Consider the following 65,914-nt stretch of genomic DNA (forward strand, 5'->3'; position numbering starts at 1 on the left):
TTGTTATAATGGTAAAGGTGAGGAAAACACTACAGTGAGAACCAAAGAGGTAATATTTGAAATGTTAGACATGTGGGGGATACAAAGTCTGGCAGTTGTTATTAATATGAGTTGCAAATGATAGGCCATCATAAAAAAAATATACTAACATTGTCACAAATGGAAGGATGTGCGGTAGGAAGATAGAACTTTAAAGAATAACAACTAGGGAAAAAACGATGGGCTAGATCCACAAAGATTTAGACATCCAACTGCCACTTTAGGCACCTATGTCCAAAATGTAGATCCTCAAAACTCCTGCATAGCAGCCACCTAACCCTGTACACACCTAAAGTCCATAGGTACCTAAGTTTCCATCAGTAAATTCCCTCAGTGCCTAAATTTCTGGTGGTGCACATGTGCACTGCTACTTAAGTCCTAACACTGCTGAGCTGCTTGGTGTCCAAGCCCCAACAGGATTAACAAACTGTTCCCCCACCTCTCCTGTGGAACCCAATCCAGCTCTAAGACATTCTTTCATAATCTCTCCTGTTGAAGCTGTTCCACTTTGTATAAATAAACACAGATATTAGACTTGAGTCTCCAATCTTCCAGGTGAATGCCCTTACCATTGGGCTAATGAGTCATTGTAATTTTTTCTCTGGCCCAATGAGCATTTATTTATACAAATTCCTTCTCCCCCTCAGGCAGATGGAGGACTTGAACCAGAGGTCACCCACATCCCAGGTAAGTACCTTAACCACAGGGCTAAAAGTTTTGAGGATGTGCCGTCCCTGCCCTTCACTGACTTCTTGTTAAAATGGGATAGGGGCCTCCCTGCAGCTTGGATTTAGGCACCTATCTACACAGAAATAAGCATAATCTGCTGTACCCCTTTAAAACACATTCCCTTTGCCCCCTTGTCTGCAGGCCAACACAAAGAGGGATAAAGCCATGGCTTTGCCAGCTCCCTTTCAGCCAAGTTGCTCCTGACCCAAGTTGTTGTATATTGTTCCCTTAAAAGGTCAACGGACCCAAAATATCTGAACTGGCCAGGAGAGAGCTGGACAGTGCAGAACACATGTTTTTCAGAGAAAATTTGGGACTGGGAGTTTGGATCCCATCAGCCTCAGTCATTACTTACAGGGTGATCCCAAGAGTGGCTGGTGTTTGCTGACAGACTTCTGGGGTCAGAGTTGCTGGATCAGAGCTGCAGCTATACACAGCCTGCCAGCATGCAGGTCCCACCCTGAGTTTCTGTTTGTGAGTGGCCCAGGTAGGAGCTACAGCAGCAAGGCATTGTAAGGCACCCAAGGTTGCAAGGCAGGAGTCACACAACTCCAGCCTCCCCGGTCTGAATTGCACCCAGAAAGGCCATAAATAGGATGCATGGATGATATTTTCAGAAAAATCTGGACAATGAGCATATAATATATAGGAATGTCACCGGCACTGAAACAGTGCTAGGACTATCACATGACTTAAAGCAGCAGTTAGACACTAATTAGGAAGAAAACAGACCCAGAGCCAAACCTTGCAGGACGCCCATTGCTAACTTGCAAAATCAAGATTAATGCTTACCCCAAAGAGCCTGTAAGGACTGATAAAGAGCTATGAGTCACACCACTTGACTCAGTGAGTGTGTGAATAACTGTATGCATAACTCCATTTACACTAATGGGAGCTGCATGTGTAAACCACCATTAAGATACCTTGGTAGTGGCTACATTTAAACATAGTCATTCAAGAAAAGTACTATACAAATAATTTACCACTTATCTTTTCCTGTTGTTAAAAACAACTTTTCAAGAAATGTCAGTTGCTTCAACAAATCACCATGCTATAGTAACTTGAAAGTTATTTCACTTTCAAGAATATCTAAGCAACTAAAATTAGTCTTGTGGCTTGTTGTGACTGATACTGCAGATGACTAGACTATTGTTTTGAGTGTCTGAAAAAGAATTCTAGTTCTCCATAATAGATTTCCACTCTACTTTGAAATAGACTGCAACAAAGATAATGAAAATGAGATCTGCAATAACAGATAATTGCAATGCTACAGTAAAGGTCTTTACCATACAAGATGAAACATTTCAAATGCATGGGAGAAGACTACAGAAAACCCAACTGGCAAATGACTTTTGTGAGTGCTCTTTTACATATAGTTTTAGAAGGAGCTAAACAATAATTACTATGCAGGATATTCAGTGTGCAAGGATTAGAAATTATCAAGCAAATTTTAAATGTCTTACAAAGAAAAAGAAACAAAAGTAATGTAAGGCTCCAGTGGCTTCTGAAGGTGAAGAGCTTATACAGAGTCAATGCATCACCTCAGTGTGGAGTTTAAATTATTACACTCCAAATCTAACGTGCCCTTTATTTTTTGCTATGTCTTCATTTTCTGCTGCAATTATACTAGTGTTTTTGTAGATAAAGGTATACTATTGCAATAGCATGATAAGCTGCAATAAATAACCTGCAATAAACCTCTGTGTTCACAAAATTTAAATTCCTCTGTTTACCACAAAACATCTAAAGTGAAAGATGTTAACCAGCCAAAGACCAGAAGTATGTGCTGTGAAAAGAAATTACAAATAGAGGAATGGCTGTAGCACACATCAGTAAAAGGCATTCTTAGTTTACTACCCTTAGCAAGACACTTTGAAAGCACTCTAGCCTGTCCTGAAGATATGTTTATAATGTTCCACCATAGGTGTTACACAGAGTCTGATACCAAAAACAATCTTCAAAATTGGTGGAGAGAGATGTAATGCCCATATCAGCCAATTACTAACATGTGACTAATAGCAAAATGTTGAGAAAATACCTAAATAGCAGTTAACTACAATCATCCCCAGTAACATAGTAGAGAACAGGTAACAGGCAGTTATTTCCCTACAGCAAGTTCTAACAGCTGTGTTTTAAAAAAAAAAAAAAATTGTTTGACTTTAACAAGAGATCTGGGTGAACAGGTTGGAATAAAATAAGTACTGATCTAAACTTGGATTCAAAATGCAAACTGAACCTGATCAGAGCCTTACGTAGAAATTTGAAAAAAATTAAATTTCTCTAATTTTATAATTGGTTTTCTTAACTTAATACATAATATTATAAATCAGTGAGTGATATTACTAATGAATTATCCATATTTAGTATGACAAGGCAATTAGACAAATTGCTACTGTAGTTCAACCATTAGGAAAACAGGAAAGTTCTAAAAATTCTGCATGATAACTTCTTTCAGAAGGTAGGACTTTGCCCAATTTAGGGTCATATTCAGGACATAAGCAAGCAGAGCTCCGATTCAGAGAAGTCAGTGGCGTTGCACCTGCTTATGCTAGGGCTGATATTTTTTTCCTCTCAATCCCCTTAATATTTAAAGTTATGGGGACATCATCAGTCACCCAAATTTTCAATTTTCCCTCTATACATATGAATAGTCAGTTTGCTTTTGTTTGTGGAATAGAGTTGGATGGAAAATGGTTCCCACATAAAACTTTGACTTTTTCATGAAAAAATTGAAAATTGAAAATGTTGGGCCAAAAATAGTATTTCCTCTTCCATGTAGGAATAACATTTAATTGTTGAGGGAAAGGGAGGGAAACACTGAGAGGCAAATCAAAGGTGGATAATGAAGCATTTTATTCTGCAGGTCACATATGTTTTAAAGAAGAGAGAGTCAGCAAAACGAAAACAGATGTAAATCTGATATAATTACATTATTCATTCCAACATGAAAATTGCTTACAAATTTAAATTTTCTTTGAAACAGCTGAACTACTATATTTTTAATATAGCTTTGGAATTAATCCATCATTCACAACAGCAAAAATATGAAGGGCTTCTGAATGTTCATTTGCAAACTGTAATTAAGGGCACAGACAAAAGATCCCATAGAAATCCCCATAAACAGCCAGGCTTACAAGGACAGGCATATGTTCTGTATTATTGGAGTTACCAGTATAACCAGACTCCAGAAAGGAGGTAAATTTGACTTTATGTAGCACACACAGATCTTAGCTGGAGTAGAATGGAGGCTCCACCCATTCACAGTGTATGAAGCCTATATGTTCGCAGAGTGAATTATCTGAAGGATCCAGATACCAACTGCTAGGTAACCTGCTAATATGCAATAAGCTTCTCTTTGGAACATTGCTAACCTGATTAACACATCAATATATCCTGCCATGACTAGACGTATATAAAAGTGGCATCCATCATTAACAGCTCTGTCTAGGTCACTTTAAATGTACTCCTGGGGGGAAAGAGTGGACCTCTAAAAGGTTTGCTCAGTGGTTGAACTGAACATTGCAATATGTTTAGTAAAACCAAATTTCCAATGGAGCACAAACTGTCTTTCAATGCATCAAAAATACAGAAATGAGTGGAGAGATTGTGTATTAAAACTGGTACACATATTCGTCATAGATCATAAGCCCCAGTAAAAGGCTCTTCTAATATAACTATATTTCATAACCAACATTTTTTAAATGAGCATTCAACAAAGGTACTTTCTCTAGAAATGTTTAGTCTCCTACAAATAATTTTGAAAAGATTAATAAAGTCTCAGAAATCAGCAGCATTAAGGGCAGCTTACAGTAATTTGTAGAGAGCTATTTATTTGTATTCTTAAATAGAACAATTTAATACTGAAACAAAATGTATTAAATATCATTAATGTCATATACCACTCTCAAATTCCTTAATATTTTATAATATTTTTCACTCTTCCATTTGGCAAGCCCAAGGTTTCATTCTGGGTTTTGTGTGTGTGAATTTGGTAGTGGACTAAATTTATTTTTATTTATTAAGTATATATCGCACAGCTGTTGGAAGGGGGAGTCAAATTATTCCAGTGGAACGGGGAAAGTTAGGGACCATAAAAGGCCCTGGTTTGGTGAAGAGAGTTGTTTTAGTTTATTGTTTTGTTTTTATCTTCTCTTTTCTTCCATTGTAGGGGCCCTAACCCTCTAGTGCCTCCAAATGGACCATTCAGGGCCCAGGTTTGTAGATTTCATAGATGCCCTCCCTGGTTTTGGTCTGGATATTATGGAAGTTATTTTAGAGAAGTTGAAAAAAATGGTTTAGATGTGGCTGATTGCAGAGAACAAAGCTATGACAATGGAATTAATATGGCTGCAATATGTCTTCAAAATCAGATTCTGCAGGTGAATTGTAAGGTTATCAGTCATCTCTGAAGTAGAGGCTGATTAAGCAACATGCAGTAATGAGTCATTCCTGTGCTAGGCTCCAGCCAATCCACAAGCCAGAAGCTAGCTTGTTGACTCTCAGGTCAGGTATTTCAGACTCACAGGAGAAACAGCAGCTCAGTCTGCTCTACTTTGTTTCATGGCTTGAAACTGATAGTGATAACTGACTCCACAGGTCTTAGCGTGCTCCAGCCCTAGTCCTGCTCCAGCCTTGTTCCAACTGTGCTCTGCACTCCTGATTCCAGCTCTGACCCCCGAGCTCCCACCACTAGACCAGACTGCCACCACTCCAACCACTAGGTGCATCATGTTTCTGACATCAATCACTGTGTCTTTCATTCCACGTACTGCCCACTCACTGAATCTTGTTGGAGAGCTGCTGCAGTAGTTGTTCCTCAAGTTGTATTTTTTTGGAATTCTTCAAAAATGGTATATACTGTTTTCCACTTTCATTGGGATTTGCTGAAAAAGTCTATTAGCATTATATTAAAATGCCCAAGCATGCCAAGATTGCCTCTACTCTTGCTGACCATCTGTCCACTATAAAACTCGGTTGAGGGTGTTTTTGATAAAGCTTTGATCTAGCGTAAAAGTAAGTAATCATGTGGAGGAAGTTAAGTTGGAAGCTGATGTTTTGCAAACATTTCAGAGTTCTTGTTTTGGCCAAGATGTGATATAATAGCTATCAAAAACCAGACTTCTGAATAAAAATTTGCTGAGTCTGGATCTTGACATTCAAACATCTTGTGGTTTACTTGGTGTCTTTCAACACATTTTATCAGAATTACGGTCTTCTGGGTTCATTGCATGTGAGGAAGTTCCTACTTCACAGGCTCAAACATTAGGAATATTCACACAGTTCAAAGAGAAATGATCTTGAAGGAGGAAGGTAATGCTAAGCGAACTTGCAAAGGACAAAAGGTCATTAGATCCCAAAAAAGTTTTTGAATGCAAGGTTTTCAACCCCATCTTAGATGCAGTATTAACACAATTGGATGACAGGATGAGTAAGCATGATGGAGTTGACATAAGGTTTGATTATTTGATAGCTGAGAAACTGAAAAGTCCGTGCCTAAAGAAGCACACTTAGTAGAAGCTACCCTGAGGATTTAAACTAAAAATTTGAGAAAGACATTGAGCTCTTTGGCAGTGTTTTTAGTAAGAAATCTTTAAGGGTGACTTGGAAATGAAGTCACCCATTGATCTCCTTCGCTACATTCACAAAAGGGATTTTAGATGCATGTTTCCCTAATACAGAAACAGTAGTGCATATTTTTCACTATCTTCCTGTAACTGTTTCTGCTCTTAAAAGGAGTGCCAGCAAGCTAATATTAAGTAAGACCTAGCTCAGAATGTTCATGGGGCAAAAGAGGTTCAGCAATCTGGCTGTTATTTCTATAGCGAACTCAGAAACATGGCAGACAGACTGGGATGAGCTAATTAATGAGATTCCCAGCCTTCTCTGAAGCCAGGTCCCTTTGTAAAATTGATTTGTGGTGACTGCAGGGTTTATTTGCTTGCTTGCAGTGGAGGGGGGGGGATCCAGATTAGAGTGTTTGAACCGGTCCCGGAACATTCATGGCACAGCACTGATATATATGATGCTAAAGTGTGCATGCCACTTAATAGGTGAAATAGAATTTAAAAAGGCAAAGTCCTTACTTAGAAGAACTTACATTCAGCATGAATCAAAGGAACAATACACATGACAGATCATGGTGAGAAGGGAAATGGGGTGGTAGTAGAAAGCTATAAGAGGAGAGTGCAGCTCAGTGAGAGTAGTTTGCCCACAGAAATCCAACTTTGAACATAGATTATTTACCAAAATTCTAGTTGATTTTCTTCATTTAAAAAAAAAAAAAAAAAATAGTTGTATAGGGAGAGTTTTTGAATAGCACATATAGGAGTTACGAGGACAAGCACCATTGAGAATAAATGGGACATGTGTTCCTTTATCCCTTAGGTGTCTTTGAAAATTCCACCCCCATCCTTTAAATATCTTTCTTTGATAGATGATCCGTGAACGGCATCGACGGTAAAGTGTCTTCAGGAGGGATTTGAATGGGGACAATGTTGTCCACTAACAGACACGTAGAAAACTGTCTTAAGTGATCATAAAAGGAAGATCACCAAAGATTAGAGTAAGAGAAAGAAGACAAAAGTCCTGTTTCCACAGAATAGGTACAGCACAGACAATGCCAGTGGCAGCTTCTCCACACTCTCCAGGCAATGTGCCTAAAGCCTGACTTGGTGGTATCACCTCTACCAATCGGAGGTTTGTTCAGTCTTCAGATCCATTCAGTTAGTGGCCTTTCAGTTGCAACTGCCACCAAATCTATAAATTAGTGCCAAATGTGATGGTTTCTTGCTGTGTGAACACACCACCTTAGGAACTGAACTGAGATCATCAAATTCATTGGACACTGAATAGTCATCAGGTAGTAATTTCATGATGTCCAAATCCCTTTCTTGAATTGACACAGTTAATTTAGAGCCCCATAAAGTGTATGAGTAGCTTAAACTTTAACCTCCAATGTACATTACATTGCAAATTCAATGGCAATAAATGCACACCAGAAAGCAAACAATTTACCTTTGCATAGGAATGGGATGGGAATGGTGTGGGATGGTGAAGAATATAGAAAATATTATAATGCCTTTATATAAAGCAATGGGCGGCCTCATCCAGAATACTATGTGCAGTACTAGTCGCCTCATCTCAAAAAGAATATTTCAGAATTGGAGGAGGTTCAGAGAAAGGAGATGAGAATGAACAAGAGTACTGAGAAATTCTTCTATGAAAAGAAACTGAAAGGGCCGGGATTGTTTACCATAAAAAGAAGATGAATAAGAGACCTGATAAAAGCATATAAAATAAAGAAGGTACATCACAAACATCTGTTTTCCCCTTTTGATAACAGCAGAACATGGGGACATTGCATTAAATTAAAGGGTGGGAAATTCAAAAGCAATAAAAGAAAAAAAAGTTAACCACTACATGTAGTTAATCTGCGGAAAGAACTGCCACAGGAAGTTGCCGAGGTGACCTCAGCGAGGTCAAGAACTGAATCAGATTCATGAAGGGGTTGGACATTTACATTGATATAAAGACAACCCAGAATTATTAATTTAACCATTTTTGTGGAAGAAATATTGTGCTGAGATATCCACTGCACACAAGCCCTGAGCGGGTTAATGTAGGCCAGAAGGGGCTGATTAACCTTATGCTGCACCTATAGGGAAACCCGGGCTAAATAAGACCTAATGGCAGCTTGGAGTTGATCTGGGATAGAATTACAAGCCAGGAAGTGAGAGCAGGAAAAAACTCCAGGAAGAAAGTCTGCAGTCATTCTCTAGAGAGAAAGGGAGTTGGCCAGGGACAAGGAAGAGATTCAGGGAGAGCGTAAGCCCTCGGGTCTTGCCCTGGACTGAGAGCCCAGCAAAGAGGCTGAGAAGGGTGAAGTAGATATGGGGAGCAGAGTAATCGCTGGTGCTAAACCAGAGATAAGCAAGGAGATACAGAGATGGGGTAGAAAGAAGTCCAGGGAAACAGCAAGAGGGTCAGAGTGAGCACACCTAGGTTGCTAGTCATAGGATCCCTGGGCTGGAATGAGAAGTAGTGAATGGACAGGTACAGGTTCCCCTACTAGCCCCTGGGAAGGTGGCACAAGACCTGAGACATGGAATAGAGGACCATCTGGGGACATGTCTGAGGGTCATCTGAGGTAGTGTCTGGACAGCTTGTCCAATAGGACTTTGTTACCCCGGAAGGGGGGGGGACTGTACAATGACATGGTCAGAGGGCTGAGTCACAAAGAGGGCACACCCTCTGTCATGGAGAGAGAGAAAGGGGCCACAGCACAAGCAACCAACAGAAGGGGGTGCAAGATGGGACAAGAGCTTCCCAGACCCAGCCACAATAAGGCACATCTGCAGTGAGTGGAAACCTTTTACAGATATTAAACTTCAGGTTTTAAGCCAATTTCTAACTGTATAATATCAGGGTGAGACTTAGGGTGTAATCTGCCCTCCACATTATCTTCCTACTGCAGGGTTCTTATACCTTCCTCTGAAGTATCTGGTGCTGGTTTCTGCAAAGACAGGATGCTAGACTAGATGGATACTGGGTCTGATCCAGTTTGGCAATTCCTACATTCCACTACCTATATTGACTGTAAAAACAACAAGAATCCTGTAGCACCTTAAAGACTAACAAATTTCTGCGGGCATAAGCTTTCGTGCACCTAATGAAGTGGGTTGCAGCCCACAAAAGCTTATGCCCACAGAAATTTGTTAATCTTTAATGTGCTACAGGATTCTCGTTGTTTTTGCTGTATACAGACTAACACGGCTACCACTCTGGAACTTATATTGACTGTGAACTGATAGACGTGAAAGACTCCATATTCTATTTACAATCCCCTCGGTTTTCCGTTCTCTCTCTTTTCTTACTTTTATAGTGTTGTAGAGTATTATGATACAAGTTGATATTCTACTATCTGCTGAAGGAACTGCATCAGTCAAACTCTTAAGCAGTGGAATTCAAAATACAGCCTGACAGTCAAATATTTGTATGAATATGTATGAACCTGGAGCTTTGCATAGTGCTTTTACAAATGTGAATAAATCAACAAATACATTTAAAAATGAGGTCAATATCGACCTGCAGTGAGATCCTCAGCCACCCTCCTACTTAATACATAGTCATCTTATGCTATACCTCTGTGCCCCAGGATGCACTGTTCCATCTCAAGCCAGACAATTCTGCTTAAAGGAGCATAGTGTGTCCAAAGTCAGAACTGACAAAAATGACTCTGCATATTAAGGCCAACCCACAGGCTCTGGCAAGTTGCCATTGCAAACTTCAATTGTATAAGGTTTGGAAGCCCTATTGGAAAGGTTCATCTGAGTGTTTTTGATGGGCAAGTAGTATGTAAGTGTAACAGTAAATAATCATCTCCTCTCCAAAGGAGTGCAAGTTAAATGTGAAAACAATTTGTTAGAAAGAAATTTATATACAACATGACAACATGTTTCCATGCAGTTTATCAATTCTGATCCGTTAGCTGATGGCAAACATATGGAGGAAACAAAACCTCAAGACAAATAAATCATGAAGATTTAAAGCAATGAGATAAGTTGTATATTTAAATAAAAATATTTCCAAGAGCATCGCTTCTGTGTAAAATCAAAGGATATTTTCTGTGACTAGAGTTGGTTTCTTAGAAAAATACTAACTTTCCACCTAAACGTTCAATTTAGGTTCTTACACTGTGTCCATCATCACCTTAACTGAATACTTATTTCTAACATCAATGTACATCAGGAATAACACCATTGAAGTCAATAGAGTTACACCAGTGTAAAACTGATAAGAGAATCAGGCCCAAAGGCCCAAAGTCTTTATTACTTGAGTACAACTGGTAAAAATGTAGACTTAATTCTTCGAACTATGCATGAGTGATCCCACTCAACAAATTAATGTCTCTTTATTTTAATGTAAATTAACCAGAATATGTCTCTGTTCTGCAGAGTGTCAAAGAGAACTACAATTATGATAAACAGCATTTATTACCCAAAACTAAACACTGACAATCAACTAAGTTTTTACCACATTTTCCTTGATTTGAATTGGAATTTAAGTTGTGTTTACCTTGGTCTATAGCATCATATTTGTTTCTCCTAATACTTCTTGTATTTATTAACTGGATTATATCCCAGTGAATGGTAAATTACACTACCTTTTCTAATACTTACACTGGCTTTCTTCAGATGAATGGTTCTGAAGGAACTGGCAGCGCTCTGGCTGTATGACTTCAGTTATGAATGGTATCCATTACACACCAGCCTATGGTTCTGTCCCTAGCTAAGTGCAAGCCGAACAGTTCATCACATTCTAAATCAAGGCATGTCTACAAGCATGAGGTTCAACTCTCTAATCATAGCCAGATACAGAATTTATGTCAGCAATACGACATTTGTAAGAAGCTTCTCGCCAGTTATGCTAGTCAAGATTAAAAAAACCAGCTGTTTCTATTTTTTTTCTTGCTCAACCCTATCCAACACAGATTCATTGTTATAAAAAGTGAGCAAGAAATATATAGAGAGAAAGAGAGAGAGACAACAAAGATCTGTATATTATTTTCTCTTTAGTGATTACAAATTGTTATGCTGGAGGGAGTGTTTGGAGTTCAGGGAATTCCCTTGTTAAAATTTTGCTAACCAGTTTAATGAAGGTTGGGATGTTTTGCCTATCTATGAAGGCTCACCCAATCTCTGAATACTGCGAATTCATCCCTTCCAGAGATAACATATAAATTACTTCTGCTGATCAGGTGTTTTGCCTTTAGAATAGACCAGATTACAATTACTTTGAAGAAAAAAATCCAGGAAAGGATTCTACTTTGCACACTTATAAAGTCTGCAGCCTATTCAGATGATACAAATTGAACAATATGCTACTGTTAATAAACTCCGCATTTTTTTCAGGAAGAGAGTATAAGCATTTTTAGAAAAGTGCTGTTTATGTTTGCCTTCCTCCTTAGTTGTGGTTAGGAAAAGCTTTTTTGTTTAAATGGGAAAACAAATTAACAGATTTCTCTGTCTGTCAGTGACACACACCCACACATTTGGTACACTGGGTTTGTCTCTGGCTAAGAAGGAAAACTTTTGTTTGAAATCATTTGTTAACATACTGGCAGCACATCACTGCAAACAAGTGAAGTGAATATTTAGAGGCATAAAAACAGCATAAAGATAAGTATTATTTTGGGCCAGCTCTGGTTAGTTTTATCTCTCAATTGACCTCATTGTCACTTTGTCTTTATGAGATGTTCGAAGCAAATGGGATCTCAGATCATAACCATGTGACCTGTTTTAACTAACTGTTTCAATTTACCTTGCACTGCATAACTAAAAAAATAAAGATGCTTGTGACACCCATCAGTTTCCTGCTATTCATTTGCCATCTTACCATCCATACCATTTTATTTTTCGCTATTCTGCCCTTTAGAACATTTCATCTTGGAAATAAGAAAAAGATACAGTTGTTGGCTAGTGCTTAATGACTGAGTCACTAAGTCTTCGAGAACTGAAAATATCAAAGAAATCAGGGTCAGTAAAATGCCTCACTGAACACATTTGAAACTTCTCCTGCAGAAAAATACATTTCTTAAATATCAGAATTCCAAAATATAAATCTATTTAATTATGCTGTCTTGAGCTATACAGAGTGGAAGAGTATGCAACAAAAATGAGAGAAAAAATAAACACACTAGGTACAAATATGACAGTTCTAAGACACTAAAAGTAAATCTCTCTACCCTGTTTAAACAAAGTCCTTGTTTCATCGTAGAAATTCAACATAGGAATACAATGCTGATCAAAAAAGGATTATACCTGTCATGTACTAGTATATACAGCAAAATGCCCATGAAAGGATCAGATGTTGATTTTCTAGGTTTTAGTTAAACATGTACAGATCAAACACAACGCAAAATGTCTGCAAGCTAATGTCAGATTTTTGAAAGGAGATTTTTTGCACACACAGTGAGAGAAAGAGTATGCATGATAGGGCATAGGGTTTTGTGATATAAAGGTTTTTAACAGCATGAATTTGAAATGGTTACATTACACACATCACAAAAATGCAAGTACACTATATAGGTTATTCCAAAAGAATGCATTAAAATCTTAATGGCACAACAACACATTGTCATGTATTCTCTCTCTTATTCAAAAAAACCCAACCCTTAACACTAGAATGTCAGCATCCATTCCTTTTATGGGTATTTTGCTCCATATGCCAGTATATGACAGGTATAATCATTCAATGATTAATATTATATATATATATTATACACATACACACACACACCAGTATATACCACATGTGGAGGTGACAATCAAGACCAGATTAAGATATAAACACTATAGGCCTATGATTATGGCCCAGTTCCTGGAGTCATATGAGTACATCAGAATCTCAGTTTTCATTTTAAAAACAAATAAGTCTCTAGCCTTCATGATTGCGAAGAAAAGCTTGAAAATGTGACTCAAGCATAACCAATGCAGTGACTTCTGCCTGAGTCTCCAAACAGCCTGGATTAATAGCAATAGGTCTGAGAGGAGATAACTGCCCCACATGTCTCAGTGGGATGTTAACTCCATGACCAATGACTCTCGGCGAGGGACCTGCAAACACCGCCCCAGCAGAGTGCTGTGTGTGTGACAGGGGAAGAAAAGTGCAGAAGCCTCATCTTACCAGCCTCCCATAACACCTACACCACAACTGTCCTCTCTGCCTCTCCAGAGAGAAAGAGGAAACCCCTGCTGCTACTCCAGAGGGATGAGGGGGATGAGCAAGGGACTGCAAGCTGTTGGAAGAGTCAGGTAGTCCCCAGCCACTGCCACTCCCGGTGAGGACTGCGGGGGAGATCATCAGGAAAGAGTACTGCGGAAAGGGATCTGGGTGTCATAGTGGACCACAAGCTAAATATGAGTCAACAGCATAATGCTGTTGCAAAAAAACCAAACATGATTCTGGGATGTATTATCAGGAGTGTTGTAAGACACAAGTAGTAATTCTTCCTCTACTCCACGCTGATTAGGCCTCAACTGGAGTATTGTGTCCAGTTCTGGGTCCCACATTACAGGAAAGATGTGGAGAAATTGGAGAAAGTCCAGTGAAGAGCAACAAAAATGATTAAAGGTCTAGAAAACATGTCCTCTGAGGCAAGACTGAAAGAACTGGGTTTGTTTAGCCTGGAGAAGAGAAGACTGAGAGGTGACATGATAACTGCTTTCAAGTACATAAAAGGTTGCTACAAGGAGGAGGTAGAAAAATTGTTCTTAACCTCTGAGGACAGGACAAGCAGCAATGACAAACTGCAGCAAGGGAGGTTTAGGTTGGACATTAGGAAAAACTTTCTAATTGTCAGGGTGGTTAATCACTGGAATAAATTGCCTAAGGAGGTTGTGGAATCTCCATCGCTGGAGATTTTTAAGAGCAAGTTAGACAAACACCTGTCAAGTATGGTCTAGAATTATATTACTTAGTCCTGCCATGAGTGCAGGGGACTGGACTAGATGACCTCTCGAGGTCCCTTCCAGCCTTCTGATTCTATGAGTCTATGATTCTAAGGTACCTATAGATTGACTTGAAGATTCTGCCCTACTGAGCTTGCCAGAGTTTCAGAAATCTAGCATATTCCAGGCCAGGCTTTTCTGACCACACTCTGTGACAGAGCAACCCACAGACGTTGCTCCATGGTTCCAGCGTGAGCTTGTTGAAAAATCCAAAAGTAGTTTCACAGCACTTCTTGAATTTGTACATTTGTTTCAAAGTGCTGGGGGTGGAGGGTTATTGTTAAAAACATTGGGGAAATTTTTCATTTACCAAAAACTGAGTTCTCAATAAATGAAAACTTTTGATGCCCATTTGGATAATGCATTATCGATTAAAACTTTGAGGAAAATTATGAAAAGGCATGACATTTTTCATGAAGTTTTTCTACAATGTTTTTCATGAAAAATTGTCATTTGCAAAAATAAAAAAGGCTATTTCTAAATGAAATCATTTTTTGTTTGAAGAATGTTGACTCGCTCTAGTTCCAGCTATTGCAGCTGTAACTCTGATCAGTGCACTTCAAGCAAGATGCTAGGAATGCTTTCTTATTACCTAGACATCCAGCCTAAATGAATTTGTGGGTTTTTTAGTATTTCACTGCCAGGCCCTATTGCTCTAGCTCATGAGGCCTCTTGTTTATTCATTAATGCTTCAGTACAAGGACCTCTTCAGAGTCTTTTAGGTTTCTTTTTGAGCCCACTTTCAATCATAAAAATGACCTATACTTAAAGTGCGTTCTAACCAGTGCCACGGATTGGTGTTATCAGCACAATTTACCATTTGAGGCATCTGGCTCATGTCACTAACTATTTGTTCATTTCCCTGCCTTTTGCTGAGTGTCCTAAACACTGGACTATGGGGATATTCTGAAGTGGGTCTCTTAATCTCTCTTGTCGAAGCTGTTCCACTTTGCATTAAATAATTGATATATTAATTGGGCCAGAGAGAGAGAGAGAATCATTGTAGTCTAGTGGTTAGAGAACTCCCCTGTGAAATTGGAAACCATTGCTTAAATTCCTGCTTCCCATCAGGCAGAGGGAATTGAACCTAAGTTCCTGCATTTTGGGTGAGTACCCTAACCATTAGGCTAAAAAACATAAGGGAGGCCCCCTTTTCACCGCTGGCCATTTTGTGGTAGTTGGGCATTCTCTGAGCACAGCTGTGAGATTGGGCCCCACAGACAACATTGCCATTGCCCCACCTACAGAACCTAGGCATAAACAGACTAAGCAATTGCTTAGGGCCCCAAGCAGGGAGGCTCCCTATTTGCTTTTTATTATGTGGGGGAGCAAAAAAATATTCCTGCTTAGGGCCCCCAATGAGCTAGCACTGTCTCTACCCATCTATCTCCACCTGCTTTGAGGCTCATGCTGCGGCTTAGTCAATAGAGAGGCATCCTGAAGCCTGTCTGAGACTTCAGTGTGCATGTTCAGTGGCAGAGACAGGCACCAAGGGAAACTGAGGCACCAAGTGAATTTAGGTGCATACAGGGATAGGCAGCAGCCAAGTGGAGTTTTGTGGATTGCTATGGTGCCTAAATCTGGAACTTAGATCCACAAAAAGATTTAAGTGCCTGAGTCCAAGAGTCTACAGCTGGCCACACTCCTTGCCTCTTGAGAGTATGTTCCACTCAGCTGTTGCACTCCCTTTGCTCTGCTCTGAACGTGCGAGCCCAAATCACCTGGCCAACCTTTCTAGTTAGACTGATGGCTTATGCACAACAAGAGAAACTTTCTTTTAGTAAGGACAGAATGAAAAACGTGATAATGGCTGACCAGCCAGAGAGACAGCAGAAAGGAGGATGGAATATAATCCCCTAGTATTACTTGCCAGACTGCATATAAGTAAAAGTGGGGGGTCAGAGGAAGGGTGTAGGATATAGGAGTTCCCCTGGGTATGAGTTATATCAAAATCCCTCATTCCCTTTGAAGAAGGAAGGGGAAGATTCACTCTGTCACATTTATATTTAGTAGTCCTGTACAGTTAGATTTGTGGCAACTAAGGGCATGTCTAAGAGGAATTTAGGGCATGTCTACCTTAAGTCCACCTATGTTAGGTCGCCTGCCTCGTTCTGTCAGTGGTGCGCATCCTCACCAGGAGCCCTTCTACTGACTGAAGAGGGGCAGTGTGGCAGGCTGAGAGCCTGGGCTCTCTGCTCCAGGCAGCTCCCCATCAGGAGCCCAGCTGCCCCCCAGGCTTCTCACCTCCCCGCTCCCAGCCGAGAGCAGATGGAGAGATCCACTCCCAGAGTGCGGTCGGCTGCTGTGCTCTGAGCAGAGAGCCGGGAGGCTGTGGGTGCAGCAGGGCTCCCCAGGGGGAGTGGAGACCCAGCTGGGGAGCTGGCTTTTCTGGTCAATGTCATGGCTCTGCTTTTCAAGACAGCCAACAGCCATTGTAAGGAACACAGTGTGTACCCAGACATTCAGTCACACTAACTACACCGACATATGCCTTACGCCTCTCATGGAGGTGGATTATGTCAGTATAGTAGGACACTTACCTTGGCAGGAGAAAGACTGTAGACACTGACGTAGGCTGACATAAGCTGCCTTAAGTAGTGTACGCCAAGCCTAATATTTTCCAGGTAGAAGATAATCTATAGTCCCACTGAAAAGTCCTGAACTCTCTAAACCCTTATAAAACAGCTGTTGTTAACATGGTTATTCTATAACTCATGTGGCACACACATAATACATGATGGAGTGGAATAAGTTATTTCTTGGCACTTGTAGGAAAGCGCTGTGGCCTCCTTTGGAGCCAGAACCTGAGGGAGGGCCCCAGCAGCCTAAGCGGACCAACCCCAGCCCAGCAGACAAATCTGCCCGGCAACAGAGGGACCGGGCTGCGAAAGGACCGCCCAGCCAGCCCAACCAGTGGCGGCGGAGTGGAGCCCCTACAGGAAGGAGCAGTATAAAGGACAGGCCTCAGAGCTCAGTCTGGGAGAGATTGCTGCTGGAGACAGATGTGCTGTCCTGCTGGCAGAGGCCTAGGCCACAGCAGAGCCTCCAACCACCCCCAGCCCAGCCCAGCCCGGCCCTGGAAACTGGGTAGGGCCTTCAAGGAGCTGGACCAGGCAACCCAGCCAGAGAGACTAGGCTGAGGTACCTGAACCCTGGGACTGGACCGAGCCACCGGAGCTCTGGGACTGGGCAGAGCCCCTGGAGCAACCCAGGTGGAACATACTCCTTGAGGCTGGATGGGACCTGGAGGTGCTGCTGGCCGCCAAGCCCCCTGACCTGGGACAGGACCTGGATGAGCTGCTGGAAGCTGAGCCATTCCCCGCGCCCAATGACCTAACCTAGAGGAGCTGCCCCTCGAAGAGGAGCTCCCTGCATTGCCGCCTGTGGACGAGGAGGGACTGGTGGGTCTCCCCGGATGGAGTGTCCCAGCGACCCTGAGGAGGCAGGTACCTGGGGATACAGGGAGGAAGTAGCCCAGGAACAGCCATAGACAGTGGCTGAATCTGAGGCCCTGGCGGTGTTGCGGCGGGATCCCTGCCGACACAGTGGCAAACGCCTTTGCCACTGCCAGAGCACTGGGCTGGGATGCAGTGGAGATGGGTGGGCCTGTGTCCCCCTCCCTTTCCTAGCCAACCCAGGAAAGCCTCCTCCTCCCTATTGCTCCTGAGAGAAGGAATCCACTGCTTGCTTGCTTGCTCGCCCTGCCTAAGGGTTAGGGCGATAGACTGCTTGCTCGCCCGCTGCCGGAGGGCTGGGCTAAGCCACGAGAGAGCTAACAGTTCCCCTTTGTTTTGGAAAACGCTGTGGCCTCCCCCGGAGCCAGAACCCAAGGGAGGGCCCCAGCGACTGGGCCAGAAAGGACAGTCTGCCACAGCACTCTTCTAGAATGATTACTCATCAGCAATCTGATCATTCAAAAATATTGTCGATATCCTCTTTATAATTCCATACCATCATGTATTCAGTCTCTTCCCACATTGTAATAGAACTGAGCTCCCGTTTCTATCTCTTGATAGAGTAAGAGGGACCTGGTCTTTAGTCTGTCACTGTTCCAGGACAGAACGTTGCCTTGGCTGGCCACAGGGCCAATGCAGTCTGGGCAGAAAGTGGACTCCCCGATTTAGGGGGAAAAAAAGAAACCTTTGTCTTGCAGGCTCATTTAAAAAAAAAAAAAAAAAAAAAAAAAAAAGAGAGCTTTTGGAAGATGTTAAGTTGTATGGAAAGCTAGAACTGATATCAGTGGTGGTGGATTAGTTGCAGGTGAGATGGTCAAAGGTGCATAATAAAGATGACTTATTACACTGCTTCACAGTTTATAACAGATATTCACCAATACTTTTGTGATATCTATGAGATAAACCGCACAAACATTTGATAAGTTGCATTTCTGGTAATCCTTGACCACCTTACTTACCCCTAATTCAGTTCTACCAGGACTATATGTAACATTTCAAACCTCTGAACAGCTTCAAAAAGAGGCACAAACATAAATAATTTGTTCAAGTGGCAGGGGAAGCGATGAAGAAAATTGACCATGTCTTATTTTGAACCTGCAGAAACTCTTACTATCAATGTTGCAGAAAAGTAGGGTTAAGAAAAAGTGGCCAGGATATAGTGAAAGCAACTTTCAGGTTAGCGACAGAGTGCCCTGGGAGATTGAAGATGATCCGTCTCTCACTCAGGCAGTGGGCAGCAGACCCATCCTGGCTTACAGACAGCTCCCCACCCTGAAGCAAATACTCACCAGCAACCATACACCCTACAAAAAGTCCAATCCAGGAACCTATCCCTGCAACAAACCCCGTTGCCAGCTCTGCCCTCACATCGACTCTAGTGACAGCATCACTGGTCCTAACCACATCAATCACACCATAAGGGGCTCATTCACCTGCACATCCACTAATGTTATATATGCCATCATGTGCCAGCAATGCCCCTCTGCCATGTACATTGGCCAAACTGGACTATCACTATGCAAAAGGATAAATGGACACAAATCAGACATAAAAAACAACATCCATAAACCAGTTGGAGAACACTTCAATCTCCCAGGGCACTCTGTCGCTAATCTGAAAGTTGCTGTACTTCTCCAAAAAACTTCAAAAACAGACTCCAAAGAGAAACTGCTGAGTTAGAAATTATCTGCAAACTTGACACATTCAAACTGGGTTTAAACAGGGATTTGGAATGGCTCTCTCATTACAAGAAGTAATTTGCTCTAATCACCCATTCTCACCTCCTAGTCAATGGTTGTCATTAGGCCTCAAATACCTGTCTTTTATCCACCTACCCCATTGTTATCTATGCCCTGGGATATGTATGTGTTGCCTCCTATATATGTTACCTATTTGCTATATCATTTCTACCAACTGCATCTGAGGAAGTGAGCTAAAGCTCACGAAAGCTTATGCCTGCTGAAATTAAATTTGTTAGTCTTTAAAGTGCTACAGAACTCTCATTGTTTTTGCTGTATACAGACTAACACAGCTACCCCTCTGGAACAGATTTATTAAATACTCCACTACAGATTAGATGTTCTGAAGTAAGTGATTTTTAGAGCCTTTTGTTAGACTGCACATAAAATCATGTGACCATATTAAGTTAGCTAGCTTTGTAGTTAGAGTCCACAATTGTATATTAAAAGAAGGATGGCCTCTCTTTGAAGAAGTCCCAGACAATCTATAATATATTGTATTTATATAGCACCATTCATTCAAGGACCTTCAAAGGGCTTAATAAAGGTGGTTAAACCTTATCCCTATTTTACAGATGGAGAAGTTGAGACAGAGATGTTAAGTGGCCAAGGTCAAAACAGAAGTTGGTCACGTTAAAAAGAAAACCCTAATTCTGATTCTAATAGTGGTAGAAGTGAGATCACCACTCTTGATAGAAGCAAAGTGCACACACTGCTCCTCTAGAGTGTGGGTAGGAGTGGAGTTGAGAAGAGCTTTCACTATAAGACGAGGGTCACTTCTTTTGATCTCTAAACCATCCTACAAGACAAAGAAGCCTTTCTGTGAAAGGCACAATCAAGGGTGTTTGTGATTTTGTAAGGTCCTCTTTTTCACATTGGTCTTCTAGCTGCAGTTGGGACCAGAGGGGAGGAAAAAGGCCCCATGGCACTGAAGGACTTGTTAAGGTTTGCAAACATCTTACATTCTTGTTCAATATCTCTTGAAAGTTTCCCGTTGCTGGTATCCTTCCCCTTCTTTCTCCTTCACCCACATGAATTGTTTTAGCTTGTTTTTTGAAATCTCATTACCACACTGGTTACTCCTTCCTCTTACACCAAGGTCCTTCCTGTAGATAAATGGAAAGAAAAAACACTAAACTTTAAAAAGAAGCAGTAATTTTAAACTTCAGATTATTCAATGTTTTAAATCTAAGTCCCAAAACTAGGAATGCATTGTCGGTTACAGCATCTGCCCTGCAATTAAACTCTGCTCAGGACTTTTTGGCTAATAGCAGAGTCAGAATTAGAAGTGTTCTTTTAAGCAAAGTATGTTGAGAGCAGCAGGAATTTGGGGAACTCTGAAGATAAAAGTTTAATAACGTTAGTGCATTATTAAAGGAAGCTTGTATTATAAGTACTCTAATTATTCCCTGGGTTAAACTACGCTTGGTTTCATTTTGACAAATAGCTATGTTAATCACTTTATTTGGTCATTTTGCTATTGATTTCTCATGCCAACTCCTAACCTTGCTGGGTTAAGTCAAGATTTTTACAGTTTTAGATGTTTGTGAGAAGACACTAAAAATGACTGCAATGAACAAAACTGACCTTTCTGAAAGTGCACCAGCCATCAGTGGTCTAGGAACTGCATCTCCTGTAGCTGATGTAAAACCATCTGGCACCCACTGTCATAAAGATATTTGTTTGATGTATGTTGGAGTAACACACAAATGAAAACAAGGACCTCTGGAGATGGATGTAATTTTCCAAGGAAGCAACTGTCAGTCAAGGCTGTGGAGAATGAGGGAGGTGTGTGTATTTTTTATAAGTAACATACGCACCTCTGATTATCTGGTTGATATTATCCTGCCTGACTGCCAAGAGTTAAATCCAATGGGACAGCAAATAGGAAATGAAACAATGGCAAAGGTAAGGATCCTTCAGGGAATAATGCAGGGAGCTATTAATGGGGAATGCTCCTGCTTGGCTACTGCCAGGCTGGAATGGCTTAATCTTCCCAAGGCTGAAAGCCTAGGATCAAAAGGGATCCCAAACCTTAAAGATGCTGGCCTGAAGAAGTAGATGGGTAAGATTGTCAGCAGCCTGAGACTGAAGACGCATAGACAGAACAGGATGTGAGCAGAACAGACTCAGACATGGGGGTTAGCTGGGCTGAGAGTGACTTACAAATGCTTGCAAGGAAAGATTCGGGTAAGTAAAGGAAAATGCATATGGATTCTTTTTTATTTTAACCCTTTGCTCTGTGTGCCATGTATCTGTGAGTGAAAGAATAAACAATGCTTTGTGTTGGAAAAAACAGTTTTTGAGTCATTAGCCACAGTCATAGGTTCCAAGAGGAAAAGACTTTAGAGGGGCTAAACTCAGCTGGATCTGTCAGGTTAACATAGTGGGGAAATGGCAGGGTGTGAAGGAGCTGCACCCCCAACATCCAGTTTGTGTGGTAATGAAACCTGTCCCCAAAGGATGCACTAAAAGGGGTCCAAGGCACAGCTCACCCAGTAACCATGACGAAGACTTACTAATACCAATCAAGTTTCAATGCTGACAGCAGAGTTGAAAATATTAGTTACAACCCAGAGGGTGCTTCACAAGTGGGACAGTGGCGGTAAAGAGCATGTTCCTTATTAACCATGACTGTAATACTATTATATTAGACGACGATAATCTGTGCTAGCGGATTGTTGGCCAATGAAAAACTGTACTTGCTGGATTCAAAGACATCTTCTGCTTTGCTGCTGTTGGACTCTTTCCCTGAGGATTACATTGGATATCTTTCTGCAGATTCATTAAGTTGAGCATTGAATCAATCATTTAACCACCTCAGCTTCTAGCAGAGGTATGTCCAAAGTAATGGTATAGAAAGCACTTTTACTCTCCCATGGTATAACTCAACTCTACTCTACCTTTGAGATCAGTTAATACCGGAGACCAAACACTCCATTAAAAAAAAAAATCCTGCTGTGGGAAGGGGTAGCAGGTCTTCTACTCACTCTATTATGCTATCTCAACTTCCAAGTACCAAAAATGCTATTTGTTGAAAAACAAAACACAAATTGGTTACTGCAGTGTCTGACAGTATCTTCATCTCTAGGGCTGTCTTCATCGCTTGGTAATTAAGCTGTTGGCTATGAGGCAAAATACTAGTCAGGATATAAGACACAACTTACAGCTACAAACGGCAATGTGAAAAATAGTAGCAAATGATGTAAATAATCAGCTCCATGAGTTATCCATGGTTGCAGATATGCTTTTGTAGACCTTATTAGCCTCATGACGTATTGCAAGATATTTGCTATAAGTCATTCAGTCTGTCACCAGACGTAACACATTGCCCACTCAACTGCTGATCTAGATCTGCAAACATCAGACGTATTTGGTGATATTCAAACCCTAAAAAAGATAAGTGTGCCAGAACCATGGTCTAGTGATGATACACGTGGAGTCAACTTCTATTCTACCTTTTGTCGGGTAGCCATCGTGAAATAGCAGCCTTTATTTGATATAAATTCAACTAAATATTTATAAGTGAATATAATTTCAACTGAATCAACAAATCACTGTTTCTCAGTATATAGAAATGAAAATAGTATGTCTAGAGCATCATACTGTAAACATTATATTTGTATTCGGAAATCAATAGGACCTGTACTTGGACATTTAACCTCCTGTGGCTGTGAGATTTTTGTGAGCCAACAATCAATTTATGGTTTGGTATTATGCCGCTGCATGTGGACTGTGATAGAGGGAAAGATTTTTTTTTTTTTTTTAAAAAGCATCAAGGAAAGGCAGTTTTCAAAGTGTGATAATGTTTTATTAGAAATGTGCCAATGAAAAGAAATCTCATAATCCATGAGGTCCTGAGGCAATACCTCTATTCAGTGATTGCAAAGCCAAGTTCCACTATATGTAACACATGCTGTGTACCCATTACAACTTTAGAAGAACTTATATGAATTTCCAAAAATGTTGCTGAAAGATAAACCTCTACAATAAATCATCTTGAAGCTAGTTATTTCCAATTAAGTTTAAAAAACTACATATGGCTGCTGAAGTACCCATTCTTAAATGCATTTTAAATAATGCATTCAGATTTAATTCAGACAGCCACTAAGCCTATAAAGAAACAGTTTCCTGGGACATGAGAATGCTGTTCAGTGACTATTTAAGTGATGAAGGGCTTGTAGGAATGGACTTTAGCCTAGGGCATCATAACCCCTAGGATCAGCCCTGAGCATATATGTGATATTTTTAGCCTTCCGTTCAGGCCCGACAATGTTTATTTCATCTTGTCACGTTTAATATTTACTTGCTACTGCGGACATTCCTACACTTATAGCAAGTACCTGTTAATGGTTTGTGTCCTTTGCTGACTTGATAGTACAAAAATTGTTGAAATATGCCTTGATAGGAAAACCAGTTTTTGCTTCTCCAGAAATAGGAGGTACTAATTGATCGGTATATTCAGACATTGTTTTTTTTTACTATAGTTCAGTAAGAGAGACAGATTTTAAAAAAAAGTTATTTTTTGAGAAGCCCAAGCCATGACTCATTTTAAAAAAAAATGCAGTGTGTAAATTTCAGGGTGGAACTGGCACATTATACTGAAGAAATTTTCCAATATAGCTGATACAAATATAGCATGAACAATTCTATAAAATGCAGGTGGGGGGACGTCACTGATGAGGGAATCAGTATAACCCAGTGGTTCCCAACCTTTTTGGCTCAAGGGACACACATGATTTTTACAACCCTGAAGGGCCACCAGTCTCTGCCAGAAGCCCCCCTCCCTGCACTGCAGCCAGAGGGAAGGAGTTCAGCGAGGACCATCTTCTGTCCTCCTGGCTGCAGCAAGGCAACTGTGCGCTCCACCCGAGTGCCCAGGCAGTGACTTCCTTCTGCAGCCAGGGGGATGGAAGATTAGTGCTCTCCACCCTCTGGTTCCAGCAGGGACCCAGCACCTAGGGACCCAGGCAGAGCGCTTTGCTGTCTGTTAGAGCTGGGGGAGGGGGGCGCTGATCTCCCATCCCTTTGGCTGCAGCAAGGAGCCTGCACCAGCAACAGGCTCCACCTGGGTACTTAGTCGATGGTTCCCTTCTGCAGCCAGTGGGAGAGGAGCTGCAGGCCACTCTGAAAGACCCCGTGGGCTGCAGGTTTGTAACCACTGATATAACCACATTCAGTTCTCTCTCTCTTATTTTACAAACAACAAGACAGCAGATAAACAACAATCAGAGAAAACTAACAACTAATTTGATGGCTTCAAAATTGCTTTAGATGCATATCAATCAGTAAGTCAGCTTGGCCTGTTCTTTGAGATAGTCAAAGAGCAATGCTCAGGCCCTCCTGCCTTCACCTACCCATCCAGAAAAAGATCACCATTCTTAGACTCCCTTAAATCAATGCACATTTTGTGTGCGAAATAATCCCTCATTCATCTGTATTACTCTCCACAGCACTATTGCTGATACTTCTCTCCTCAATTCCATATTCAGTCAAACAGTGCACAAGTCCCTTGGGTGCAGCTGTGAATTTCAGAAGGTAAAAGAGGCTGGGTGCCCTAAAAAGTCACATCTGATTTAGAAGTTTCTTACCAAGAGCTATATTCTGGCTGTAATGACAACTTTGTAAAAGGGAAGTGAGGATGGGTGCAGAAACAAAGTGCACGAGCATCAGAAGTTGCTTCAGTTACTGAAATAAAATTAAAATAAATGTCTTGGAGATCTGAAAAAAAGTTTGGTCAAGGATGCCCTCACCCTCATGCTGGTGTGACCAAACTGGGCTCTGACTCCTCCAATCCCCATGACTTTTAATTAGGCCATTGCCAGCCTCCCTCACCTCTACTTAGTGTCTACCCTTCCTTTAAACTTTATCTCTGGGGCCTAATACATTTTTGTACTGATCACTCTAATAATAGTGGGTAAAAATTGCTTTGGGGAAAAGAACACTAGCAACAGTATCAACAAGCCTCAAGAGAGAAGTTACTACAGATGCTGGGTCCCATGGATAATGTCAGTAATGAAGAGGAAGAGAAGGTAATCTAGTTCTAATCTCACCAATATTCAGGGAGTGGGCTGACAATCATAGGAGGGAAACTAAGCCTGTTAGTGGGAGAGAATGTTGCCTCTTTGTTTATCTATGTTATTTGGTTGAGGGTAAAGTAAGAGAAGCAGTTATTTTGATACACTTGTTAACATTTTATTAACAATGGAAATAATCCTATTAATATTCTCACTGGCTAAGCACCAGCATTCTAAAATGAAAAAATAGTTTGAGTAGCAGGTTGTTCTATAACTTAGCACTGGCCTTATGTTGCATTTTAAGTATCCTCAGCTGTGCATGCTGCTGAGTCTGGAGCAGCTCATCTAGGGCCAGTGATGGAGGAGGGAGGGGACAAGAAGATGCAAGTGGCGAGTGGGTGGAGCCTCGGGGAAGAGGGCGGACTGAGTGGGAGTGGAGTGTGGGTGGGGACTTGGGGGAGGAGGCAGGGTGGGGCGGGCCTCCGGTGGAGCCAGCTTCCCCAAATACAAGAGGCACATGCCACCTGTGAGGTTTACAGTTTGGTTCAATGGCTCTCAGCACTCCACTATAAAAATTGTTCCAGCACCTCTGCCAGCCAACAGGAAATGCTGAGCAGGGGGTGAGCAAAAGTCCCCCCTGCTTCCCCTTCAGAGGGACATAGGTGCCTAAGTCTACGTATGTGTTAGAGGGAAGCACCTAGCTCTGCCTGGGATTCGCAGCCAGGAACCCTCTCTTGGAATACTTGCAAAAATGGAGGAAGAGAAGGTAGTAGAGGTGCCACCACTGCCTCCCTTATAACCTTTACCCAGTGGTTAGAGTACCCATCCAGGATGCAGGATACCCAAGTTCAAGTCCCTATTCTAATGTTTATGTAGTTATACATAGTGGAACAGCTTTAACTGGAGAAACTGAAAACCCCATTTCAGAGAAACCCATAGCTTAGTGGTTAGCACACTCTCTTGAGATGTGGGTTCAAATCTCTGCTCCAAACCAGACAGAGGAGGGAGATCTGAACTTAGGTCTCCCATGTTTTGGGTGAGGGCTTTAACCAGTGGGGTAAAGGTTGTAACAGCAACACTGCCTCCTTGTCCAGCTGTGTTTTGTGAGAGGCAGATCTGTTAGGCAGCCTCTGAGAGCACCTAGTGGATTGAGCCCTGCAGACAAAATAGGTGGAGGGACAACTAGTTAACAATCATGCCAGGGCTTAGGTGTGAGATAGGCAGCTATGTCCATGCTCTCTCATACATTTTTAGGCACCTAGGAGAATTTAATGGCAGCAATTTAGGCACCTACAGAGTCTAGGCACCTACAGAGTTAAGCAACAGCTGAGCAGCGGTTTTGAGGATCTAAATTTTGGACTTTGCCACCTAAAGTGGCAGTTAGGTTCCTAAATCCCTTCGTGGATCTAGCCCTAACTGAATTAAAATCATTTCAATATTAAAATCACATCTGGACGTCAGTTAAATTAGACATAGAAAACTGCTATATTTTAAATTAGACATAGAAAACTGCTATATTTATCCATCTTAAATGCATCATAACAATCTGAAAAAAATGTACTTAAAGTAAATCAGTCCTATGATTTTCATTCTTGGGTTATGTGATTTGATATTAGACTGTTCAGTTTATCTATAGGAAGTGCTATTAGATCTTATGCAGACATTCAGATCAGCAGAAAGGTCCTAGAAGCCTAATGAAATCAATACAAAAAGGGCTTTAGTAAATTTTTAAATATAATATTAAAGGAAGCCATAATAAAAGTATGGAACAAGGAATTTTGCATTAGTAATGGACTTGTGAGAGATAACTACAGTTCCCTTTCAGTTGCTAACCAAAGCTGACCCATCATATGGAAAGCAAAGATATCTAGTATAGTATATTTTTTGAGGCTGGGGAAAAGACAACTGCAACAAAAAAGAAAAAAAGTCTGTAGCAAGACGTTGTCTCTAATAGCAGACTTCCTTTCTCCTACAGATGGAGGGTTTGAATAGCTACTTTCCAATCCTCCATATAGGAAATGTGAAAATTCTTTATTTGGCCTGACTTGCATTAGAATAAGAAGCAAAAGCTTTTTAGGGCTTCAATTATAATTTTGACACAGCCATAAGAAATGCAAACATCAAGGCTGTTTTGCTATGTATAAAATGTCTTCATCTGCCAAGTATTTGTATTACAAAGTAGTAAACTAACACTAACAACCACTGGACAGTTTTGGAAAGATAAGGAAAACATAAAAGTGAGGGGGAAAAAAGTAATGATATCAAGTATCTGCAGCTTTACAGTATAAGCTAATTATTCACATAGTGACACTTTCTAAATGTATAGTTGAAGAAACTAATTGTTTCTCATTCTAAAAAGCCATTTAGCTAACAGCAGCAGCTACCATTGACCTAAGCTTAGTAACAACTATAACTAACAGGTTCTTCTCCTCTACCTTAGTTAAACCCAGGACACCAGTGCAACCCGTCTGAGTGCCAGTCCGGCACTATCTGAACTTCAGAAATAAAGAAACACTGAAAGCTTGCTACCCAACCATTACAGCTACTGCCACCAATTGTCTCACATTAGTCCTTCATCATAGTTTGCTGTATCTCAAATATAAAGCTGAAATAACTCGAGTTGATAACTGAGGGTCCAGTCCAATTTCCACTGCAATCAGCAGGAGTCTTTCCATTGACTTTAGAGAGAATTGGATTGGGCCCTCAGACTTTTAGAACTAAATCACACACACGAGCATCGTCAAAAGAAAGTACTGGAATTCACATTCTCAGGTAAGACGAAGGACAGACTTCCAGAGTCTAGCCCTTGCATAGCAATGTTGCATCCACTACTCTTTCATAAATGTATCATCAGAATGAAACTCATTCTTAGCAAATCTATTTAAAACAGCTCAGTGTTAGTCCACATATTTTCAGTAATATGGGACTGTTGAGGCAGAATGGCCTCCCTCTGGACTCAAGAGCAAGGGACCGCCTCATTCCCCCTGTTGGGTGTAGCCAGACGCTCCCCGCCCCCCCCTCGCCAGAAGTACCAGGGTGGGACAGAAAGTATAAAAGGAAAGCCCTGGAGCTCAGTTAGTGCTAGACCAAGGGAGGGAGCAGACATCTCTTCCAGGGAGCTGAGCCCTCTGCAGGATCCTGGACCAGCACCCGAATGGAGCGGTGCCCTGCTGACAGAGGGGGAAGACTATAAGGAGGCACTGGAGAGGATGCTGCCCGACTACGAAGCAGCCAAACTGAGCTTGGTGTCAATAGAGCAATGTCACCTAAGTGGGGTACGAAATAGCCCAGAGGAACAAGACATTGATCTAGCTGTGCTGCCGGGAAGTGAGGCAGCATGTTTCAGTGGTTTCCCCACTGACCCAGTAGTGGAACCACCTGCCACTGTTAGGGCCCTGGGCTGGGACCCGAAGGAGTAGAGAGGACCCGGGTCCTCCTACCCCTTGCTGCCAACTCCACACACCAACGGGCTGGCTGCCTACTTACTTGAGGCCAGAAGGCCTTGTTATAGACCATTACGCTGCTGTCTGCCCCAGCCAGGAGGCTTCAGGCTATAGACCTTTTGTTGCTCTTCCCTGGCCAGAGCAGCCCTAGCCTGATTATTGTTGCCTGCCATAGTGAGACGGAGTGGCCTCTCTCCATGCTTGAGAGCACGGGACCACTACAGGGACAGAGAATCACCATTGTACTAGTAGTGTGAAATACTTGCGCAGATGTGGAGCAGTTAACAATATTGAGTCTAATAGTCTTCTTTGGTTCATATCACTTTCTCCTCTTGTGCTGGCTTACCATCAACTAGTGATGGGCCAGAACCAAAACCTCAGATCAAAACACACTTGAATCTGAGGACAGTTCAGGTCCAGATTGAACTTTGCAGCTCAGCACATCTTTGTTGTTCATTCTTGTGCTTTTGGAGACTCTCAAATGTTTACAACTCAAGGAAGATGTTCCAATCCACTATAGCATTTAGGTCTCAATTCAGGAAACTATCTCAATTTAAGACTATATATAGGCATGTGATTAATGTTCATTGATGTCAAAGGACTTTTAGACATCTGCTTAAAATTAATAAATGCACATAAGTACTTTCCTGAATAGAAATGAATTTAATCATGTGCTTAAGTGATCCTGAATTGGGGTCTTATGTTGTAAGACTATATCTACTCATCGCTACCTCTACCAGTTTATATGAACATATGCATTTTACCATTTCCATAATTATATCTGGTTTTATCTGAAATGTATAAAATATAATAAATTGTATTAAAAAACAGTCAGCAAAGTTATGAAGATTCAGATCTGAGATCTTCTGTGCTCTGTTTTAGGAAAATGGTGATCACCTTCATTTGAATAAGAAATTAATCTATGAAGCTTTAATGGCAAATTGACTTTTAGTTAGAAAGGACACACATCTGCACCATGAAAAGAGAAGGAAAATCCATGTCAGTAAAGCTAACTTGAATGAAATTTGTTGATTCCTAGTTTTTCTCTTAATATTTTTATTCTAGATTAGTCATCTACTTTTAGTTTTTAACTTAATTTTGATAGCTAATGGGCATCTAAGGTACACGAAAGCTGAATCTAATTATTGGAATTTAATGTGACTGAGAAATAAAATCATTTAGTCTAACAATTCAGAACTTGTGAGGAAAAAAAAAGACATTCTCTTCTCCTTCTTTAAAAAAAAAAAAAACCACCAAGCCACAATCAGGAAGTGAATATTCCCTTTGGCCTAGACAGATGACACAATCAGTTATATAGAAAGGATACATACAAGCTGTACTATAAATATAATTCAAATGTCTGCCATTCAGATATTTTTCCAGGCTAAGCTACTGTATGCAAATTCAGTTGAATTTGATTTAAGCAGAGCTTTGTACGTGCACTCATTTTTTGGAAGAAATTAAAGAGAATTATGAAAACTAGTTCTCAGAAGTAACCTCGGAGAGTGGGCGGAAATGTACATTGTTATATTTGGGTTTCTTCATCACCATAAATGGTACTAACATTGAGTGTTGCTGCCAGTCACATGCAGGAATCTGTTATCTGTTACTGTGACTTATGTTAAATAATTATTTTTTCTTATTGAGACTAGCGGAAATGCAAATAGATATTAAACACTTCCTATTTCTTACTTGCATCTGTTTATATTTTTGCTAATGGTGGTTCACTTAAGGACAAAAATATTTCATTAAAAAAAAACAGTACTTTGTTTCTTGGAAGGTAGTTTATATTCCTTTTCTATTCATTTTCTATAATCAGTCTATTTTTTTAGCTAGCAAATGTTCATTTCCAAGTTCACTGTTTAATACAATATGGAAATCCAGTTTGACAAGAAAATCTTATCAATTCATCTTAGTTAGACAAACTGCCAGTAAACAACATCAGTATAGCAATGGAAAGAAAATTGTTCATTATTTTGGCAAAAAGACGAATATTACTGGCTTCAGAAAGTTAAAGTTTTAACTACAGATATATGAACAGCCTTTTGAGTAATCCAATATCTTCCATATTTTCTTATTTAACAGTAGCACAAACATTATGGTATTGGTGATTGTGTTTGCTAGATTACATCTGCCTGTTGCTCACCAGCAATCTAAAGGCTCAATCCTGCAAGGGCTTACGTACCTAAGTAGTCCCACTGAAATTCATCAGTTATTCATGTACATAAATATTTGCAAAATCAGGACCTAAATTATTGGTGAGCAGCTCATCTGCAGGAAATGCAAACACTACTGTAATTCAGTACTATTTTACCAGTTGTGCATACACATGGGAAAACGTGCCATTCTGTTCCTGATGGGCCAAATATGATCTATAACTATATTTTGCTAATTTAAAAAAAAAAAATTGGTAAGTCATGTGTGCATCTATTGGATGCTATATAAGCACAATAATAAATCCCATACAAAAACAATAATGTTAATGCAAGGTTCGTATTGAGAAATGAAGCACTTGAACCTTATTCAGACTGCATATAAAGACATATTTAACTTTGTAAGGTATTCAGGGCGGGATCCACAAAAGGACTTAGGTGTTACAATGATGAGCATTATGGTACTTAACTTTTAGGCACCTATAAAATCACAGGAACAACACTGAGATCCAAAAAGCCGAGTTTGGTGCTTAGACTCCCTATACAATGAATAGGGATAGATAGATGCTTTAGATACAATCCACAAAAACCAGCACACTAAATGGCTCCCTGCCTAAGTTAGCCAATGGTCAATGCCAACAAGAAGGGTGTGTGCTAAGCTCAGCCTCTCTCACAATGATAGATGCATAAGTTCAGACTGCAGGGAGATGCCCCTCTCTCCTTAGCGATCCAGGAATGGGAACCCACTGCCTAGAGTCAGGCAGCTTAGGCACCAAAGCCACTTTTTGAAGGAATGAGTTAGTAGGGTGACCAGATGTCCGGCTTTTATAGAGACAGTCCTGATACTCAGGACTTTTTCATATATAGGCATCTAATACTCCCCCTCCTCCACAACCCCATCCTGATATTTCATACTTGCTCTCTGGTCACCCTATGAGTTAGGCACCTGCCTCACTCCATGCAAAACAGCCTGAGAAGGCAGAGGTGCTGGTGTCATCCACCTGCTTACTTTAAACTTAGTAGTTAGAGCACTCACCTGGGGTGTAGGAGACCCACATTCAATTTCCCCTCTTTCTCTCTGGCCAAATGACTGTTTAAGTATTTATCCACAGTGGAAAAGTAATTTGGGGGATGGGGAGGAGGAAAGGAAGGGGGAGTGAGTGAGTGAGAGAGAGAGAGAATACAACTCTGTAGTTCAGTGATTATGGCACCCAGCTGGGAGGTAGGAAACGCTGGGTCCCATCCCCCTACTCCAACCACTCATCATTTGTCCACATTGCAACAGCTTCACCAGGAGAGACTGAGGGGACTCTACATCAGAATATCCCAAAACTCAGTGGTTAGAGCACTCTGCGATGTTCCACTGTGGATAAATAATTTTAAAAAGGTCATTGGAGTAGGAGGTTTGGATACTGGAACTTCTATCTCCTAGACAAGTGCTCCAATCTCCAGGCTATGGGTCATTCTCATGCTTATGCACGCTTTCTGGCCCAGTGATTATTTAATTATTTATCCACATGAATAATGGATCAGCATCAACAAGAGAGAGCATTAGAATATCCCATAGCCCAGTATTTGGGGTGTGTAGGTGTTCTGGCTCCGTGGGAGGCCACAGAGGCTTCCTACGGACAGGGGAATAGCTTGCGTTTGGCGAGTGAGCAGTCTTAGCAATTCACCCGTATGCAGGGTGAGCACTTAGTCTACCGCTTGGGCCCCCAGTCGGGGCGAGTGAACAAAGTCGGTGGCTCCCACCCCCAGGCAGGGTGAGCAGAGGGATTGCTCGGGCCCTCAGGCGGGGCGAGCGAGCAAGGAGTCTATTGCTCCAACCCCCAGGCAGGGTGAGCAGAGGTGGCCCTCAGTCCAGGCGGGAGCAAGGAGTCAAGTGCTCCTCTTAGGCAGGATGAGGGGTGGCTCAGGAGGGGTCAGGAGAGCAATTCTCCTGGGGTGGGGGAAGGGGAAGGGGAGGGGGACGCAGGCCCACCCGTCTCCACTGCGTCCCAGCCCAGGGCCCTAGCAGTGGCAGAAGCGGCTGCCACTATGTTGGTGGGGCTCCCGCCGCAACACACCGACTATAATGCAGCTTCAGCCACAGGCCGTGGCTGTCCCTGAGCTACTTCCTCCCCATTGACCCTAGTACCTGCCTTCTCCGTGCCGCGAGGATAGTCCACCGGGGGTAGCGCCATCAGTCCTTCCTCATCGACCGGGGGTAAGGTGGGAAGCTCCTCTTCAGGGGGCAGCTCCTCAAGGTCGTTGTATGTTGGGAGCAGCTCGGCCTCGGGCAGCTCCTCCAAGTCCTGCCCCGCTGCAGGGAGGGGCTCGGCGGCCAGCAGTTCCTCCAAATCCAGCCCGGCCTCCGGTGGTGCCCACCACTCAGGCTGCTCTGGGGTCTCGGCCCAGTCTGGCAGTTCCAGAGCACGGGCCCAGGCTCGGGATCAGGGTAACTCGGCCCAGTCGTCCTGGCCGGGTTGCCTAGTCCAGCTTCTCGAGGGCCCTATCCAATCCCCGGGCCCAGGCAGGGCCGGGGTTCGTCAGCAGCTAGGCTCTGGCCTAGGCCTCTGCTGGCAGGGCAGCACATCTGTCTCTGGCAGCAATCTGGGCTCTACTGAGCTCAGGGGCCAGGCTTTTGTACTTCCCCTTCCTGTTGGGGTTCCGCCCCACGGCTGCCAATTGGCCTGGCTGGGTGGTCCTATCACGGCCCGTGTCCCTTGTTGCCGGGCAGACTTCGGGGCAGGGTGTGAGTTGGTCCAATCAGAACACTCGTGTCCTTCCTCAGGCTCTGACTCTGTGGGAGGCCACAGCGGCTTCCTACAGGGTGCCTACTTGAAAGGTGGCAGCGCCCACTTCAAATCTCTTCTTTCCCTAAGGGTGAGGGGGGACTTGAACTAGTGGTCTCCCATATCTCAGCTGAGTACCTAACCACTGCGCTAAAAGTTAGCTGCTGCCGTCCACCTCCCTAGATTTTTTATGGAAGTTTATCTAAAGGGGTCCAATCTGATAGAAAAGCTCTGAGCACGCTTACCAGATAAGGCCGTGGAGGTGAATTAGTCAGAAGAACACTTATCTTCCCCTAGCTTGTGCATCATTCTAGGGCTTAGGGCTCTGGACACTGGCATGGGGCTGAAGCGCACATGCTCAGAGACAGAAACATAAGCACCTAGGAACTTTTACTGCAAAAATTTAAGAGGCCAAGAGAATTTACAGCCTATAGCCTACAGCATTCAAGGATCAACTGAGCAGGGGCTTTGTGAATCCCAGTGGGGCCTGATTCTAAGATTTAGCACCAAAAGTGGCAGTTAGGTGCCTAAGTCTCTTGTGAATCTAGCCCTGAGTTCCTAGAATAGGCTACCACAAGTAATGGAGTTCTGTAAATGTAAACACTTTGCAGGTATCCCATATGGAAACTTCTTGAAGCTTAATTTGAAGGAAAAACATATATGTTAACCAGAAACCAAATATTTATTTTAATTTGACCAACTGAAAAACTGGATTTCAGAATCTAATGTATAATTATTACAATAGAGTTATTGCACGTTGCTGTTTTCAGTTGTTATATAGCTTGCTTACTCTCACTGGAGGCTCCCACTCACAAAAATATGCTGCATCTTAACATGTTTAATCTAGTTAATAAGTTTTCCAAATAGAAGAAAGTACAACCAGTGACAATAGTGTATATATGAGATGAGAATAAACCAGACTTTAACATCACCAAGGCTTCTTTAAAGTCCTTATTCCATAGCTGGTATTTCTGGTAATGGCCTATTCCATTATCTTAAAGGAAAATTACTCTCATTAAACTTAGCACAGAAGCCTGAAAGTGGAGTATGAAAATCATTTCTCATCATGTATAAGAACTGTGTATTATATTTGAAGATTAACTTTACATTTTAATGAATATGTCTGAGCCTACGAATGGTAGGGGTGGCCCTCCTCCTGCAGAGAGTCATCATTCATGACACCAGCAATGTGGAATCCCTCTGTAAGAAAGTTTAGTTGTGTTAACAACTACATCAGAACTAGTTTAATATCAGAACTTCTTAGTAAGTTAGACAACTAATTATTCAATATGGGAACCTATTGCTTAAGTTATCTGAGAATTACTGCAAAGCCATTCACTTGCCAACAGCACTCTGAGTCCTGGAGTCATTTCAAAGCAGTAACCTAGGAGGCCATGCACAAGTTCCATGTGCAAAAGTGAATGTTAAGGCAAAGTTATAAAAAAGCCCCTAGGCACAATCCTATTATGGGTACAATGGAGCTACCAATTAACACCAGCTGAAGGGCTGGTCATCAGCTCTTCACCTTCCTTTATGGGTAGTGGCTCTCTGAACCAATCATTTAACTTTCAGCTCCTTTCCATTAGATACAATTCTGGTAGTTTTAGTTTAATTGCTTTATCAGTTTAGAAGCTAGCAGTTCCATATACATAAAACACACATGAACTTCTGGTAGTTTAATTTCTTTTCACAAGATTAGGTATAGGATGACATTGCAGGTATATATATATGGGAGAGAGAGAGAGAGACTGACAAAAGCCATAGTCTCATCAGTTTGATATCTGCACCATGTATGTGCAAGATGCAAAGGAAAGGAACTGTGCCAAGAGGCAAAATAGAACAATATACTGATTTAAAAAAAATATCCAATATAATTATGGATGAGAAAGAGGAGTAGCTTGTCAAACATTTTACCTGACATTTCTAAGTGGGTTGTTGAGAAGGTGGATAATGCCAGCAGAGCAGTATTGCCTTTTTGGTACAGCCTCAAAACACTCTACCTTTTTTTTTAAAAAAATCCAAGCACCAACTTTTTAAAGGTACTAATCTGCTACTGTAACACAATGGGCACTTCCAGTTGTTAGCACTGTCAGGGTCAGGCAGTAAGAAGGGAGCTATTTCTATGAGAAAACTGAGTGGGCAGCAAACAGTTCATCCCGCTGAATTTTTATTTGCAAATGTACAGTTCCTGCAGTAGTCTTTGAACAGATTTGTTCAATAGAAAAGCAGGACTCTCACCATGTTTCTTAAGTCAAGTGTTTATTTGCAGTACACTTCAAACGACTCCTGGGTACATTATTCTTGTTCAAATGAGAAGTTTAGCTCCAAGTTTTGAGCTCTGTGTTGATGATGATAATAATACCTAGCTCTTATACAGCACTTTTCATCTGTAAATCTCAAAGTCTTTTACAAAAGTAATTCCATGCCAATCTCATTATATCTTCCCTTATGCTTGGCAATGTGCTTGAATGATCCATGTATAACTTTCACTGATCCTTGTGGAGTGTCTCAGGATCTCTAAATGAAGAGAACCTAAGCTTTATAGTATCTATCTTCATTACTTATATGGCCTCCATCCCTATAGTATTTGAATAACATTACAACCTTTAGTGTATTTATCCTCACAACACTTTTATGAGGTAGGGAAATGCTATTATCTCTATTTTAGAGCTGGGGAACCAAGGCAGAGAGAAAGACTAAGTGACTTGCCCAAAGTCACATAGGAAGTCTGTCACAGAACAGTGTATTAAACCCCTGTCTCCAGAGTCCCATGATAGCATCCTACATGCCACACCATCCTTTCTCCCTATCTGTTGTTGTAATGATGCCTCTAACATTAGTACCTGCATAAACATGAACTTGTTTTCACACTTGATACTGACTGTAAAGGGACAAATAGAATTTGCTCTTTTATAAGCTCCTTATAATATAATGTGTACCTAAAATGTCTTGTCACCCACCATGCACGTTATAATTTGAATTTCAGGAAGATTTTGGCAGAACTTCAAACCCCAGGCACCTGTTTAAGCACTAAGCTGTTGGATCAGGCAACAGGCATTAAGTGTAAGGAAACTATTTAAAATATGAGAGACTATTTGTCACTGTCATTTCTTGTAATAGACATTTTGTCTACCTCAGAGATTGCATTCTAAGACATCCCAGTCAGTGCTTGGCCTTCAGCTGTTAATATATGTAAGAGACCACAACTAGCAGACCAGCTGTCATTAACGGCCAAAATGTGCTGATGAAACAGACTTGGGAAACTAGCAAGCAAATTAAAAAAAAACAACAGAACTTTGTTACCTTTACATTAAACTTGTTAATTAACATTAAGGTGAAACAAATATATACCGATGGACACTAGGCTTAAAAATCCTGAGGAGTTAAAAATATGGAAACAAATCATTAAAGGAAGACACCATATATATTTACTTTAATTTCACTCCCAAAGAAGTGCAAATCACATTGCAATACCATAAATAACCTTAACTCTGCCCTCCCATTCCAGCCCATCTTCAACATATAGACCGTAGAGGCACACTTGCCTCTTGTCCTCAACCATACCACAAGATTGTAAAGACATCATGATACATCACATCTTATTAATAGATTCTAAGGTCAGAAAGGACTACTGTGATCATCTACACTGACCTCCTGCGTAATACTGACCATAGAAATTCCCTGAATTAATTCCTATTTTAACTAAAGCATTTATTATTCTTTACCTGGTCCACTAATACTACCCTTCTGCCATCTATTATTCCACTGAGGCAGAATCTCCATGCTATGTAGAGTGATTGAAAACCTTTTCTAATAACCCTTCCAATATGCACCAGAGACCCTACCTCTCAGATACAGCCACATACTCACCTTTACCTCAGAGCCTGAAAAGCTTATCACATTGCCAGAGTTAGATATGAAAGGAGTTCCATGCTAGTGAGGTTCAAGAACAACCACCAGTTGCTGGTAAACAGGGGGAAGCTGGGATTTCCAACAAACTATTGTCTCTGGACATTACTCATGGGTTTCATCTTTTACCATCATCCTCTGGCAAGTGTCTGATAAATTTGAAGTTCTGCTTCTCACTGACCACAGGAAAGAAAGACTTTTGTCTTTGCTTCCTCCAGGCTGGTAGGAAGGGTGTCTCCTCTTCAACCACTCACCCAAGCCTCCTGTTTGTTACTGAGGCAGTGGAATGTTTCCACTATTCCACTCCTCTCCCTCCTCCTTTTGGAGTCCTTCTCTCATGACTCCTGTGCCTGTTTTTTTTTGCAAATAACTTTTCCAAAGCAACAGCATGAAAGGGACACGGTTCTTGAAAGTTCCACTGGAACCAGTGGTGTAAAGATTGTGTTTTCCTTGTACAGCACCCTTAAATTTCTAGTGGTCTCTTTGCTAGACACAGCTGCTATTTTCTGTTTAGTTCAGATGCAGCATCTTACAGAACAGACACATTATTCTCTTTCATGGAGATCTTACTTTTGCATTTTTTAGACTGAGGGGGGGAAAAGAAGAGTTGTTCATACAATTGCTCTCTAAATAAGGAAAACAAAGAACATGGATGTTCTAGCACTAGCATCATGGATGTACCTAAAAGTTCAGAGAAAGGGAAGCAACAGCAAAGAGATGTCCTTATTTAAAAATAACAAAATATCTGCTTTGAAAATAGGAGGTCAAGAAACTGGAACAGATGTTCAGAAAAATGAACTGTTTTCTGCAAATGCTATTGAAGATTGTGGAAAAAAAAAAAAGAGTTTTTCTGATACCGGTGGGGAGGAAGATGACATTTGCAGAGACTAAAAACATTCTCTAAAGCAGTGGTTTCCAAACTTTTCTCTGCTGTGGCACACCTTGATACCTTTAATTATTTTGAGGCCCACCACCATATAGTCTCCAAATGAACTCATGAATATTCATGAGCCAATTCAGAGCTATTCAAGTAGTTTTTCAAAAAATTCCATGGCACACCTGCTCAGGCCTGACGGCACACGAGTGTGCCGCAGCACACAGGTTGGGAAACACTGCTCTAAAGGAGCCAGGTGAAACGGAGTCTAAGGTTTTAAGAAGGATGTTTTATTCAGGAAAAAGTTTAGACTGATATTTTCAAAGTCAACAAAAGGATTTGATCTGGATGCCCAAGTCCCACTAAAAGTGCATGTCCAAATCCCCATGGCAGCTTTGAAAATCTCAACCTTACTGGACAATATGGGACGGCACCTCTAGCAGCATGCCATGTGCAAAAAAAAAAAAACCCCAAAAAATAAGTAAATAGACAGAACCTAAGATAACGGGGTTCTCCACAACCCAGATAACATCAGCAAACTAGATGGATCCATGTTTCTGTTGCTCACAGATAGTGCAATGGTCAGAGCAGGATTTCTTTAACAAGCTGCAGAACAGAACTCTGGGACCTGTTGGAAATGGGGACAGACTGTCAGGGCCTGGTGCATATTCAGAAAAGGAAATCTCTAATGCCTACAATCATGAACCCCCTCACTAGCCCAACATTTTGAGGAGCTCATTTTAGAACAATGTGTCTTTTGTGACAAGGTAGCTTGTGAGCTATACTACTAATTTAATAGAATTATATGCAATGTGCAAACAGGACTCAAATGCTCCTTATTGGGTTATTATAGAAATGATGTGAAAATTAGAATGGAAATAGAAATGGGGACACCAAAAATATATTAAAAAAATGTTGATTAATCTAAAACCAAGAGAAATTGATGTAGCTTTGAAAAACTATACTTAGTAAGAAAGACAAATATTAGAATGCCTGCAAGTCACTGAATATTACAAAGATAACATCTCATCATGACATTTACCTTTGAGTGGAGAAAATTGGCTGAATGAGCTCACATTGAAATACTGTGATTCCTGAAGGGGGATTAAAAGCTAAATATAAATTTAATAGTGACATGTAGTTAGTAAGTGGGATAATGGCAAAGCTGCACATGGATGAAAATGTAATTTCTAAAGGCTTATCCTTTACCTTACAATTTGCTGGGCCCCATAGAAACGTGGTATGAGAAATACAACGGAAGAGAATAATTTCCACCTGTGGAGTTCAGTGAATAAGCTGCATTTGCTGTGCGTGTGTATTAGACTTTGTTTGGTCCTACAAAGTTACTGTGGACTGCAGGTTTTAGATGGCTCAGTATGCAGTTAGTTACAAAACCATAAGATTAATTTACTAAGCATACAAAACTAAAGCAGATCCAAGAGTCAGTTTTTTAAAAAGGACTACCTCTTAAAATACACAATAGTTGTTCAGTTATGGGAAGATAGCCGAAGAAGTAGCAGTGATATTCAAAAGTCAAATTCTGGCCTCCTTGAAGTCACTGAAAGTTTTATCACTTTTTTCAAAAGGAACAAGATTTCAACCCAAGTGTCTTTGAGAGTTCAATGGTGTCGACTCTTATTTGGGTGACACTGATAACTGGGAAAGATACAGAGGAGGGATGTAAAATCTCAGAGGTTCTGAAAGAACTCAAAAATAAGGTTTAAGTTAAGTGTGCTTTCTTCCAGAAATAAGTTGTTTGTTTGGGCCTTAGAAAAGATTCAGATGCAACCCTTAAAAAGACAAGCTTTTGAAAATGTGTCTGTACCCAAAAATATTTATTTGTGGCAATGCTAACCTTTATGGAAAACTCATTCCAAATATATCTACATTAGTCAGCATTGTTACAAAAATAATAAAGAGGATCTGTACTGAGACGAAGCAAGGCTTTTGAGGAAGCGTTTTCCTTCTAAAATTGTTTCATTACATTATAAATAGCCATAGAAAATAAATACTGTTTTGGATTAAGTATTGGAACATGTTGTCTCCAGATGGCAACATCACATAGCAGACAAGACAGTTCATCCTTATTTCTCCAGGAAAAATGGGGGAGAAGAAGTAGTGTTACCAAAAGGTTTGTCCAAGGATGCTGATTGAATTATGTGATTGTAATTGTTTTGTGGAGGGCCTGATGATAACTGCAGATATTCAGAGTGGAATACATGATGAAGAACATGTCTGTGCTTTCTTGCAGTTTCCTTAGAAGCATATAATACTGGCCACAGTTGGAGAGAGGATTCTGGATAAGAGAGAGAGAGCTATGGTCACATGCAATATGGCAATTCATGTGTTCTATGACTACACTAAAATTCATTTCTAAAATCTCATTTACATGTTACATTTGATGTATTTAGAGGGACCTGTATGCTTTGATCATAGGGTCTATGTATGTCACGCTGCCTGGAGTGGCTCATGAGTGAGAGTACCAACCTCAGGACAGACTATTAAGAAGCAGAATACAAACCCCAAACTGGTTGTGAGTTCTATATTTAGATTTCACCAACCAGGTAAACTCCTTAGACACTGGGCAGCCTTCACATGGAGTCATAGACAGTTCCCTTGAGCGTTCCAATCTCTCTTGCCACCCAGGGAAGTTTGACTCTGTTACAGATGATCACACCAAAGATCACAAAATATTCAGGTTACTCCCAGTCCCAAAGGACCAGTCACTTACCCCGGGCAGGTCTACACTGCCTGCAAAATTCAAATTCATAGCAAAACTGCCATGTCGGCAGGAGAAGCTACCATCTCTTGCAGAGGTGGAATAATTAAGTCAACAGGAGAGCTCTCTCCCATTGGCTTAGGGTGTCTTCACCAGACACGCTACAGTAGTGGAGCTGCGTCACCATAGCACTTCTAGTGTAGACTAGCCCTTAGTTTGTTTCAGGATTGACTACAAGTGTTGTCTTTGGTGTGAGATCTAGGGTGCAAACTGATTTGGGGGCTATGTACACACTGACGGCAGCAAACCGCCGTTAGATTGATTTTTCCGGTTTAATTGAGCAGTAGTGAAGACATGCTCAATCAATCTGGAAGTCGATCTAATACAACCACCTCCCCAAAAAGCATAGCGCTGTGCCATTGGGAACGCATTTTCCATCAGCACAGTGCAGTGGAGACAGTGCACTAAATGGAAGTTACAAAGTTGACGGGAGTTACGCAAGCTACTCTGTGTAGCTTGTGTAACTCCCATCAACTGCCGCTGAATTTTTCTGGCCGTGTAGACCTGCCCGGGGTTAAGTGACTGGTCTGGTCCTTTGGGATTGGGAGTAACCTGAATATTTTGTGGTCTTTGATGTAAAGTGACCATCTGTAACAGAGTCAAGCTTCCCTGGGTGGCAAGAGAGATTGGAATGCCCAAGGGAACTGTCTATGACTCCAAGTGAAGGTTGCCCAGTGCCTAAGGAGTTTACTTGGTTGGTGGAATCTAAGTAAAGTCTACACCGGTGCTTAGGTTGGTGTAACTTATGTCACTCAGGGGTGTAGATTCTTTACACTCCCTGAGCGACATAAGTTATACCAAAGAAAGTGGTAGGCATAGACAAGCCCTAAGTAAAGGTTTATTAACTAGAAAAAGAAATGAGAGTTACTTACAGGGCTAAAGCAGGTAAGCATACACATGCAAATGAGATGCAATCTTAAATTCAAAAGATAACAAAAGCATCTATAATAAGCAAGCTTTTATATCCTTTGAGGCTAACCCAAGCCAAGCAGCTTGGGGATCTCTTGCTTATGATGTTTAGGAATCTTTGCCCCTTAGAGTCCAAACAGCATAAAAATACTTCAATTCCTTCTAGTCAGGGATTCCCCTTCTCTCCTCTGCCCCCACCCCCACCCTTCCTAGAGTCCAAGCTGATGGGACGAGGGCTTCTGCATATAACCTCTTCATGGGTGTGTGGAGGAGCAATCAACAAAGCCTATGTTCCACAAAGTCCCATTTGGATTCAATAGTCCTTCCTGATGGGCAGGAAAGAATCATCTGTAGGAATCATGCAGTTTGCATTAGGTTTGTTCGGTGAGTTACAGAATTTTAGAACAAACACTTCACAGTCAGTTATAGAGCGCTTATGTATTACCTTATAGCATGTGATACAGATATTATAAACTGGATTAATACATGCAGCATCCTACAAGTATTCCATAAAGTCTAAACAAACACTAATATATATTTTAGCTATACCAGCCCACAGGGTATGCATAGTTTCCAGCTATGCATATAGTGTTCTGTGAGACCTGGGACCTTGGCATGAGCTTGTACCTGGTCTGCCAGTGTAACAATGTACAATAGAGAAAGAAGGAAGTCAGGGGTGGAACAAGGAAGGTGTTGTCAGGAAAGCAGTGAGACCAATATCACACCTGATAGAAGTAATGGGGAAATTAATGAAAAACATTCACCAGCAGTTATGAGAGAGGATTGGAAAGGGTAAAAAAGCACTGATAAGAAGGAAGATAAATGATTGGAAAGAAAAAAAGCAGGCCAATAAAATGCAAAACAAAAGTCACTCTAAAATGGCAATATAATTCCCATTGAGGATCTCTTTACCCTCCAGACCCTTGAGGAACTTCTCTATTTCACAGTTGGGTAAAAAATGTGACATAGCTTGCCACGTGACAGCCGGGAGGAGAGCCCACATCCTGTCTCCTGCTCCTGTGCTTTAAATCACTATATGAGGAAGAGTGGGCTAGTTGTTAAAGTGACAAGGTTAAGGGTGCTTTAAAAATATTGTAATGATTGTGGTTCTGATAGGGGACTTTTATACATGCCCCTATCTATGCTTGTCTGGTCAAAGTATAAAGCATTACAGACATGAGATTGTTCATAAGCACAAAGCATTGTTTATTTTGTAGGGTCAGAATCCATGTACAATTTTATTTTTGAAGAAGAGCTACTAATCAGCATGACATTTTAAAAAGTATTCTGCCCCTAGTTACACCAGTATAACTCCAAAGGCTTCAGCTGAGTTATTCTGGTTGTAAGGCCAGCCCCCAGCAGTAGCTGTAAGCAGCTCGTGCTCCACTTCCCATGACCCTCTGTGGACACAGTCCCTGGGAAGTTCCACCCCAAGGGTTTGATAGACAGCAGCTTTGTAGCTCCTGATTAGTCCCCCAGCCTACATAAACCCAAGAGGATCCCAGGAATTGTCCAGGCAACAGTCTAGATTTCTTGTAGCTGCCATGACCATTCCAGGAGTTTCCATTCCAGCTCCTTGCTCCTGAATTCCTGCCTTTGACCTTCGCTTGATCTAGACTTTGCCTCCTGAGTAAGATCTTGAAGTCCGACTTGCACTCTGACCTTTGATATCAATCCTGGCTGGACCCTGACTACAAACTCCTCTGCTACTCCCAGCCTCAGACTTGTCCCTGCTCTGACCTTGACCTGCAACCCAGCACCCTGTCTGAGAGCAGGAGAATCATGTGACTCCACACCAAAAGATGGATTTATAGCAAATAGATCCTGTCAAACTAACTCTCTTTCTGATGAGATTGTAAATTTGGTTGACAAAGGCAATAGTGTTGATGTAATAGGTTTCTGTAAAGTATCTGACTTTTTAATCAAAATATTATGTGTTTCCAAAACTAGAACAATATAGAATTAACATGGCACATACTAAATTATTGAAAACTGCATCACTGATGGGTCTCAAAATGTAATCATAAACATGGGCAGGTATATTTCTAGTAGGGTCTTGAAGAGATCAGTTCTTGGCCCTATGCTATTTAACATTTTTATCAATGACATGGAAGAAAACACAAAAGCATCACTGATAAAGTTTGCCGATGACACATAAATAGGAAGATTGGTAAATAATGTATACAAGTCAATGATACAAAGCGATCTGGATTGTTTGGTAAACTGAGTGCAAGAAAACAATGTGTTTGAATACAACTAAATGTAAAATTATACATCCAGGATCAAAGAATGTAAGTCTTTCTTACAGGATGAGGGACTCTATCCCAGGAAGCAGTGTCTCTAAAATAAAGATTTTGCAGTGGCATGGGGGGGGTGTCATAATACTAGACGCATGTTGATGAATTGGAGAGGGCTCAGAAAAGAGCCACAAGAATGATTAAAGGATTGGAAAACGTGGTTTAGAGATTCGGCTCCTTGAGTTTATCTATTTAGCTTAACAAAAAAAACTTACGGGATGAATTGATCACAGGCTATAAATACTTATATGGGGAACAAACTTTGATAAGCCTAGCCCCCAAAGGCACAACAAGATCTAAAGGCTGAAAGTTGAAGCTAGACAAATTCAGACTAGAAATAAGGATAATTAATCTCTGGAACAACTTAACAAGGTTCGTAGTGGATTCTTCTTCACTGGCAATTTTAAAATCAAGATTGTATATTTTTCTACAAGATTTCCTCAGTAATGGAAAAATTGGATTTTTACTAGCAATTAATAACTAATCTTCCATGAATCGGACAAAATTCACTCCCATTAAGTTAAAATATTCATTACAGAGCTAGCTACTACTAATATAGGATGTAATAATAAAATCACTCCTCCATTGGTGCAGCAAAACTTTTATTGCATTTTTCTAATGAATCCAAACAAAATTTGTGATGAGATGCTCTCATCACCTTTTCTCTTTACAGGGCAGTGTTATATTAGTTACTAATGACATTAATATTGCCTGAATTCATAAAAATGTTAACATCTCAACTGGCCAGTTATACCGTATTATCCAAATTAAGCTATTGAAGAATAATGTTTTCTCCAAGACTGAGGGATCAGCAAGTTGGCACCACAATAGTTTTTTGTGTATCTTAAAGAGAGAGAGTGTGCATTACTAATCTTTATCTACATCGTCCTCAGAGAAACAGCACTATACACATGCCATCCCTTGCTCCATGTTTCAGTTTTATTGACTAGTTAGGAAGTTTTGCTGAAGATGTGAACACTGTGCTGTAAAATATAAAGCAAAGCTAATGACATCATGCAAATTGCCTGTCACGGGAATAAAAGAACAGTATAAATAACATGACTAAGTTAGTATCAAAAGAACAAGAATTTAATTTGGTCTGTAACATCCTCCTAGGAGGATGTCTGTTTCCAACATTATACAAATGTGAAAACAAGGATGAATATACGGCTCATTATCTACATGTATAAAAATATAAACATCCTATCAAACAAACATTTATTGTAAAGATACCATCTATCACACACTACTGATAAAAGTAACTGTGCCTTAACTTCTAATTAAAAGAAACTGGGTTTTTTTAAGTTAGTGCTTATTAATAGTAGCAGACTTGTATTTATTCACAAAACAGGCAAAGCATGATCAACAGAAATTCCAGAAATGTATACAGTGCTCCACTAGCATGCTTCCACATTAACCTGGAGAGGGACCACCTCTAAAGACAACAGGTTAGGCGAGCTACCACATCTACTCATTCCTTAGGCTCTCAGAGAGGCAGCAAGAGTCAGTAACTTGTCCAGTGGAAGATTGCTCACTAGGAATTTGTCTGCAACTACTAACTCATTTTTACATAAACTGCCAATAACCATGGTAGCTATCAAACAGCTAATTACTTTAGGTCACTACCAACCTGAGTGTAGATCAGAACCAGTGACCTATAAGTGAAAGGCTCCATATCTCACTTTCAGTCACTGCTTAGTTTTTAAAATCAAAGACACAAAGATTGGGAAAACAACTAGTTTGTGTTAATTTTATTACACTCATTCTTTTTTTAAAATAATCATGAGTTTTTGGGTCATCTGCTAGCAAATAAACAGATATTTACTGATAAAAATACAGGTACCTTCATTTTAGGGTGGCATTGAGCCAATAGGAAGGTTAGTTATCATTCACATTCAAGCAAATAAGTGTAGACAAATTTAATTCTACAATTGTTGATATTCATACTTCATTTTTTTCCATAGAAACAGGTATAAGAAATGGATCAAAACATTACTATCTTATATACAGAGTAATATGCAAGTGTTCAGGTTAGATATACTTTATGAAATTTTGTAGCACTAAAATGAATAAAAAACTAAATGATTCGTGTAAAATGTTTATATAGTGTATATATACACATTAAATCACAAATTCAATATAACAGTTTCCCATTCATATCTCCTATGATGAATTTATTAAGCTATAGTACAAGATTCTTAAAAATAAACTAGCTGGAGCTAATTTAAACACTTACTGAAAACCCATTTTATACAAAATTTTAAAAAACAAACTTTAGAGAAAGTTACTTAACAGAAACTAGAAAAGGATAGTCATTGACTTAAGAATGACATCGTAAATACTTAGTAGTTGTGATCAATATCCTTTCACTTGTGGTATAGATGAGATATGCACAAAGAAACTGTCTTAGAATAAGGCATAGGACAACCAGCTTTCATTCTGTTTTCTGGTGCACTGGCCTCCCACTACTATCTTATTATTGCTCATCTAATTTGAAATGTATATTTTACTTTTAAAAATATTTCATTTTACAATTATCTACAACTGGACAATACCTGGTGCTCTCATGTATATTTTCATCTTAATCACCTGGGTAAACTCTACCTTAATATATAAAAAGGTAAGACTGCAAATTATTTTCAGAGTTACGCAAAAGTCATGCACGCCTTTAGTTAAAGACTAGGCGGTGAAAAGAAAGTATTGAAACTCATATTGATTAACTTTGCTCAAATAAAAATATTTAATATTATCTGAAGCTATAACTTTGTTAAAAGGAAATGAGGTTTAAAAATGAAAACCCAATGTGAAACTCTTTGGTTAGATTATAAGTGCTAGTAATATCTCTAAATACAAGAGTCAGGACAATCAAATTAAACTACAGTTTTTACCTTTGTCACGTCAAACTTTAATATGTACCACTCAAGTCCTTGAATGTTTAAGGATGGGTAAAAAGCTGTAATTTTTGTTGTTGAAGCTTGAATAGATAACTCTTTTTAAAATTCAAGAAGTGTAAAGTGCTTTTGTACTCAGATCCTTAGCTGCTTATTAGAAAGAGATGCTAAACCTTCATTCATTACAAAAACTTGTGCTTATATAGTATGTTGTTCTTCCACAGAAAGCTGTGGCTGCTTTTTCTGGAAGAGCAGCAGTTTTAAACTTGTTAGGTTATATAGACCAAGTTCAGCACTACTGTAAGTAGGGTAATTCCCACTGAAGGAAGTGATTGTTGCTGCTGTTTTTGTTGGGGCTGAGTTTAGTTCTGTACCTTTTCCACAAAGTGCTTACCATGCTTGGAAGTATTACTTAGCAGTATGATTTCTCTGATAATACTGCTACAAAAAAAAACAAAACCTAAAAATCAGTATTTATTTTGTAAAGAAAGCCATCTGAGGAAGCATTTCAGTCAAATTCAACAATTATATAGTCCTAAAGTGACAATACAAAGTAGCAAGCAGGATTCACTTGTTTTTACTTGTATTTGTAAATGTGTATCACTTCAATACCTAAAAATCTCACTGTCATAGGAAACTGGCACTCTACCTCCATTCTGACCAGCCTGGTTTATGTCACACCAATCCACTTTAAAGGAGTTTAAGGAACATGCAATGGATTTGTATGTAGTTCCTGTATGGTAACTTCATGTCAACACCAAGGATTTTACACCACCTATGAAAGTTATGATTCACAAGCACTGTAAGTTTTCAAGAAATTGTTGCTTTATAGCTAGTGAGGATAGACACTGTTCTTCCAAACTGATCTAACAGTTTAAGTGGTTGGTAATCCAGAATACTTGTCCTTGGCCATAGGCCTTCTTCACCAGCCACACAGGCTTGATCCAGTTCTAGAGCTTCAAAGGTCAGGGTTTGGGGAAAGGATAGGGGAGATGGAGTAGGATAAGGAGGGATGGTCCTGGAGTGTTGGTCTGTTCCCCTCTCCCCCTCCACCCCCCCAAACACCATAACCACACTCTTCCTGGAGGGGGGAAAAAAAAAAAGATGAGCAAGAGTGGTAACCCATAACAGATAGCTGTCCCACTCACCATATCGTATTTAGATGGGCCGTTGTAAATCCGGGGAAAGGAGAAGTTAAAGCATGGGGATGGGAGGAAACAGCTGTCTATCCTCCCATCCTCAGCGGGACAGGCTGAGAGGGGGTACCTATTTCGTGGGAAAAGGAGAACAAGGGAGAGGGAGCATCCCCTGCCTCTGAGGGATGGCGAGGGAACAGGCAGAGTTTCCAACATGGGGTGGGGGGGAAGGAGTGTGAAGAGGAGCCGACACACAGCTGGGGGGGGGGAGAGGTCGGGGCACAGACTGATGGACGGCGCTGCGTGTGAGGGGGTCGGGGCGGGTTCAGTCCCGGCAGAAGACGTACTCCGTGTAGCTGGTCCAGATCTTGTCGTCGGCGGGGCCGCCCTGCTCGGGCGCGAAGGCGCAGGTGCCGGTGGAGGAGCAGGCGGCCATGCGGAAGCCGGCCTCGGAGAGGCGGTCGAAGGCCTGCTCCAGGAAGTTGAACTTGAGGTAGTAGCGGGCGGTGTAGCGCTCGGGGGGGCGGTCGGGGTCGCGGCTCTCGTTCAGCGTCTCCCCGAAGACCTCCTTGGCCAGCGCCGTCTTGCCGCAGACGGTGATGCGCGCCACCCGCCGGAACTTGGCGTCGGCCTGCGCCTCCCGCCCGATGGTGTAGGAGCCGCGGTAGCCGATGGTGATGTAGCCCGAGCGCCGCCCCGCCCCGCCGTCCAGCGACTGCGAGGGGGTGAGCAGCGGGCCCCCGCACGGGCTGCGGCTGGAGGTGGGCGACGGGGCCGAGGCGGCGGCCCCAGCCTCGGGCGGCTCCGCCTCCAGGTAGCCCAGCAAGGGCGGGGGCTCGTCGGCGCAGAGGGAGCCGTCGCGGGCCAGCAGGGCGGCCGGCCGGGCGCCCCGGCCCTGCGCCAGGCGGCGCGCCAGCTCGGGCAGCTGGAAGTACTCGGCCTCCCGCTGCAGGCGGCTGCGCTCGGGGAAGTGGTCGGGCAGCACCAGCTGCAGGTCCCGCAGGTAGTCCAGGATGTAGCGGAAGAGGAAGCCGTCGCGGTCCAGGAAGAAGCGGCCTTTGCTGTCCCGGGGCAGCTCGGCCGGCTGCTGCTGCGAGAACATGCGCCAGAGCAGCGAGTCCCGCACCGACACCACCGTGCCGCGCCGCGTCACATACACCTGCCCGCCCACGTTCAGCTCCACGATCTCCGGGAAGGCGGACGAGCCCGCGCCGCCCGAGCCTGAGCCTGAGCCCGAGCCCGAGCCCGGCCCCGCCGCCGGGGACACGCCGCCCCCGTTCGGCAGCCCCCGGGCGCTGTCCGCCAGGGCCATGCCGGAGCGAGCCCTTACCGCGGCGGGTGGCGGGGCGCAGCCGCCTCTCCTCCCGCCGGCCGTGGGAAGAGCCGCCGCTCGGCCCCTCTCGCCGTCCTCTGCCCCGGGCCGGCAGAGCTTCCCGCCGCCGCTCTCGCTGCGGGCGCGGGCAGCCGCGTCTCCTCCAGCCCCTTCCCTCGCCGCGGGCGCTGGCTGAGCTGCAGCCTCGCCTCCTCTCTCCGGCTGCAAGAGGAACCGCGTATTCCCCCCCCCGCTCTGTCCGCTGGGCGAGCCTCCTGGGTCAGGCGGAGACTAGAGGCGAGTCCCCGGCGCTAGCAGCTGGGCTGTGTTTATGTAGAGCTGCTGCACCTCGCAGGAGGCGTGGGAGGGTGGCTGGGAGGCAGAGCTGAGCGCAGGCACTCTCAGATGGAGAGAAAAGGGGATGGATTTACACTGACTTACCCTCCCTTCCCCAGGTTTACACAGGAGACTACAGAGCCCGTGTCCCTTTACTAATCCACTGCAAAGCCAAACTCCTTTTCCAAATGTGGCTCCGGCCTGAGATTCACTGGGAAAATGGTTGTACTGCGGAGCATTTGCTCATCCATCTAAACCTCATCAAAGGAGTAGTTACCCGCTTACCTGACAGAGCTGGCAAGAATCAGTATTTAAGAATCAGTATCACTGCACAGTGATTTGGAAATGTATAGCGCAGTGTAATGCAAAGTTTCTAAATGTTATGAATAAATGTCAGGAACTTATTTTGGGTTGGTATCACTACAAATACATATAAATAATATGATTGCTGCCAGTCAGAGCTGTTTCCATGCATCCCTATACCCACTGCTCTCATCTGCCCTTTGTGAAGGACATCCCTGTCAAATGTTATCTCCTTTTTTACACAATTGATATTATCTAACTTTCTGCATTTCTGATATAAATAAATTAAAACAATGAATCATGAAAATAAAATGGGAAGTGTTAATGATGGTAAAGAAATTAATCCCATGTCATTCAGAGGCCTTGTTACACTAGTCTTTTTTGAGCTTTTGTCCAAATTTTTATTGCCCAGTTGGGTCCTCACAAGGTGAGACGTGCTCCTCACCCCTCCCCCCTTTTCTTTTTAAAAAAAAAATATTATTTCCTCCATGGACATACACTTTGCATCTTCATGTATTTTTCTCTAGTCCAATACATTTTCCTGTAGTTAAAAGACTTGCCATCATTTTCGTAATAAATGTTTATTGCTTTAGAATGATGGCATCTGTGTTATCAATGCTGATGCAAAATACAGTCCACACGTAGTTCACCACTTTGTTCAACAAATAATGAATTCTTTAATAGTTTCGATATTCTTGTCACATTAATCTTCCTTAAAATGTCACACACACAAATCCTAAGAAAGCCAATACTGAATTTCAGTACTGCAGCACGTTTAGTGTGTTCATGAATGGTGGTCACATACATACAGACGTGAAAGTTGCCAGTCTTACCACACAGGGAATTGAATTTACAATCTTCTGCTCTAATACATAGCCTCTGCCATTTGAATGAAAAATTTCCCTCAGCTGCTAGCTGTGATAGATAGCAGGATATCTTCATGTCACTCCTTGATTCAGTCAGTAGAGAGTGAGACAATATCAAAATGATAACACTTGAATTGGTCTGATATATTCCATCCTGTAGAGGTAGAACACATAAACCAGTACTTCAGTTGCAAGATGACACATGCAAGGATGTCTGAATGTATGTGTATAATCAAGTGATGTTAGTTCTGATTTAATGTTGGCTCATTTGCTAGATCAGGTTTTTGTACACAATGTGCATAGGTTTTTTATTGTAAATTAGCTCCATTGAATTTCGTATATTTTGCTTGTAATGCCCTGACATAAACCAACAGCTGTTCTCCTCTGGGAGTGAAAGTGCTCTGTCTGTCTTCCAGCAGAGAACAACTGAATAGGCATGAAGGTTTAAGGTTACAGCAGTAGGCGATACCTACAGTGTATCAACAGATACAAACTTGTTTTAGGCAATCATAGGTTTGAAGGTCCATTGATGGAAGGCATGAAGAAAGAAGAAACTTTAGAAAGGGTTTAGAGAAGAGAGTGGTTCAGGGGGAAGTGAACTGAAAAGGGAGAAGTTTAACACAGGAAAAGAAAAACAGTTAAGAAATACAGGAATATATAGAAAGGAGGATTAATGGAAAAACTAGATAGCGAGAAAAATGCAGAAGTGACAGAGAATCAGAAAAGGTATTTTGGACTAAAGGAAGAAAGAACAGGCTTGGCAAAACCATCACTTGAAGTGAACATTATAGCAAATCCAGTCTGAAGAAAATTAAGACAGGAAAAGATTGAGGAAAGAAAAACTAGAAACAAATACTTTGTTTTAAGGCAGTCCTATTACATTACTTTTTATTTGGTAAAAAGTTGGCTGCCAAAGGGTTGTTACACCATCACATTTTCATTATTGTGGGCAACAATGCAAAATGTTAATCTCATTTTATTTTAAAAATAAAGAATTTACTGTTAATTTTTGTTCTGTTAACACTGTTATAGCACGAACAGGAAAAGAACACTGAATTGAACTGATCTGCTACCCATGTAACTGTAAAATTGTTTTGGCATTGATTTTTTTTATGAAAAAATTAATTGTATTTTTAATTGTGCCTGTTATCTGGTTAGAAGCTAATTTTTCTTGAATTGTTTTAGAGCCATTTGACCCTGAATATATGTACACAAGATTTTCAGATTGTGGTTAACTGGCAACCATTTTAGGGAATGGTTGATATTGGATCTCCTCTTAAATCAGTATCATCCTACAACTGCACCCCCATTGTTTGAGGTGGATTATAGGCAGTATATTGAGAACCTTGTGATTAAGCTGTGCAACAAGAAGATAAGAACACATAATGCTGGCTTAGTCTATTATTCATAACAGATCGTACAGTGGAATATGTAGACTTTCAAATATTTGAATCAGCATAACTGGGTGCTCTGTTTACCTTTCAGTAAACTGTGTCTTTCTCCATGTTCAAGTGGGCTTTAATATATGTTAACAAAAGCACATTGCAACCTGTTCATTAAGTTAGTAGGGATGGAGCATAATTAATGTTTAGGCTTATTTCTCTAGCAGTCACACAAACAAACAAGTTCTTCTTCACATGCTAACCCTACTAAATGTTTATTGCTTCCAAACCTAGCATTTCCTAGGAAGCAACATTTGACTGTTTCACTGTGTCATTATAAAGCACTGTTCTGAGTACATGGCACTGCACACTAGAGGAATTGTGCTAAATAAGCTATCCAGGTCCAGAAAGCTAGCTATGTCTGGGTACAAGCTGATACAATACAGCAAAATGTAGTATAAACCAGGACATTCAGAGTGTGGTGTGGTATCTATAAACTGAAGTAAGAGTCTAATGGGAAGCCTCTACTAGTATAGCCTATGTCACAAACTACTGGCCCATGAGACAAGTTGTGTTTGAAGCCTGTATCAGTGAAATAGCTATCATTTTATGTGATAAATGTGCCCCACACCATGATATCTAGATCTATAAACATAATTGTAAAGCAATGTCCAAAATATTATAGTCCATGTATTTTACCACTTTCCAAGTGGGGTTGCTTTCAGTTGGCATAATTTATTTTCTCCTAATATATCCTGAAAAGAAAGGGACTGTAATTATTTTAATATTCTCTTCACTAGTTCAAGCTGATAAATCTTCAGGAGGAATGGAGAATTATCTTCATTTCCCATCTCTTCTCTCCCATTTTGATACATTTCCATGGAGTGGAATTGGATTCCATTTCAAATAAGCTATGTTAAAATGGGTAAATACATCACATTAAATATGTATCTGCCATATCAGTCATTTGGTTGCAAAACACTGTCGTGATCTCAGTATTTTATTCTCATCTCATTGTATGTAGGAGACACGATTAGAGTATTAGTAGATGTGGCATTCAAAAATGTTGCATTCAGAAAAAAAATACATATTCCCATTTTAAAAAGCTGAATATGGTGTAATGGACAGCCTGGGTTCTATACAAATAAACAAGTTTGTGAACTTCTTTAGTTGTATAGTAACCTGTCATTTCCAAATGAGTAACTGACTTGAAAGAAGGCCAGCAAGAATTTGTGTTTGTTGTTGTTAGCTTTGTACCAGGACTGGCTGTGTATAGATTTGTGCTATTTTAATATGATACATTGCAGTAGTTTTACTAGTTACATTATAGGAAAGATGTAATATTATGTCAAGTGATACTGATTAGTTGGGGTTTTTTAATCTTGTATCAGAGTTTAAAAGGATGTTCCATCATGTCCCCCACTAACAGTAATCGTGAATAAAAATTATGAGTCTAAGTGTGTTCAGATAGCCCATAGGAGACTGGGAATCAAGATTAGTTTTTCACTCAAAATCTTGTTCATAAAGCAAATTCACCTATTATAGAGTAAGGGTAGCACCTAGTGGTATAAGATTTAAATTGCAGCCAGGAAGGAAGTTAGCTCAAAGGCTCCAAACTAGTGACAACAGGACAGAACATCTACAGTAAAGAGAAAATTGTAACCTTTTTATCATAATAGACGTAAATTAGCTAGTGTAACTCCATCCAGGGTTTCCCCTTTAGAATTAAAAATAGTAAACTTCATCCGCTGCTCCTAAACAAATATGGAGATTAGTGTCTAATGTTTCAGTTATGAAGACGTTCAGTAAGATTTTACTGCTTTATATTACTTTAATTAGCAATATGCTTGAATTGATTCTGAAGCAAAATAATTCACTTTTACTAATGGCAGAAAACCACTAGATGAATAGTACTGTTTATTGAGCTGAAGGCTTATCAAGTTTTAAGCTTGACAATGCATACTTAAAGAAGGCAATGGTGGAAGTGACAATAAGAATTCCCTTATCTCCTGCAGTTCATTCGGTAACTGAAAATGTGCGCCGTTTAATTGCTAAAGCTTGGGGATTGTTAGAGTTTTGCTTTTTAATGGTTCTGACTGCTCTTGAAATATTTGAAGTTCTGTGGGTTTGACTTTTACTGTAAAAATGTCCATTATCTTAAGTTGAATAGCACATTAGCATCAGCGGTAATATTCACAGATGCCCATTAAGTAGGCCATTGATAAAATCTCACATTGTACCCAAGGGATGGGTATGTGATGGCCAAAAACTTGAAGTCTAGATTATATGAACCAGAAAAAAACAAAATAGATCACTTCCTACAAACCTACTTCTCAACTGCTATCTATGGCTCCCCCCACAGCTAACATGGGAGTGTTTATAGATTTCACATGAGTAATAATGGAAGTAGCTGTGTATTCATCCCTGGTGCATCAATAAAGAATGTTATGTAAGCATTTGGCTTTATCTGATGGCATGTTGTAAAAAGGCCAGACATGATGAAAAAATATTTTACATTCATGCATGCATTAAACCAGTGGTTCCCAACCTTTTTGGCGCAAGGGCCACAGATATCATTTTTACAACCCTGAAGGGCCACTAGTCTTATCAACTCATAAAAATGTATTGACGTATACACCATTAAGGACTACATATTTAAACATTTAAACATTTTGATGCTACTGTGCCCATTTTTACATTCACTATTTTACACCTACAAATTACTCACAGTATGTCACACACTCACAGACAAAGCACTAGTGTAGATGAGGCCCTGTGCTTCAAAGTCAGGGTGAGTGGCCTGAAACCGGAAGGCATTGACTTTTAGAGCCCTGCTCCTCCTCAAGCATGGCAGGGCCTGCCTGCTTTGCCAGCAGCCTCTCACCCCTCCCCCCCACACACACACACAGCCATACAGAAGGAGTTCAGCGAGGAGATCGCCCGTCCCCCTGGCTGCAACAGGGAAACCGCACACACTACAGCAGGGAAATGGCCCGTGCACTCCACCTGGGTCCCTAGGCAGTGGCTCTCTTCTGCAGCCAGGGGCCAGGAGATCAGTGCTCCCCGCCCTCTGGCTCCAGCAGAGATTCCAGTGCCCAGGGACCCAGGCAGAGAGTTTTGCTCCCTGTTGGCACCAGTAGGAGGGGGCGCTTATCTCCCCACCATCTGGCTCCAGCAGGGACTCCAGTGCCTATGGACCCGGGCGGAGCACTTTGCCGTGCTCTCTGTACAGCCAGGGGGAGTGGAGCACTGATCTCCTGTCCCCTTGGCTGCAGCAAGGAGCCTGCACCAATCTTGTAACCCCGCAGCAACGCAGTCTGCTTGGATCCTTAGGCAGCGGCTTCCTTCTGCAGCCAGCGGGAGGGGGGCAGTGGGCCACTTTGAAAGACCCCATGGCCAATGGGCCACAGGTTGGGAACCACTGCATTGAACAAACAGCCCCCAGATATTTTTATTACAATTGACAGACTCACCTAAAACTCAATAGTGGGCTGGAGCATCCCCCTCCACAGATAGACCTCCTACTGCCATTGTGGGAGAGGAGATGTCATCTTTTGAACATCAGCTCCCCTCAGGACAGAGGAGAGGAGGAAGGCCGGTAATCTGCAGGATTTGAAGTAGACCTGAGAGCATCCAGCCACTTTCTGAATCACTGCCCCATACAGACCCACCAGATTGTGTGCAAAACTCCAATCAGCACTTAACACAATTCAGAGTTGTATTAACTCCCTCTGAACACCCTCAGTGACCGCCAGACAGAATGGGCACCCAGCAACTCAGCACACAAGCCTCAGTGAGATTTGCAAACTAGGCATTCCCTCATTTATCTTGCCTTTGGGCCCCAATCTAGCAGATGTGTGGTAAGGAGGCCCCTTATAACCTTTAACTCAGTGGTTACAACACTCACCCAGGATGTGAGGGGGGGGTCTGTCTACACTTCAGCTGGGAGCAAGCCTCCCTGTCTGGGTAGACAGACTTGCGCTAGTGGGGCTAAAAATAGCAATCGACATGTTCCCACTTTGGCTCTCAAGCCAAGGATGTCACATGGGTTTGAGAGCCAGTCAGAACATCCACCTTGCTATTTTTAACACAAGTCTGTCTTCTGAGGTGCTCCCTTCCAGTAGCACTGTAGATAGTCTAACAAATTCAAGTTTAATTCACTCCTCTGCCTGAGGAAAAGCAGGGATATGAACAAGGATCTCCTACTGCTTATGCAAATGCTCTAACCACTGGACTACAGAGTTTCTCACTTACAGATTCACCCAATACATATTTATTTATAGATGGGGAACAGCTTCAAGAGGACAGGCTGAGAGAAACGCATACCAGACTATGCCCCTCCCCACCCCCGGTGAGGGCACTCACCCAAGTTCATATCCCTTTTTCACTGCAGGCAGAGGGATGAACTAAACCCAAGTCTTCTACATCTCAAATGAGTGCTGTAAACATTGGGCTAACATTGCAGCTGCTATGGCATTTCTTGCAAAAGAACATCTTAGACTCATAACATGAGGTGAGAGTACAGGTTATGAATCCCAAACAGAGTTAGACCCAACACCTTGGGGGGGGGATCCTTAGGCCACTCTGCTGTCAGTCATTTCCTAATGGCTAGATAGTGCCTGCAAGTTAATGACAAAATTAACAGCACTTGGACATATAATTATCTGATTTGTGGGTTCGCTCAGGTAGTTAGCGGAAATTGCCTTAGCTGCATCTGCAAATAGTTGGTAGTGCAAAAAGAGAGGCCAGTTTGAGGCTGGTCTGAAAACCAGACTCTTCATGCCTACGTATATTACATGTGGTATGTGTTATAAAATGATGTTTGATTGTATGTCACTGCTACAGCTTATTATTATTATTAGCTTGAGAGTGGTCTGTTAGGGGAAAGGCTGTTTTATTTTAACTTTTAATTGTTATGTGAATTTTGTGCTTCTGTAAATGCTAAACTGACAGCCCTGGAGAATGAAATCCTTTTTTTTAAAAATTATGTTACAAGCAGAAATAAAAAAGGAAAAAAGAGAAATACATTCATCTTAAACTTTGAAACAGACTAGGGAAATTAAGTCACATAGACAGGATGAGATTGCAGGATGGCTTCTGGTAAAAAGGAAGATTATCTAAAGGGCAGAGGCTGAAAATGAAGCCTGCAAGGAAAGTGACAAAGCTCAAGGAATAAAATAGCCTCTTGTCAGAAAGAGCCAGAAAAAGAAAAGTTAAAAACAAAACAGCCGAGAGCAAATCTTGTTAGGGAGGAGGAGAAGGGAAGAAAAGATACCTACAAATTAGAAACAGCAGCATAACTGTAGTGTGCAGGTTACACACTCTTTAAATAGTTAGCAAGCCCTCTAGGGGCCTTCATCATCTTCTATGTTTCAAAAGCCACCAGAACCTGGCCAGAGCAGCAGCATATGTATGTAGCTAGGCCTTGAATGCTGTATATAGTTAGTAAAGATGGTGATTTCAATCCCACTGTGCTCTTATGGCTGCTTCATATTACTTTTGTTGTGTAAAGAGCAAGATATACACAAATAACCCAATCATATGACCTGTCTGCTTCACTGTTCCTCTTTAAGGGTCAACTTCTGCCTTTACATATGTGTATGACACTTCCCTTGATTTCAAAGGAAGTGGCTAACCTAGTGAGGAGTGCTTTAAATTAGGTTCGATGGGGGATGGGGACCTAAGCCCGGAGGTAAATGGGGAAGTGGGACACCAGGAGGAAGCAGAAGGAGGAGAATGGAACAGGAGAGGCATCCTGAATTGCACTGAGAAAATAGGGCAATTGGCCAGTTGTCTCAAGTGCCTATACACAAACACAAGAAGTCTGGGAAACAAGCAGGAGGAATTGGAAGTCCTGGCACAGTCAAGGAACTATATGACTGGAATAACCGAGACTTGGTGGGGTAACTCACCAACTCACACACTGTCATGGATATGTATAAACTGTTCAGGAAGGACAGGCATGGGTGAAAGGGTGGAGGAGTTGCACTGTATGTAAGAGAGCACTATGGTTGCTCTGAGCTCCAGTATGAAACTGGAGATAAGCCAGTTGAGAGTCTCTGGGTTAACCTTAGAAGTAAGAACAATAAGGGTGATGTCATGGTGAGTGTCTGTTATAGACTACCAGATCAGGAGGATGAGGTAGATGAGGCGTTCTTCAGTCAACTAGGGAAAGTTTCCAGTTCACAGGACCTGATTCTCATGGGGGACTTCAATCACCCTGACATCTGCTGGAAGAGCAATACAGCGGAGCACAGACAATCCAGGAAGTTTTTGGAGCGTGTTGGACAACTTCCTGGTGCACGTGCTGGAGCAACCAACTAGGGGCCATGCTCCTCTTGACCTGCTGCTCACAAACGGAAGATTTGGTAGGGGAAGTAGAAGTGGGTGGCAACCTAGGCAGCAGTGACCATGAGATGGTAGAGTTCAGGATCCTGACAAAAGGATGAAAGGAGAACAGCAGGATATAGACCATGGACTTGAGAAAAGCAGACTTTGACTCCCTCAGGGAGCTGATGGGCAGGATCTATGGGAGGCTAATATGAGGGGGAAAGGAATCCAAGAGAGTTGGCTGTATTTTAAAGAAACCTTACTGAGGGCGCAGGAACAAACCATCCAGATGTACAGAAAGAATAGCAAATATGGCAGGCGCCAGCTTGGCTTAACAAAGAAGTCTTTGGTGAGCTTAAATACAAAAAAAGCTACAAGAAGTGGAAGTTTGATCAGATGACTAGGGAGGATTATAAAAATACTGCTTGAACATGCAGGAATGAAATCAGGAAGGCCAAAGCGCAATTGGAGTTGCAGCTAGCAAGGGACTTGAAGGGGAACAAGAAAGGTTTCTACAGCTATGTTACCAAAAAGAGGAAGATTAGGGAAAGTGTGGGCCCCTTACAGAATGGATCAGGCAACCTAGTGACAGAGGACGTGGAGAAAGTTGAGGTACTCAGTACCTTTTTTGCCTCTGTCTTCTGGGCAGTACAGAATGGGGAGGAGGTGAACATCCCGCAGTGCTGAAGGAACAGGTTCAGGACTATTTAAAAAGATTGGACATGCACAAGTCCATGAGGCCAGATGCAATGCATCTGAGGGTGCTGAGGGAATTGGCTGAGGTGATTTCAGAGCCATTGGCTATTATCTTTGAAAGCTCATGGCAAGTAGGGGAGGTCCCTGATGATTGGAAAAAGGCAAATATAGTGCCCATCTTCAAGAAAGGGAAGAAAGCGGATCCAGGGAACTATAGATGGGTCAGCCTCACCTCAATCCCTGAAAAAATCATGGAGCAGGTCCTCAAGGAATCCATTTTAAGGCACTTGGAAGAGAGGAAGGTGATCAGGAATGGTCAGCATGGATTCACCAAGGGCAAGTCGTGCCTGACTAACCCTGATTGCCATCTATGAAGAGATGACTGGCTCTGTGGATGTGGGGAAAGCGATGGACATGATATACCTTGACTTTAGCAAAGCTTTTGATACGGTCTCCCACAGTATTCTTATCAGCAAGTTAAAGAAGTATGCGTTGGATGAATGGACTATAAAATGGATAGAGAACTGGCTAGATCAGGGTCAACGGGTAATGATCAATGGCTCCATGTCTAGCTGTCAGCCGGTAACAAGCGGAGTGCCCCAGGGGTCGGTCTTGGGGCCGGTTTTGTTCAACATCTTCATTAATGATCTGGAGGATGGGTAGATTGCACCATCAGCAAGTTTGCAGATGACACTGAGCTAGGGGGAGTGGTAGATATCCTGGAAGGTAGGGATAGGATACAGAGTGACCTAGACAAATTGGAGGATTGGGCCAAAAGAAATCTGATGAAGTTCAAGTGCAGAGGACTGCACTTAGGACAGAAAAATCCCATGCACGGCTACAGACTGGAGACCTGGGGGTTACAGTGGATAAGAAGCTGGATATGAGTCAGCAGTGTGACCTGGTTGCCAAGAAGGCTAATAGCATATAGCTAATAGCAAACACTCCAGGAAGTTTTTGGATAGTGTCGCAGACAATTTCCTGGTGCAAGTGCTCGAGCAACCAACTAGGGGCCGTGCTTCTCTTGACCTGCTGCTCACAAGCAAGGAAGATTTGGTAGGGGAAGTAGAAGTGGGTGGCAACCTAGGCAGCAGTGACCATGAGATGGTAGAGTTCAGGATCCTGACAAAAGGAAGAAAGGAGAACAGCAGGATACGGACCATGGACTTCAGAAAAGCGGACTTTGACTCCCTCAGGGAACTGATGGGCAGGATTCCCTGGGAGGCTAATATGAGGGGGAAAGGAATCCAAGAGAGCTGGCTGTATTTTAAAGAAACCTTATTGAGGGCACAGGAGCAAACCATCCCGATGTGCAGAAAGCATAGCAAATATGGTAGGAGTCCAGCTTGGCTTAACAAAAAAGTCTTTGGCGAACTTAAACACAAAAAAGAAGCTACAAGAAGTGGAAGTTTGGTCAGATGACTAGGGAGAATTATAAAAATACTGCTTGAACATGCAGGAATGAAATCAGGAAGGCCAAAGCACAATTGGAGTTGCAGCTAGCAAGGGACATGAAGGGGAACAAGAAGGCAACATACCTGTAGAAACCCAACAAGAGGAAGATTAGGGAAAGTGTGGGCCCCTTAGAGAATGAGGGAGGCAACCTAGTGACAGAGGATGTGGAGAAAGCTGAGGTACTCAATGCCTTTTTTGCCTCTATCTTCACAGACAAGGTCAGCTCCCAGACTGCTTCACTGGGTGGCACAGAATGGGAAGGAGGTGAACATCCCGCAGTGCTGAAGGAACAGGTCAAGACTATTTAGAAGGATTGGACATACACAAGTCCATGGGGCCGGATGCAAGGTTTTTCACTAGGAGAGTGCTGAGGGATTTGGCTAAGGTGATTTCAGAGCCATTGGCTATTATCTTTGAAAGCTCATGGCAACAGGGGGAGGTCCCTGAGGACTGGAAAAAAGCAAATATAGTGCCCATCTTCAAAAAAGGAGGAAAGAGGATTCAGGGAACTACAGACCGGTCAGCCTCACTTCAATCCCTGAAAAAATCATGGAGCAGGTCCTTAAGGAATCCATTTTAAGGCACTTGGAAGAGAGGAAGGTGATCAGGAACAGTCAACACAGATTCACCAAGGGAAAGTCATGCCTGACCAACCTGATTGCTTTCTATGAAGAGGTGACTGGCTCTGTGGATGTCGGGAAGGCGGTGGATGTGATATATCTTGACTTTAGCAAAGCTTTTGATACTGTCTCTCACAGTATTCTTATCAGCAAGTTAAAGAAGTATGGGTTGGATGAATGGACTATAAAATGGATAGAGAACTGGCAAGAGCATAGGGCTCAACAAGTAGTGATCAATGGCTCCATGTCTAGCTGGCAACCGGTCACAAGCGGAGTGCCCCAGGGGTCGGTCCAGGGACCGGTTTTGTTCAACATCTTCATTAATGATCTGGAAGATGGGGTAGATTGCACCCTCAGCAAGTTTGCAGATGACACTAAGCTGGGGGGAGTGGTAGATACCCTGGAAGGTAAGGATAGGATACAGAAGGACCTAAACAAACTGGAGGATTGGGCCAAAAGAAATCTAATGAGGTTCAACAAAGAAAAGTGCAGAGTCCTCCACTTAGGAAGGAAGAATCCTATGCACAGCTACAGACTGGGGACCAATGAGCTAGGCAGCAGTTCTGCAGAAAAGGACCTGGGGGTAACAGTGGATAAAAAGCTGGATATGAGTCAGCAGTGTGCCCTGGTTGTCAAGAAGGCTAATAGCATATTGGGCTGCATTAGTAGGAGCATTGCCAGCAGGTCGCGGGAAGTGATTATTCCCCTCTATTCAGCATTGGTGAGGCTATATTTGGAGTAGTGTGTCCAGTTTTGGCCCCCCACTACAAAAAGGATGTGGACAAGTTGGAGAGTCCAGCGGAGGGCAACAAAATGATTAGGGGGTTGGAGCACAGAACTTATGAGGAGAGGCTGAGGGAACTAGGCTTGTTTAGTCTGCAAAAGAAAAGAATGAGGGGGGATTTGATAGCTGCCTTTAACTACCTGAAAGGGGGTTCCAGGGAGGATGGCCCTAGGCTGTTCTCAATGGTAGTAGATGACAGAACAAGGAGAAATGCTCTTCGGTTGCAGCGGGGGAGGTCTAGGTTGGATATTAGGAAAAGATTTTTCACTAGGAGAGTGGTGAAGCACTGGAATGGGTTACCTAGGGAGGTGGTGGAATCTCCATCTTTAGAGGTTTTTAAGCTGCAGCTTGACAAAGCCCTGGCTGGGATGATTTAGCTGAGGTTAGTCCTGCTTTGAGCAGGGGGTTGGACTAGATGACCTCCTGAGGTCCCTTCCAACTCTAATATTCTATGATTCGTCTATGTATATGAGGATAGAATTTGACTTGCTGTCTGTCAAGAGAAGTAACTGGTAGGGTTTGTTAGAACTTATACTGTTTACATTTGTCAAACTACTAGCCCCAGTACCTCACTGCTTTTTATAGTGCTAATAGATTTTCATCGTTTAGAGTAAGCATATATATTCACCTCTTGGTTTATCACTTAAGAATAAGTGATATAATATGTGATAATAAGAATTCCCGTAGAAGGAATGACAGAGGGAGAGAGGAATGTTCACCTGTAGTTCTAATGGTTGTCAGTTGTTAAAGTACACTAGGTCAATTCTTAGGCCTAGTGACCTTGTCTGTAGTAGAGCTGAATGAGGTATGCCTCAGGCATCCAATATAATAAAAAGCAAGAAGATCGCAGCAACAAGAATAGAGGACTCCCCAGCTACATGTGAGGGGAATGTCCTTTTGACAGTTATTTGAAGAAAAAATACATTTCTAACATGGTATTAATAGGAGGAGTCTGAACTTTTAAAAGTGAGTGCAGCAATGAGTTGTCTGTGTTTCAGTGAAGTAAAACTTGTATGTCAGTAATAAGTTTGCAAAGCAACTGGGGATCCTTCAGGGTGTTATCATATATAGAAACTACTGTGACTGACTTTATAAGCCACATTTGATAGCAAAAAGAATACTATATGGGCAGTTTCCCTAAAGTGTCTGCTTCTCTCTGTGTGACCTTTTTACCATCCACTGTGCAAAGCCACAGGTTTGCCAACATTGCACTTCTACTGAATAACATTTTGGCTCACTTACCCAAAGCTGAGTATTGTCAATAAGCATACTGAGCATTTAAACCATGTAGATCACACCAACTTCAATTAACACTCCTATTTTGTTCCTTTCAGGCATCTTTTGTCTGTATTGTTGTCTTTGTTCCTTATCTTGGGTTTTCCTGCAGGATTATAAACTTTTCTTATACTGTACAGTATTCAGCCTTTTTATCCCCAGACACCAACACCTGATGCTATAAACAGCAGCAGGCCACTGTAATGATCCTAGGTGGAAATTTTCAGAGTCAACTAGGGAATTTGGCCATTCAATTCCCACTGAAATTAATGAGAGCTCTGTAGCTAAATCCACTAATCAGCTTTGAAAATCTCAACTTTTGATTGTGTAATGCAGAGATATCATAGTTTCTTCGAGAACTCATGAAGAGCACGAGAATATAATTAATTAATTTTCACTGCTAAAGCATACGTTTTTGTCACCTGAGCTAAAGGAGACTCTATATGTTAGTCTGTAGTGGTCATATACCTCTTCAAGCTATTCTACCGGAGAGTGAGAATAACATATTCATAAATACATGAGCAAGCTTGATACATTCTGCCTACTAGTGCTGCACATGCAAGTTCAATAATGTAACCAGCATGATTGGTTTGTTAACTTCCATCCATCCGTGTCCATGCTGCAAGTCTGAATTTCATAGTTGCAATTCCTATTACCACTTCATCACATATTTACTGTTTTTTCGTAGGGGGAGGAGGGGTTGTTTTGTTTGTTTTTTCATGTGTATTGTAAGAGATGGGCAAGGTCTAGTAGTTTTAGCTAAATTAAGAGTGTCACATTGTTAGATTTTTTTTATCGTAGTTTTGACTAGATGAAAAGTTAATATTGTCACCCTATCATAGGATGTGTATATACCCCATGCTGGCCCAGCAACCATAGAGTTGCCAGTCAGGTGGGGCTGGCAGTGCCTGTGTTAACCTTATGAGAAGCTGGGAAGATAAAAGGGTCAGGAAGCAGAGGGGTGAGGCAATTACCAGAGGAGTGAATAGGATGGAGAAGGGAATTCCTGCCAGCAAGCTGATGAAGAACCCTTAAGGGATAACACGCTAAAATGAGATGGCCAGATCAGCAGGCTGAAGAGCCTCCAGAAACTCCGGTGAAGATAGGAAGTTGTTCAGGGCACAGCTTGATGCTGGGCATCAAGAATAAACTGCCCTGCCAGTGCAGATGCCATGATCAGCCTGGCCAAGAGAAGGCACTGTTGCACTGAAGCACCAACTCTCACACCCCCTTAGTAGTTAGTTATTGTATGATAATAACTATAATGATCATGACACATCTATGATAATAGAGACTTAGATAGAACTCAAAAAGGTGGGGAGACTGGGTTCAGGAAAGGTGTGCTTGTACCAGACTCTGTGCTAAATGTTCTTTTTAATTGTAGAAATAAGAATCTTCAGAATCTCTCAGTATCCATTGAACATTAATTCCAAGAGACAGAATCCAAACCTTGTCTATACACACCTATGCACAAATTCATACTTGATTTAAATATACTGGGTTCACTGAAGTCAATGGCAAAACTCACATTGACTTAAATGGGGCCAGGAATCGCCTACCATGCATGTCTGATTGCATACATTTTTCTCTCTACATTTCTCACTCTCCAGTTGTGTATCTCCTATGAGAAATTTTGAATATGCAACTCAGTGTCTGGTTTCCTGAATCAACTTTGTTACTTTCCCTAAAAATATTTGAATAGCTTGTTTTAATCAAGATTTCATTTTGCAGATCCATACTGACCACATTATTCAACATTTTTTGCCATATTCCTGCTTTTCAACTCTGATTGGGCTCTCCAGTAAAATCTCATTTGGGGGGCTGTCGTCACCAGATCTACTTCTTAAAACTGTTAGGTGAGCACCTTTACAGTTGATATTAGAGGGTCTACTTGAACTGCCCT

At 41.8% G+C, this 65,914-nt stretch overlaps 1 protein-coding gene across 1 annotated transcript; it reads right to left on the minus strand.

Moving 5' to 3' along the window:
• Positions 1-40,474: 40,474 nt before the first annotated feature.
• KCTD12 (potassium channel tetramerization domain containing 12) lies at positions 40,475-50,248 on the minus strand. The gene is made up of 2 exons (XM_067563255.1): positions 48,665-50,248; positions 40,475-40,936 (listed from the first exon to the last, which is right to left on the minus strand). The coding sequence occupies exon 1, from the start codon at positions 49,962-49,964 to the stop codon at positions 48,978-48,980; it is 987 nt and encodes a 328-aa protein (XP_067419356.1). The 5' UTR covers positions 49,965-50,248; the 3' UTR covers positions 40,475-40,936; positions 48,665-48,977.
• Between the last annotated feature and the right edge of the window lie 15,666 nt (positions 50,249-65,914).

The sequence above is a fragment of the Emydura macquarii genome, unplaced genomic scaffold (assembly GCF_026122565.2).
Source record: "Emydura macquarii macquarii isolate MOO-44397 ecotype Brisbane River unplaced genomic scaffold, CSIRO-AGI_Emac_v2 contig_2473, whole genome shotgun sequence".
In the NCBI taxonomy this organism is placed as follows: Eukaryota; Metazoa; Chordata; order Testudines; family Chelidae; genus Emydura; species Emydura macquarii.

Coding starts and splice junctions, on each gene's coding strand:
- KCTD12 (XM_067563255.1), bottom strand. CDS start 49,964: ATGGCCCTGGCGGACAGCGCCCGGGGGCTGCCGAACGGGGGCGGCGTG.